The sequence below is a fragment of the Gossypium arboreum genome, chromosome 6 (genome assembly GCF_025698485.1).
Source record: "Gossypium arboreum isolate Shixiya-1 chromosome 6, ASM2569848v2, whole genome shotgun sequence".
In the NCBI taxonomy this organism is placed as follows: domain Eukaryota; kingdom Viridiplantae; phylum Streptophyta; class Magnoliopsida; order Malvales; family Malvaceae; genus Gossypium; species Gossypium arboreum.
The window spans coordinates 37,573,559-37,645,647 of NC_069075.1; the positions used below are offsets into that span (position 1 = coordinate 37,573,559).

The 72,089-nt window shown below is 34.2% G+C and overlaps 4 protein-coding genes and 1 long non-coding RNA gene across 5 annotated transcripts in view; 3 read left to right on the plus strand and 2 right to left on the minus strand.

Moving 5' to 3' along the window:
• The first annotated feature begins 22,085 nt into the window (after positions 1 to 22,085).
• Positions 22,086 to 23,346, plus strand: LOC128294172 (transcription factor VOZ1-like). The gene is made up of 3 exons (XM_053030171.1): positions 22,086 to 22,365; positions 22,803 to 23,066; positions 23,222 to 23,346. The coding sequence occupies exons 2-3, from the start codon at positions 22,839 to 22,841 to the stop codon at positions 23,225 to 23,227; spliced, it is 234 nt and encodes a 77-aa protein (XP_052886131.1). The 5' UTR covers positions 22,086 to 22,365; positions 22,803 to 22,838; the 3' UTR covers positions 23,228 to 23,346.
• On the plus strand, positions 23,264 to 26,658 carry LOC108454178 (transcription factor VOZ1; the record flags this gene model as incomplete). The annotated part of the gene is given in 3 exon segments (XM_017752546.2): positions 23,264 to 23,431; positions 25,213 to 25,735; positions 25,870 to 26,658. Coding segments are annotated over 3 exon segments (1,233 nt in total), but the record flags the coding sequence as incomplete, so codon positions are not given.
• A 31,857-nt stretch (positions 26,659 to 58,515) lies between these two features.
• On the minus strand, positions 58,516 to 63,194 carry LOC128294179 (uncharacterized). The gene is made up of 2 exons (XR_008284460.1): positions 63,066 to 63,194; positions 58,516 to 62,149 (listed from the first exon to the last, which is right to left on the minus strand). It is a non-coding gene; the product is annotated as an uncharacterized LOC128294179 (long non-coding RNA).
• A 6,321-nt stretch (positions 63,195 to 69,515) lies between these two features.
• Positions 69,516 to 71,083, minus strand: LOC108457193 (transcription elongation factor 1 homolog). The gene is made up of 5 exons (XM_017756105.2): positions 70,941 to 71,083; positions 70,397 to 70,519; positions 70,102 to 70,172; positions 69,956 to 69,977; positions 69,516 to 69,852 (listed from the first exon to the last, which is right to left on the minus strand). The coding sequence occupies exons 2-5, from the start codon at positions 70,507 to 70,509 to the stop codon at positions 69,735 to 69,737; spliced, it is 324 nt and encodes a 107-aa protein (XP_017611594.1). The 5' UTR covers positions 70,510 to 70,519; positions 70,941 to 71,083; the 3' UTR covers positions 69,516 to 69,734.
• Positions 71,084 to 71,186: 103 nt separating this feature from the next.
• LOC108457192 (uncharacterized) overlaps positions 71,187 to 72,089 on the plus strand; it is a 4,602-nt gene continuing 3,699 nt past the window's right edge. Inside the window, exons 1-3 of the mRNA XM_017756102.2 lie at positions 71,187 to 71,654; positions 71,728 to 71,931; positions 72,087 to 72,089. The exon at positions 72,087 to 72,089 is cut by the window's right edge and continues 492 nt beyond it. Coding sequence (XP_017611591.1) covers positions 71,250 to 71,654; positions 71,728 to 71,931; positions 72,087 to 72,089 — 612 coding nt within the window. The 5' untranslated portion in view covers positions 71,187 to 71,249. The remainder of the gene's footprint in view (positions 71,655 to 71,727; positions 71,932 to 72,086) is intronic.

Here is a 72,089-nt window from a genome sequence, read left to right on the forward strand (position 1 = left end):
TGCATAAATTGTGAATACAATACTATGGATATGAATGATAGTTTCTCGACAACGATTCGACATTCGAAATCCCGGTTGAGCCTTAGGAATAGTTTAGGATGCTAGTGACATGTCATTAGGGGATACATTGATTTGGATTTGGGCCATGATATAGCACTTCGGGTGCGAGTTATACAGATTTGGCTTCGAGCCATGCTTATCGGCTGATTTGGCTTCGGGCCATGATATCAGTACTTCGGAGATAAGTTACCTTGATTTGGCTATGGGCCATGGTATAGGTACTTGTCATGTAAGACCCTTTAGTATCCGACTTCTATTTCGAATGGTTCAACGGGTAAAAGAAAGATGAGAATGCGTTTGAGATTGGTGCAAGATCGTACAGGTATGTGCATAAATCATATTAGCTTTGAATCGAAGAAATGATGAAGAAAGTATATTGTTTTGTGATTTAGAAATTTAAAGGTTTTTTAGTTAATGTGAATTCATGTATCTTTAACCAATTGTTGAATTATGTGATTACGTTTATATCAAGTTTATTTCATATGAACTTACTAAGCTATAAAGCTTTGTGTATTTCTCTGTGTTTTATAGTTTTCAAAGCTAGCTCGGACTCGGGGCTTGTCGGAGATTGCATCACACTATCCATCTATATTTGTGTACCTGTGAACTTTGGTATTTTCAATATATGGCATGTATAGGGACTTTGTGTCATTTTGGTATTTGTAGCATGATTTTGGCCATTTTTGTTGGCTTGTATATATAAAGTGTTTGGTTTTGTGTTAGCCATGTAAGTTGGCTTATTTTGGCAACTAGATGATGTATATATATAAGTATTAATGCCTCTTAGTGATGTGGTTCCTGTTTGATAGTGAATGGATTGTTAAATGAAACTTTCATGGTAGCTAAAGGTTGAAAAATTGAGAATGTTTGTGTTTGTGATTTTAGGCTAAGAAAGGTTGAAAAATTGAGAATGTTTATGTTTGTGATTTTAGGCTAAGAAATGCTTAGTTGATATGGTATAGATATGAATGTTTTGGAAATGTGAATTGGCATGATTTGAGTAGGCAAAGTATGGTGTTGAAAGTATGTTAGATGTTGATATTGGAATGGTACATTTTATTCTTGGTTGTGGTTGATTTGGACATCTATATGTACTATGAATGTGTACCGATTGGATTGTGTAGGTGTGTGCCATTTGGGGTGGCAAATTGGCTTGGTAAATAGCCTATTTTTGTCCACACGGGTAGTGACACGGGCTTATGTCTCAGCCGTGTGTGACACACTGTCAAGTACACCGCCCTGTGTCCCCTGGCATTGATTTTGATATTAAGTCAGTCTGCTCCACGTAGCCTCACACACATGCGTGTGACTTGGCCGTGTGGCATATGTAACACCCCTAACCCGTATCCGTCGCCAGAATAGGGTTATGAGGCATTACCGATCAACCACAATATAAATCACACATTTGTGCAATCAAATTTATAATCCATTCATCTCAATCATTTTGTCCCTTATAAGGTCCTACATAACCTTAAAACATGATTAAAAGTGGTTTGGGACTAAACCGATATCATTTGCAACCTCTAAGAAACTTAGAAAATTTTCTTTGATTTCAGGGTCACACGTCCGTGTGAACAGGCCATGTACCTCACACGGCCGCCAGACATGCCCGTGTCACAAGTCGTGTGGAAACAGGGCATACATACTGACTTGTACCACACGGTCGAGGATATGCCTGTGTGCCATGGTCGTGGGAAAACTAGGGAGGTTACTGACTTGGGTCACACGGCGGGCCACACACCCATGTGCCAGCCTGTGTGCCACACACGATCAATAGACACACCTGTGTGTCTAGGCCGTGTCAAAACTGTAGGGTATAGTGACTTTAATTTGAAGGGTACCCTAGGGGACACACAGCATTGTAACATGACCATGTGTCACACACAGTTGAGACACACGCCCGTATCTCTGCCCGTATTGACAAAAATAGGCCATTTGTAAAGCTAATTTGCCACCCTTTTCACAAGCACACATAGCAACCAAAATAGCACCATTTCAATTCATCTTTAAATAGCCAAAAACTTGCCAATTCATACTCATGTCATACCATCTATCATCAACCAATTCAACGACTCAATTCCATATTTAAAACCTATCAAATCATTATGCCAAAATTCATCACAACTTACATATAAGTTCTATATGCATTAATTCATCATATGAACATCTATTTTATACCACAAAACACATCATTAAACTATATCAACAATTAAGGCCAACATACCCAAAACAAGCCAATATATAAAAGGCATTATGCACATCACTTAGGCCAACTTAATTGACCAAATACATACCAACATTTTCAACAAAAACTAGCCAAATCTCATGGCTATATCAAATCTCAAATCATATCATCAACTCACTAGCTTATACATGCCATAGACCATATTTACAAGCATCCAAAATACCAACAAGTAGTAGATAGTGTGATGACGGTTCCCGTTGATCCTCGATGACTGAGCTAGCTTCGATAATCTATAAAACATCGAAAAAACACACAAGTAAGCTTTAAAAGCTTAGTAAGCTCGTACTAAATATACTCAACAGTTCATAACATACAAATCATCAATTTGAACTAATTCATATCTAAATCATGATGACCAACAAACTTTCCTCATACTTACTCAAGTATTTATGAACAAGTTCATTACTTCTTCCATTTGGATTTCATGCTTTATATGTAAATACCTGTAAAAATTCATACCGAACTCATACCTTTACGTGATACTGTCGAAATATTCGATATCTTGCACATTAAGTGCCAAAGAATAGCCAAAGCTATTATAATCTCGTACACCAAGTGCCTTTCATAGTCGAAGCTTTCTCAACCTCGCACACTAAGTGCCATATATAGCCGAAACTATTCCAATTCGCACACTAAGTGCTTTATATATATAGCCGAAGTTATCTCGAAATAAACACTAAGTGCCAAACATAGTCAATTTGTCATTGTACGCAATCATAGTCGCATATATATCAATTTATGCAATATTAAATCATTAAAAACATAATTGTAACAATGTTTATCACGTACGAACTTACCTCGGACGTAAAAATAGCGAACTAGTCGATTAATCAAGTACTTTGTTCTTGCCTCGATCTAAGTCTGGATTCCTCTTTTCTTGATCTATATTATAACAAATTCAACTAATTTAATCATTTATTCATTCAATTTCAACCAAAAATACCTATTTGGGCATTTTTACACTTTAGCCCCAAAAGTTCCACTTTTTTATAATTTAGTCCTTCTTTCACAAATACACTAAATTACACAATTTCTTTCTAATTTCATGCTAGCCAAATTCTCTATAGCTTCATAACAGCCCATATTTATCAACATTTCACACATTTAACCCTTCAATTTACACTTTTCTCAATTTAATCCCTAATTGACATTTTTACTCAAAATCGCTTTACAAAACATGTATATCAAACACCAAGCTTTCATATTTCATCATCAAACATCCAAAAACACAAGAATTCATCAATGGAACTTAACAAAATCATCACCAATTTCAGAAATTAAGGCACGGGCTAGCTAGTACACGAAGCAACGATCACAAAAACGTAAATATCATTAAAAATCGAGCTCGAAACATACCTCAATTGCTTGAATTAGTCTAACTGAATGAAAAGCCTCAGAATGGCTTTCTTATTCTCTAGTTTTGGTTCAAAAAGAAAGAAATATGGACAAAATTTTTGTTTTGGTGTATTTTAATTAACTTATTTGACAATTACCAAATTAACCTTAACATTGAACCATTAATTAACATCCATTAAATGCCCATTTATGTCAAATTCCACTATCAATGGCCTAATTACATCATAAGGACCTCAAATTTAATAATCTATAGCAATTAAGCACTTTTAACATATAGAATGCAATTTTTGCATTTTACGCGATTTAGTCTTTTTTCTCAAATTGAGCTATTAAACGATAAAATTAGCTCACAAAATTTTCATACATATATATTCACCAGCTGTAAACACAAAAAATAATATTAAAATAATTTTACAACCTCTAATTTGTGGTTCCAAAACTACTATTCTGATTTAGATAAAACTGGCCTGTTACAGCATAAGTTAGCACACAGTTACACACACGGGCGTGTATGGCCATTTTTAGGGCACAAGGGCTAGTCGCACGAGCGTGTGTGTTGGATGTGTGACCCAAGTCATAGAGTTACATGGGGTTGGACACGGGCTGGGACACAGCCATGTTCTCACAATTTGAATGTCCACACGGCCTGTAACACGGGCGTATCTGGTGGCTGTGTGAGACACACGGACTAGCCATACGGGCGTGTGTCCCCTGTTTTGAAAAAAAATTTCATCCGATCATTTCACAACATATAGCATACATTTATCAAACATAAAACATTCACTCTCATAAATCATTCAACACAATCACATTGTCCCTTATAAGGGTCTATGAAGCCTTAAAAATGCTTTAGAAGTGGTTCGGGACTAAACCAATAACATATGAAAATTTTCGAAACTTAGAAAAATTTCAATCATACAGGGGTCACATGCCTGTGTGAACAGGCCGTGTGCCTTTCATGGCTCCAGACACGCCCATGTCTCTGACCGTATAGAAATAGGGCATACATACTAACTTGGGTCACACGACCAACCATACGCCCATGTGTCTAGCCCACGTGCCCTTCAAAGTGGCCACACATGCCCGTGTGCTAGGCCGTGCCAAACCTGTAGGGTATACTAACTTATGCAACACGACCAAGCCATACACTCGTGGGCTAGGCCGTGTGCCAATTAGGGGGTATACTGACTTGTACCACACGGCCAGTCACATGCCCGTGTGTGAGACCGTGTGGAGCATACTAATAATACTCTAGAACATCATATTTTTATATGCTAATTGTATGTTTATTTTGAGTATGTCCTACTAATTTGGGCTATTTCATGGTTCTTTGTCTTGTAGGGACTTAATTAAAGATAAAAGGAAATTTGGGGGCATAAAGCATGAAATTAAAGATGAATTGGGCTAGCATATGAAGTAGGAGAGAAGTGGTGCCAAAAATGCAAAGTATGGAAGACTTTTGGGGAAAAAATACAAAAGAAAAGATTTTATAGCACAAGACTCTATTTTAATTTCAATTATATTAGGATAATTATTAAGGGTTTTTATTTAGATTTAATTTTAAGATTTATTTTCATTTATCTTTATTTATCTTTAGTTATCTTTATTTATTTGTATTTATCTTTTAGAATTTAATTAGGCATAGGCTAGATTTTCTAGTACTATAAATAGGGGATGGAGTGGCACTTATTGGACATCTCTTTTTTTTTTTCTGTAAACACTTCTCTCCCAAAAACTCTGTCTTTTGTTCTCTCTATGTTTTCTTCAATAAAAATCTCATTTCTATTATATTTATTTCTTTCTCAAAAATCATGAGCCACTAAACCAATCTAGCCGAAGGTTGTCAGAATTCCCCAAAAAGGTTCATGAGGCTTAGAATCCACGCTTAGCCTTCTCAACAGTGTATTCATCGCTTCTCTGCATTACGGGGCTGACGCTTTCGTCCATGTCCCTTAATAGGTGATCTTTTCAACTTGTGCAAGGAACAGCCGCTTTCTATGTTTTGAGAAGGTTGCACAGTCGGTTTGTTGGCTTTCTACGTCAGAGGTTGATGAATCCAAGAGAAAAAACGGCGTGGTATTCGCCGTTGGGAAGTGATGATCTAGCAGAAGATAGTCCCACAAAAGCGGTTATTGGCTAGAGTCAGGTTCCACCAAATCTTAAGTCTAAATTCTTAGAGATGGTGGTCATAGGCATCCTCTTCGACTATTACTGGCTTATCATGCTCGAGAAGGGTTACTTAAAAGTGAAGGATTAAACCCAACGCAGATCGAGACAACTTGGGGCTGGAATCTCGCCACATAAGAAACTCTCTTTTCTCAAAGTCCCATTTTAATTTTCGCAATTTATTTAATTTCGCAATTTCAATTTGGCTTCAAATTCTGTTTTTATTTTATATCGAAATTCTTAATTCTTTTTTTTTTTTTTTTAGGAACGCAGGTTTTTTGGCCAAGAAGTTGTCCAGGATTTCAAGGAACGAGCATTCATACAATCCGGTCCCTGAGGATTCGACCCTACTTCCCATTTACTATTATTTTTATTATTTTCAGGGAATAAGATATTTTTGGTGCTCTCAGCGATGCATCAAATTTTGGCGCTGTTGCCGAGGATGGGCAACATACTAATCTTGTTTTTTTTTCTTATGACCAGATCTACTCCAAGTACTCTTGCGTTTGATTCAGAGATTGAAAAGACTGCAAAAGCTAATCGCAAGGAAACAAAGCTAAGGAAAAAGCAGTCGGCGGTGGTTGGGACTCAAAGTAATCCACCGCCAGAAAATAGAATCGATGACAAAGCAGAGTCTAGGGTTAACGAAAACCCTAATCAAACATTGAAAGTAAAAAAGTAGAAGTCGATTCCCCAGAAGAAGTGATTAATGCTAAGGTTAACGAAAACCCTAATCTAGCACCTTAACCTATGGATCAAACAATTCGGCAACTGGCCGAAGCTCAACAAGAATAGCCGCCACTATGCATCACGTATCTTACTATGGATACTGATTTTGAACTGAAGTCAGGTTTAATCCAGCTACTGCCAACTTTTTGTGGGCTGCAAAATGAAAATCCCCACAAGCACTTGAAAGAGTTCCATATGGTTTGCCTTAGTATGGAACCTCAGGGGTTAACTAAGGATCAAATCAAATTGCATGCTTTTTCTTTCTCCCTAGCAGATTCAACTAGGGAATGGCTATTTTACTTACCTCTTGGATCTATTACAACTTGGGCTGATCTTTCTCGTTTATTTCTCAACAGGTTTTTTCCAGCATCACGTGCAGCTGAGTTAAGAAGAGAGATAGTTGGAATAAGACAAAAAGAATCAGAGTCTTTTTACGACTATTGAGAGCGATTTAAAAAGTTGTGTGCAAGTTGCCTACAACACGGTATAACAGAGTAATCTCTCCTCCAATACGTTTATGAAGGCCTGAAACCCATGGAGATGAATATGTTAGACGCCGCTAGTGGAGGAGCGTTGGTTAACATGACTCCTCAACAAGGAAGAGACTTGATCTCCACGATGGCTGCAAATACTCAACAATTCCGAGCCAATCCTGAACCCCCTAGAAGGGTTCACCAGCTAAGTAATTCAACCTTAGAAGATAAAGTTGATAGACTTACTAATATTGTGAGTTCTCTTGTTGCAGAAAAAGCCAAACCAGCCCGAGTATGTGGAATATGTGCTACACCTGAACATACAACTGATGCATGTGTAACACCCCTAACCCGTAACCGACATCGAATTAAGGTTACGAGGCATTACCAGATAGACAGAACATTTCGGACCAATTTAGAATCATAGATTTTATTTAACATCATTTCATAAGCAATCATCTCTAAATATAGTCTATGAGACCTAAAACATACATTTAAGGAAAGGTCGAAACTAAACCGAACCTATTCAGAATTTTCAGAACTTAACCAATTCTTTCAAACTGTTAAAGTCACACGCCCGTGCGACTAGGCCGTGTGCCACACACGGGCACTAGACACGCCCATGTGAACCAACCGTGCCAAAAATAGGTCCTATACTGACTTTTTCACACGGCCAATAGGCATGCCCGTGTACTATGGTCATATGATACTTAGCTAGCTACTGACTTTAGCCCACGGCCATATGACATACCCGTGTGTCAAGACCGTGTGGTTCTTAGGAGAGTACTACTTTTCTTACACGGCCACAAGGCACGCCCGTGTCCCCTGACCATGTGGCTCCTAGCAGGCCTGGTTTAAGCCAAATTTGCCACCCCTTTTTAGGTCCAATCCTACAAGGAATGATATACAACATTCATACCAACATATTCTTAACGTAACACATGTGTAAATATATATCATAATAATCTACATAGTCATACCAAAATGAACCATTACAAGACATTCCAATGGTTAGGTTACAAAATAACATTCCAAGCCTTTATTGGTCAAGTTGTCCTATACATGCCATTATACCAAAATGATTTTACTAAGTATACCCAAGATGACTAGTTAATAGTGTAATGCTCCAGTGATCTCCAACCCTCGCAAACTTTCAAGCACTATAAAATAAGGGAAAAATAAACGGAGTAAGCATTACATGCTTAGCAAGTTCGTATAACAGAAACTAAACTTACCAATCCCGTTTATTAAATCTAAGCATACAATAACAAGTTTTCCATCCATTTGGCTAAATTGCCTAAACACATGTATTCAATCAAACATGTTAGTCACCAAAATCTTCATATCAATCAAGTAACATAGATGAGCTCATCAAGCAATATTCTTTCAATTCATTATGATTTCATCTCAAGATTTTCATGCCATGTCAAGATTTTTATGTCCGTTGAATCATTGAATTCTGATGGATGCTTAAGTAGTACACTTGAAGTGTACGATTCAATAATCCATCAATTTCCTATTCAAGGGTACCTATTAGGGCATTTAACCAAGAAACACTCTCTCGAGCCACATATCGTATAACAAGTTACTAGTCCAGGCTAAATCCTTTATATAATGTAAGCTCAGAGGAGCTCGATTAGGATTACCAGTCCAGGCTAAACCCTAATCATAACGTATGATCGAGAGGCATTATATCGGGATTACCCGTCACGGCTAAATCCTTTCTATATCAAGTCAATAGAATTACTCGTCTAAGCTAAATCTCATCCGGAATAAATGTAGGACCTTATTAGTTTCGGGAAAGTGCATGTAATGATCGGAATTCAGTATTCAATCGGGACTTACCCCTTTATCATTATTTCAAGCATGTATTCAAACATTCATCATAACAATCAAATAAATCATACTGATATAAGTCACATTACATGCAAACATAACATTCAATTAAACATATTTACAAGTTCGGTTAAGTACTTACCTAGACACTTGTTCACATAAAAAGTCTACTAATCCAAAACCTTTTCTTTTCCTCGATCTAACCTCAAATTAGTGTTGTTCAAATCTATATAAATGAATTTAACCATCAATTTCACACATTTCATATTTAAATGGACTCAATTTACGTCCTAGGAAAAATTACCATTTTGCCCCTAACTTTTCCATAAATTTCAATTTTGTCCCTAGGCTCGAAAAATGAAAATTTTCAAATTACTTCCTATTCCAAGCCTAACCAAAGCCCCATTACAAATTTTCCAGCACATGTATTCATAAAATTTTAGAATTTTTCATCAAATTTTACAACTTTTCATTTTCATCCCTAAATCATGTTTTCATCAAAAATCACTTTGTTAAAGTTGTTTATCTATCAACAATCTTTCATTTTCTACCATAAATTTCTAATTTCCAGCATATACATCCATGACCCATTTTTCATACCTTGATAACTTTTCAAATTAATCCCTCAAATAGAGAGATTAAGCTATCCCGATTTCAAAAATACCAAAATTACTAAAAACGGGACAAGAAAACTTACCTAATTAGGCCTTGAAAGATTCTTTTCTCTCACCTAGGGTTTCCATGTGTTTTTAGGTTGAAGATGATGAAAATAAGATGAATATTTTCTTTTCATCTTTTAATTAATTAAGTTTTTTGCTATTTTCAATTTAGTCCTTGCCCTTTTTCTATATTTCCATCGATGAGTCACCAAGAAAAATCTACATACTTTTCTTAATGGTCTAATTACCATATACGGACCTCTATATTTGAATTCCATAGCTATTTAATCCTTATAGCTACTAGAATTCAACTTTTGTATTTTATGCGATTTAGTCCTTCTCGTAATTAAACACTTAATCGATAAAATTTTCATATTAAAATTTTCACACGACATATCTATTATAGTACAGACCATATAATAAAATAAAAATAAACCTTATTTTTGGGTCAAATTTGTGGTCCCGAAACCACTGTTCTGATTTCACTGAAAAATGGGCTGTTAAATAAGGTTATGATATGTGCAAGTTGAATTTGGTTGAATTAGATCTGTCAAATAATAGAATAAGTTTTTAAGAAATTTTTTGCAGAGAAGTGTTTATTTGTATGTTAAGATGGGTATCCACCATGATAATCTATTAGTGTTGAAAATGGGCATATTCATAGTGATGAGACACATAATAAAATGTTAATGTGAGTTCGTTTGTGTTATGTAATGATTGAATCTGAGTTATCTAGAATCAGTCATATATGAGTTATATTATGTCTTCTTTTGAAATCATTTGGAATCTGAGCTGTTGTTATCCTAAGTATCTAGGGTCCCAAAATAAAGTGGTATGGAATTCATTCGATTGATCTGTGTAGTGTATTATTAGTGTGAGTTTGTATAGTATTAAACCAGGGTATGATTTGATTAGTAATTTGACGGTATTCTAATCTGCGTAAGTATTCGCCAAATGTATATGTATTTTCGAGTGATTAGTATTTGTGAACAACAATTATGGAATAAGTGTATGTGTTAAGAGATGGTATGTATGAAGTGAGATCTAACAATATATTCTTTTGAGGAGTATCTATGTGATAAAGAGATTTATGAAATGTCTGGATGTAATGACCCGAAATTTACGGGTATCGAAAAGTGCATTTTTGGGTCACCGTTTTCGTAAAATAGATTCGTAAATATTTATTGTAAATATTTACAAAGTTATTTGTGTGGTTAATAAGGTATTAGTTAGGTGAACTAGCTTGAATTGAGGGTAATTAGGTGTAAGGGCTAAATTGAATAAAAGGTGAAAGTTAAATTATAGAATAGAGAAAAGTGAAGTGACTAAATTTGCAATTAAGCCATAAATGACAAGTGTATGGTAATAGTGAAATACATGTGTAAAAATAATAATCATAAGTATAAAATAATAATACATTTACTCTTATTATTTAAGTAATTATTATTTTAATATAATATAATAATATAATAAACATAAAACAAAATAAAGAAATAAAACAAAAAGAAAAAGAGAAACATTAGGACGAAACATAGAGGGGAGAAAAAGAAAGAAAAGAAGGAAATTAAGGATTTTAGGGTTCAAACTCAAATTGGTAAGTCAATTTAGCCCATTTTCTTGTAATTTTGATGTTTTTAAAATTCTAGAACAAAATACTACTTGATTTATGTTGCAATTTTAGAAGTTAGTGGATTTTTAGATTTTTTTATGTTGAATAAATTGAAGTATTAGGGGTTAAATTGATAGAATTTCAAGTTAGAAGTGAAAAAGGGATTGAATTGTAAAATAAATCATAAATTTTGAGTAATAGGGACTAAATTGAGAGAATTTTGAAACTAGGGATTATGGTGAAATTTGAAAGTTGAAATTAGTCTAAAGTGGGATTTGAATGAAAATATGAAATTAGTTTTAAATAAAATAAAGTTAGTTTTGATTAGGGACTAAATTGAAATGTGAGCAAAAGTTGAATAACAACTGAAATATTTAATGTGAAATTGTGTGTTTTGATGATTTTAAATTGTTTTAATTTCCATAGCTAACGTCGTGCCTGAGACCTCAGCTAAGAAAGGAAAGGAAAAAGTTGACGAGGAGGAACTCGAGAAATTACAGTTTGTATTTCTATAATCTGAACTTAATAATTAATTGTTGAATTTATTATTTAATATGTATGGTAAGTAGATTCAGGTAAGCAATTGATATTGTGATATTGAATTGAATTGAATTGATTTATGAGCATATGTGATTATTTAAATTGAAATAAATATTGGTTAAAATTGAAAAGTGAATTGAAACCCTATTAACTGTATTGGGCTGAGTCGGATATAGTTGACATGTCATAAGATTGAAAGTGTTCAGGGATACTTCGACCATGAGTCGATGAGACACTGAGTGTCAAACAATTACTTCGGATAAATTCAATTAGGTACTAGGTACAACTTACTTTGGCATGGCCGATGAGACACTGGGTGTCAACTTATTTCTTTGAATTATCCAATGAGGCAATGGGTGCCATACTGGTCTGTTTTGGTTGGATCCGTGTATCCACCAAAGTCCGAGTCCTGTTAATAGGGGTAAATAAATGAATTGGCAATATGAATGATATTGGATGATTTTGAACATGAATTGGATTAGGATATTGAATTGAGTTATGAAATTGAAATCTATGAACCAATGGGTTCATGAAATGGTTATTGATATAGTGAAATGATATATGTATCCTATTGAGAAAAGTTATTTGAATATCAATTATGAGATTGAAATAGTAAGAGATGAGAATTGAAAGTGTTATGAAAGATGTGTTATGAAATTGATTATTTGTTCGAATGATTTTTGTTATGTGTGTTTAGATATATAAATATTGTAATTTCTTGTTTAACAAGTATTCGGATTATAGAAATACTACTGAGTTTATACTCAGCGTACGATTTGTTTCCGTGCACAGGTTAGGTTAAAGTCAGATTGTTGAATCAGCATCCGAAGCCGATCCCAAACTCAAAGTGGTAACGTATATTTCTTTTTGGTAATGGCATGTACCTAGGACATTTTATATTGGTTATTTTGGAATGGTGAATGTAAAATATGTTATAAGACACTATTGGTTATTTATATATAAGTTTATATGATATGTTAAGAGTACAAAATAGTTTATTTTGGTATGAAATTAGATTTGGTTTGAATGAAGTTAAATGAATTGATTTGGAAATTATATTTGAAATATCTATGAAAATACATTGATAAGGTTATTAGGTTGAATGTTTGACATGATTTAGATGAATTTGAATGTGTTTTGGATTGGTTGAATGATTGATAATTGAATTGCTTGGTGCTCAAGGTTTACAAGGTTGGTATACTTGATGTGTAAGGCTCTTTTTGAGTCCACACGCCTGGCACACGGGCGTGTGACCAGACCATGTGAGACACACGGATATCACATGGGCGTGTGGTTTTCCCATGTGCCCCCTGCAACTTTTAATTTTCAAAACAGGATGCTCAGGTATTACCACACAGGCAGAGACACAAGCGTGTGTCTCAGTTGTGTGAGGAACACAGCCTACCACACGAGCGTTTGACTTGGTTGTGTGAGTAAGTTAGAGAGTTACAAGGGGTAGGACACGGCCTAAAGCACAGGCATGTCATAGGGTCACACAGGCATGTCCCTTGGCCACACGAGCAGTGGTAGCACCCGGTTTCCCACTCTGATTTACATTCTGTTTAGACAACCTCGGGCAATCTTTAATAAAGTGGTCAACTGACCCGCACTTGTAACAGGAGCGGTCATGGAATCTACAACTCCCCGAATGCCATTTACCACAACACGGCACTCCGCTCTGTCTCGACGATCGGCCCAACATCTGGCGCATCAAGTGACTCGTGCACTCATTGTGGGGTCGATCGCGATCTCGTCTAGAAAAGCCCGAAGTGTTTCTAGATCGGCCTAAATCATCTCTAAATTTCTTCGATGACTGTTGAAAGGGCCTCCCCGAAGACCTCTTACGAAACTCCTTTGCTCCCATATCAGCTTTTCTTTTCTCCATACTGAGGTCCTCGGCTTTGCAAGCTCGCTCGATGAGTACCACAAATTCTCGGATTTCTAAAATGCCAACACATAGCTTTATATCATCATTCAGCCCATCCTCAAAACGTTTACACATCACGGCTTCTGAAGAAATGCATTCCCGCGCGTACCGGCTGAGCCTTACAAATTTTCGTTCATAGTCGGTAACCGACATGGAACCTTGTTTGAGTTCAAGAAATTGGTCAATGAATCTCTGATTGATATACTTCTTTCGAAACTTGGTTTGGAAGAACTCCCAAGTTACTTGCTCTCTGGGCACAACAGAAGTCAACGTATTCCACCAATAGTAGGCAGAATTACGTAGCAAGGAGATAGTACACTTTAGGCACTCATCGGTGTGCAAGATAGCTCATCGAGTACGAATAGTGTTGTCCAACCAAAATTCAGCTTGCTCGGCATCATCGCTGTCCGTAGCTTTAAATTCATAGCCCCATGCTTTGGATTCATCAACTGGGGCTTATTTGACCTTATTTGGTCAGCTACGGAGGTATCGTAGGTTGGGGTTGTGTTTGTCGGGAATGGAGGTTGTGGAACAGTCAGATTAGTTCGAATGTATCGGTTGAACCAATCATTCATCACGCTATAAAAGCTTGTCTAGCTTCATCATTCGGATTACTAGCAATAGGTTGAGAGTCCGCCAAGATCGTCCCTTGTGGGAGCAGCGCTACACTCTCAAGATCATCACTACCGCTTCGGTCGGGATCGGGATCCATTACTATAAATACAAACATTTGCAAATGTCAGAAATCACCACACTATCAAATAATCACATAATGGCATGTATAGCTAGACCTAAACGTAGTACGGTAGTCCTAGAATCGACTAAACCGTAGCTCTGATACCAATAAATTGTAACACCCGTGCACCGAGACCATTGCCGAGTCGGACACGAGGGGTTAACGGGCTTAATCCACTTATTTTCACAATCCATTTGAAAATTTTCCGCATAAGTCGATTATTGCGTCCACTGTCGCCTTAAAAATTATATCTTGAGTTTCAAAACTAGAAAACCAGTTTTGTAAATTTTTCCTGAAACTAGACTCATATATCCATCTAAAAATTTTTTCTAGGATTTTTGGTCGAGCCAATTAGTACAGTTTATTAGTTAAAGTCTCCCCTGTTTCAGGGTTCGACTACACTGACCTTTGCGCATTATGACTTGGATATCTCCCTGTACAGGGCTTCAATACTGATGCCGTTTATTTCTAATGAAACTAGACTCAAAAAGGAATCTATACATGTAAGGCATGACTTCTAATTATCTCTGGTTAATTTATGATGAATTTCCAAAGTCGGAACAGGGAATCTAGAAACCATTCTGGCACTGTCTCACGAAAACTTAAATATCTCATAATATACTGTTCATATGATCGTTTCGTTACTTTCCTATGAAAATAGATTCATCAAGGTTCGATTAAATAATTTATTCACTATTTAATTCCATTCCTACTATTTTTAGTGATTTTTCACATTCACGTTACTGCTGCTATCAGCATCTATTTTTAAGGTAGACTTTACCTATTACATAGTTTCCATGATTCAACTAGCCCTTTATCATATATAGCACAAAATATGATCATGATTAACCATTCCAATGGCTAATCATTTCCAAACATTTCCATACCTCTTAATGAACATCATACAAGACGATTATAATATTAAGCTCAAAGTGTATATAAGCCATTTTCGCACGGCTATCCAAATTTATACAAAACCAAAGGGTACATGACCCACAACAAAAAGGGTAGTCCTATGCATGCCATTTCAAAGTTCAACAAAAATGTACCAAAAGGGGTTTGATAGTGTGGGAGACTTGACTTCAATAATCCCGAGTCCGATAGTGATTTAACCAAATCTATAAAAGAGATTCAAAGAAACGGAGTAAGCATTTAATGCTTAGTAAGTTTTGAGCAATGAAATTAGGCTCAATCAAGTATAGCATTCATATAACTAAATGGATAATTTCATATACACATATATTCTCAAAAATCAGTCCTACTTACATTTCCAACCCTTATATTCATACATAAGGGATCAACTTAACCAAAAACCTAAGCTCCTTAATCGACTGAGCGAATGCTATTTAAGAGGAATCAATTAATCCAATGCATGTACAACACATACCTCGTTGTTGAGATTTTATGAGCGTATTAATTGAAATTATTACAGCAGATCGCTCATTCCCAAACTCAAGTAATCTTCGGGATTTAGCCGGATATAGCAACTCGCACGAATGCCTTCGGATCTTAGTCCGGTTATAGTCACCTAGCACAAAAGCCTTCGAGACTTAGCCCGGATATCATTCGAACAACCATGCACATATATCAATAAATCATGACACATCCATATTTCATTTTCATTACCAAAGCTCAAACACAAAACACTTATCACACTTACAAATTTCGGCTCAATAGCCACATGCAAAGGGCATGATTTTAATTTACTTAAGACATAATCTAATCGAATCATAATCTAAGCTCCATTACTCGAAAACTTACCTCGGATGTTGTCAAACGATTTCGGCGGCTATTCGATCACTTTTTCCTTTCCCTTATCCAACTTTGGTCCTTTAAGCTCTTGAGCTAATTCAAACAAATTTAACTTATTAAAGTCTCGTTATGGTAGCTTATGGCCGAACATGACAATGAATTTGATGGGTCATATAGCCACCTTTAGCTCAAATACAAAATGGTCATACGCATTTTTAATCACATTAAGCAATTTAATACAATTCATTCGAACATCAAAAGAGAAGCTCAAAGTACTTAGCCCATATATACATTAGACACTAGAGTCACATATGTACGAAATCACGAATCGAATTCAACATATTAGCTAATATTCCCCTTAGCCGAATTTTCTAAGTCAAGATAAAGCCATCAATATGCTTACCTATGGCCGAACATACACATCAACTTAGTACTCATTCATGTGGCCGAACATACATGTCTATGTTGAGGCCGATTGCAACACTTAATACATTCTACAAGTATGGTCACTTGTATTGACTAAACACCATTTTGTTTCAAGTTCAAAACTTGGCCAATACACATATATACACTAGTAAAGCATCCTCTCCCTTTCCATCAATTCAACACATGCATTACTCATTAATAAACAAAATTATATTCGGCCTTAGCACACAACTTGCTAGCCGATTCTTCTCTATCTAGCAACTAATGCACATATGTGCTCATTTGTTAGACTCTACTTCATCTAACAACAACCATATTTTCCCTTCTACTTCCTACCATGGCCGGATGCTCAAGATACCTCAATATCGAAACTTTTAGCTTAGATTGCTTAAAGAACTTGGTGATGAGTTCAAATTTACCTAACACCTCAAGCCTCATAACACATCCATATAGCTAACATGCTAATAGTCTCAAGGCTTCAACTAAAACTTTTGAAGCCTCTTAGTCGAATATTAACTCTCTAATAATCCCAAATCCATCCATGAGATAGTTAGAATTTAGACTAATCATCCAAGGGATGTATGAATTTTCAAAGCAACATTAAACATACCTTAATCTAGTGAGCCTTCATAGCCGATTTTTCTCCAAGCTCATTCCCTTCCTTTCTTTCTTCTATTCAGCCAAAGATGTTCAAGGATGAACACTTTTTTTTTCTTTGTTTTCTTTCTTCCATTCACGGCAAAGGGGGGGCATGGATGAGACCATTTTTTTTTCATCACTCCTCCTTTTTGCATTACTTTAATCCTAACCCCTTTTTTTATTCTTTCTAACATAACTCACTAACACAACATGTTTACAACATGTTTCCACCCATAGCATGGCCGGCCACTATGCTTTAATTTGGGTAATTTGACATGCAAACCCATCATTTCACAACATGCATTATTAGGCCACTTTACATTTGCCTAGCACATTTCCAAATTTTCTCACATAAGTCCTATTTGATAAAATTCACTTACTATTAACAAAATTCAAACATGAAATTTTCACACATGCATATGTACATATAATGAGCATCGACTATGACGGTTAATTATCTTTATGACTCGTTTAGTGGTCCCGAAACCACTTTCCGACTAGGGTCAATTTAAGGCTGTCACAGATCGAGTTGCCATGGAATGTTTTTTCGAATGCTATTAAGCATGTTGATAATAAATTGAGTTTAATTAAAGTAACTGTCCTAGTTTATTTATGTTATAATTGTTGCAAATTGTGTTTAATTTTGCTAAAATCTATTTCATTCATATAGTTTTCATACTTATGATAAATTGCATTAGGGATCATTGCATTTAGTTTAATATATTTTAATCATCACTTCTCAACCATATTGTGTTTTTATTTACCAAATTGTTAAGGGTAATTTTACAATCAAGTGATTTAACACAAATACAATCCCTGTGAAGACGATAACTTGATACTTACTTATTACTTGATAACGACTGTGTACACTTGCACAAACCTACACGTTACAGATAGCTGGCGCACAAACGTTCTTCCAATATTATAAAGTATCCGCCAAAGCATTTTGTAATAAAGCTCTCTAAGTTCTCTTGATCTTACAATGATGTTGTTATAGGTGTTTAGTAAGAGAATGCACCAGGAGGGACGACGCCAACAGTACGCCTAAGTAGTGGCGAAGAGGGTTATTATGCATACAGTGGAAAAGTAGTGTACTATAGTATTCTTCCCTAAGAGTCAGTCTTGAGTAAATGTTTGTAATTTAATGAATTGTATTCAGTTTGATGTAATATTTTATTCCTAAATTATCATGTATTTCTTTGATGTTGAGTCTTTAAATGAAATAATAACTAAAATGTTTTAAATGAGGCATGTCTGTCAATTGTTTGTTATTTTGTTAAGTATTTTATGTTGTAACACCTGAGATTCAGACTCGGTGAGTTGGGTTGGGTTGAGGGTGTTACACTAAATATAGGCTTCGTATATAAGTATGGTTACTTATTTTAGAGCTAAAATAAGATTGAGATATATAGTTACTTAATTGTCATGTAATGATATGTTATCATTTAGTACATTGTAAAATTGATGATATATCAAAGCTCACCTTGTTGTTGTTGTATTGTGATATGTTAGGCAAACTTGGTCATGTGTAATAGTTTATTATGTATAATGGTTGATTGAGGTAAGTTTATTGTTTAAATATATATGAACTTACTAAGTATAAGTAATGCTTACACTATTATTTTCCTTTTTTCTGTAGATTTTGATTTGTGGAACACATTGATCAAATCCTCAAGGAGCTTACACTATCCATCTCCTGATTCAGTAGACTTTTGATCGTTTGAACTCAATTATGTGTGGCATGCACTTAGGAGTGCCAAGTTATTTATAATATATTAAGCATGTTTTGAGACATAGTTGAATATGAACTCTTATGGTAATGACAATTTGCTCATATTCATGGATTGGAAATCAAAGTGAGTAGGGTTTGAATGGTATAAGTAGCTTGTCTGACTTGTAATGGTTCATATGTACAAGTATTGGTGCTAATATGGCATATTGGTTAGATGTTCAGGAAGATGATGTATGATATGTTTTGGCATGGTTTTGGGATGTTTTGAACAGGTTTAAATGTTGCTAATTGCACTTTTTTTACTACCTTTAAGAGTTGGTTCAAAACAAACACCAAATGGCCTATTTTTGCACCAAATAGTTTTATTATCCCAACATCAATCTCCCCTCATTGCAACATTGGCCGACAATTTATGTCTTCCCGACGTTAAGTGGTCTGACGTCATGATGTGACAGACTGTTTGGTGACATCTCGACATGGAGGAAGTCATATCACAATATCGTTCTAAAATTTTGAATTCTTTATAATTTTATCCTTGCTCGATCTTGGGTCAACTTTAGAGCTTACTATGCCTATATAAGACTCGAGAAAAATTTTAAATTATATTGAATGATCGATATGATTGAATTCTCAAACTTTTGTCTCAAGTTATCCGTTAAATGTCTGTAGTTGTTCCATTTTGTATTGTAGCACTCTGTAGCTTAGTCTTGACAATCGGTTTGGCGAGAGATGTTACACAACTATTTGAAATTGATCATTTAAGTCAACCCTCTATTAACTTACTAATATACTTTGATACATGCCATTAAGTCACGATTCCAAATATATTTTGATAAGGTACACCATTAGTCATCTAAATATTAGTAAATTTTTGTTTCGGTCACTCAATGACAAAAGTTTACAAAATAATTACTAATGGGCCAAAGACATGGCAAATTAACTCATAGGCTTTATAGCTAAATCGGTCCCTAAACTATAACTAAAATATTAAATTGGTACTTTTAGATTTTTTAATAGTAAATAAAAAAATTAAAATTACTAGAAATTTCTATAAAAGAAGGCTGAAAGTTCATAATTTAGTTTTTATTTATTTATAGAAGTATTTTAAAATCTTACAATCATGCAAAAAAATATATTATAATAAAAATTCATCAAATTCTAAAAGGTTCTTTTTTTAAAAAAATGCTTGAAATTACATTGGTCGGTTGCATGACTTTTCACTATATGGTCATTTCTTTGGTTTCATTTGATGATGAACAAAGTAGATCCAAGTTTGTTAGTTAGTTTTGTTTTGCTCTTTTTTGTTGTTGTTGACGGTACTCATTTTGAAAGTAAGTTAAAGATGATGAACATGATTGGATCACAATTTTTCTTTTTTGCTTGATGGATAATCCAATTTATGCCATATCTTTACAGTTTTATATCATGTTATTATTACTATCATGTTAAATACGTTTGAGAACTCGCCTAGATTTAGAAGAATATCTTTGAAGAAGGAATGCATAATGTTAGAATGCCAAAAACACTATTTGGCCAATTAAATCAAAAGCTTGCGATGTTCACAAGGATTACGAGAAACAAAATTAAAATATATATGCTATATATGCCTAGTTTAATAACCTTTATTTATCTCTAAAGAAGTTTTAAGATTTATATTTACTTATAATAAACTGATTTTATATAATTCATTATACTTTATCATGATAAAATTTTTCGAGAATAATTCTCAATAAATTAGACAACAATCTTACTTTGATAAATCTCATTTATTTGTCATAACATGGCTAGAGTTTAAAAACTAAAATCATTAAACAAAATATAAAAATGTGAAAGTGTGAATAGAAACTATAATAATGTAAATTGAAAAACAAAAAAAATCAGAAAATTAGCAGTTGAAACAAGGATTTGATTTGAAAAAATATAGAACCCAATTTTAATTCAATTTTGAATAGGTAAATAACCAAATTATAAGTAACGATGGGTATAGTTTATTTCTTTATTTCAACTGCTAATTTGAAGAGAGAGATCAATCTTTCACAAATATCCTTGATGGTAATTTTCTTCATTTAATAGAAGCCCAATCATGTTCTAATCGTCTGTTGATTAACTTTTCTCGCGTTAAGGCATAAGTATGCAGGGTGAATAAAACTTAATTCGATTTAAAAAATAAAAAAAAATTAAATTTCGAGTTAAACGAATCGAGTTATTTGAGTTATTCGAGTCAACTCGAATTTTTTTTTTAAATTTCGAGTTTGAATCAAGTTGAGTTTTTGAATTCGAATAATTCGAATAATTCGAATATCAAACTATAATATTTTACATTTTTACTCCAAACTCCCAAATTTTTTTACTTTTCCCTCAAAACTTTTACTCCTTCCCACTTTCCCCTAAAACTTTTACTCCTCTTCCATTCCAACCCCCAATCTATCCAAAATCTATTTCCCACCAAAATTTTGCTTTTACTTTTTCTCAAAATTTTACTTCCAAAAACCCTCAAAACTTTTTATTTTCCCCTCCAATTTTTACTCCCTCCCACTTTCCCCCTAAAATTTTTATATTATTTATATTATTTAATTGTTTAGTCATATTGAATATTTATATTAAAATTGAATTATTAATTATGCCACTAAATATTCATGTTAAAATTTTATATTGGTATCAATTTCACATTTTATCTTTAAAATAACTTTTATTAAAAAATCACATTTTACATTTAATATATTTTTAATTCCAAAATACATAGTGACAAGAATCTGAAGATAATTGAAATAACTAAGCAAGCAAAGAAGCTAACCCGTATATAAAAGATTAATAAATAAATTATGAGGTGATGAAAGTTAATAAAAATTTTGATTAAGGTGGATAAATTTTATTACGATGGATGACAGTGGTTACAAGGACTCAAAATTATTTTTTAAAATTTAACTCGAACAAATATATTTGATTTGATTCGATTCGAATTCCATCTCACTCGACTCGATTCAAAAAAATTTCAAATCAAATTAGGATGATAAAATATGATTCGTAAACTCGATTAACTCAAAATTTTTTCATTCGATTTGATTCGATTCGATTTGATCAAACGCTCATGCTGAATATATAGTACTTTTTTTTAAAAAAAAAATTCTAGACAAATGCTTTCTATTCAATCCCCATTTGATAAAAATGAATTAATTCTACCCAAAAAATAAAAATGAAATAAAAAGAACCTTCCTGTTGAGGATTTGGAAATAAATTTTTAGAAAAAACCAAATATGAAAAGAAAAAAAAAAGCATAGGCAAGGAGCATCTTTTTGTTTTAGTAATTTTCTTAGGCTGAATGAATAGTGAACTGTTTTGTTTCATCGAATATTTATTGTTCTCTCTTTATTGCAATTTCCCAGAACTTCCTTTTTCTTCATTTCTCTCAATCTACTTTTGTCTCCATACAAAGTTAAGAAGCCCCTGAGCATTTGATTCCTTCACGTTTAGCTTTCTAAGGTAACTCTTTCCATCTAATTTTATTCTACAATTTGTCTTTGATCCCATGCTGTCTTATTTTAATCTCAGTTTCTGTGTATTTTAGAAACTGGGTTGCTTTTCTTTTTACATATGGCTCAGATTTTATGGGTTTTTTTTTATATAATCATTTTCTAACTTTCCATGCTTATGGGACTTTAGTTTATATCGTTTGATGTAAATTTATGACTAATAATAGTTTATAGTTTGGTTTCCTTTTAATGGGAGTTATCTGTGGCAATCACAGCTTGTTTGATTCCAAAGGGAGGAATCTAACTACTTTTTTTTTTTTTTAGTCTTGTGATTACTGGAAACTGATATCTAGTTATAAATTTCTTGAAATAAGACTAGTGATTGTTGGATTCGGTTTCAGTCTGGATTGGATCTTAAATTGTCTTTTATTGCTTTTTTTATTGCAGGGTTTTGGTGGGAGTTGTTAAGGGTTGTTTATTCTAATGGGGAAAGGTTCAAAAAACAACTGCAAGTCAGCATCCCACAAGCTCTTCAAGGACAAGGCAAAGAACCGGGTGGATGATCTTCAGGGGATGTTCTTGGATCTGCAGTTTGCGAGGAAGGAGAGCCGTGGCATTGATGTTGCAGTCCTTGAGGAGCAACTCCATCAGATGCTCCGTGAATGGAAAGCTGAGCTCAATGAACCTTCTCCAGCTTCTTCATTGCAACAAGTTAGGACTGCATTCATTGGTTTAATTTGAATTAAATGTATAAATTTATGTCAGTGTGAGTTTGTGTGAATTGTGGTTTGTATATTGTTAGAAGGATTTCGTTTGGCTCTTAGAAAAGGTAACTAAGATCAATTCTTTTGAATTATGATCTCAAGGGGTGAAAATACTTTCCGAAATGTGTGGTCCTGAATTGGTGATCCTCTGATGATTTACAAGGTGGGAGTCTTGGTTCATTTTCATCGGACATTTGTCGCCTGTTGCAGCTTTGCGAGGAGGAAGATGATGCAACTAGCATATTAGTTGTGCCAAAGCCTGAGCCTAATGATCAAAGCCCGCAAGTAGGAGATATTGCTGCCTCCCAAGAGGTGATTTCTCTTTTTCATTGGATTCTCCCCCGGCTCTCTCCCCTTTGGGGAATTTGCATGATGGTTGACTGAAAACAAGGTTATTTAGTTTGCTTAGATCTACTTGAGCTTCAAGTTAAGTTGCCAAGGGCTGAAATTTCTTTATTGTTGGAAGGCATTTGGTTACCTCTTCTGTAGACAAAGGATTTGGCGCTGTATGGTTTTATATCATATGTTCAAAATTCGTTTTGAGTTTCTTGAACATGGCAAATGAGAGAAACAATGAAATTTTATGTTGTTCAATGATCGTCTCTAATTTGTTTTTCTCCTTAGAATGATTTTGCAGAATAGAGTAGGCTACTAAAATACGCTTGCTGTCCTCTTCTGGTTGAACTTTAATAGGGTTGTCATAAATAATGTCATTGGTTTCCTTAATAATAGCTAGGTGTTGCTGTGAAAAATTGAGGAGGATGTATGATATATAAATTTTTTGTTGAAACATTTTCAAATATTTATAGTGTTTCAATAACTATAAATGAAATTGTGTAATTAATTAAAAGTTAAATAATTATGTGTCTTTTTTAAAAAAATATTATTAAGAAAAGATAACTATTGAAAGATGTCTCTATGAAAGGAGATAAAAATTCCTGTTCATAGAAATGAGATTTCGTTTGAAAATCACACTAACAAGTTCTAATATTCTTTCTATCCTTCCTCCATTCTTTTAATATTATTAGATTAGTTTATAAAGAATTACTGCAGAAATTCTTTGTAGAAATATAAATTGATTAATGCTTAGTGGACTATTCTCCTTAGTGCAAAACACAAATAGTCATTTGTTTCCTTGTATCCTTCAGGTTAATTTGTTTGAAACTCTTTTGCACACTGAATATATGGGGATGAATATAGCTTTAAAGATAGTGACTTGATACACACCTTGGAGCCTTGTCTTTTTTGTTCATTTTCTGCTCGAATTCCGTTCTTGTGTTTGAGATTTGCCTCACCGGAGATTTGTCCTAATATAATTAACCAGCAGGATACATTATATTTTATTAGAGCGTTAAATATGTTTCATTGATTGCACACTCGATGAATAGGAACACAGGTATAGCGAGTGGATTTCATTTTTAAGTTATCTTCACACAGCACCAATAATCTCTTCTAATGAACATTTCTACCCTGTAATCTTCTTGTTAACATTTAGTTTTTAATTTATATCAATGTAATTGAGGTAAATTATTTTTCCTTTAGAATTGCCACTGATCTAATTGAGCCAATTTAGATGTTGATAGTATAGTTGGTTACTTTATAGATGCCTATCAAGTGGATTGCTTTACTGCCATCTTACTTTATGGGGATTAAATGATAAGACTGAGCTCGCTTGTTAGTCACATGGAGTGGGGGTTTGTAGTTTGGAATTATCATATGTGCAAATAAGGGGGACCAAGCTAATGGGCCTGAGTGGGGTGACCTAGAATGTGCTTCAGGGCTGCTTTCTCAGGTAGAGTTGGCAAGTTTCAGAAGTCGATGAAAATTTTCCCTAATTTTATTTGTATACTTTCCTCATATTAAGCTTTATTCGTACTTTAAAAACTAGATCTTGATTTGAGCTTACTGGGGCTTTAGTCTACCTTGTCTTGTTTGTACTTTTGCATTAAATTGTTATCTTTTCTAGATCAGAAGTTTATCTCCTTTGGTTTTTTATTAATTATATTTAATGTATGAGTTCCTATTTTTCTTTGGCATGTTATCATGTTGAGAAAGGCATTCACTTGCAAGATTTAATCAATATGTTTTTACAGCGTTACGCTGTGAATCAAGGGCAACATGAGTGTGGCTTTCCATTAGTTGATCAATGCAAAGAGTCACCTTCACAAGTGTGTACCATGTCAATTAACAGCTTGGAAGGGGCAATTTAATCGGAGTACCATTAGTTTGATTTGGATCAGGATTTTGAGCATTTCTACACTGGTTATAACGATACAGAGTTCTATAGGGAGGATGATGCCATGCCTCGTACTTATAGCTATCTACCAAGTAAATGCCCATCGCCATCCGCATTCTTAGGTCCAAAGTGTGCACTTTGGGATTGTCCAAGACCTACTCAAAGGTTGGGTGGGTGTCTGGACTATTGTAGTAGCTTTCATGCTGCTTTAGCAATGAATGAAGGGCCTCCTGGAATGGGCCCGGTTCTACGACCTGGTGGCATTGGTCTCAAGGATGGTCTGCTCTTTGCTGCTCTCAGTGCTAAGACACAAGGGAAAGATGCGGGTATACCAGAATGTCAAGGAGCTGCTACTGCAAAGTCTCTATGGAATGCTCCTGGTATGTCTTATCAGCAATGCTTTACTCGGTTCGATCGACAACTTTTATGAGAGGCAAGAGAATATATTCTCTAAGCATACACTATGTTCTTTATGACTTTGGTTAAATTAATTAATTTTTTGCTGTGATTGCAGAGCTCTTTGACCTTTTGGTTCTTGATGGTGAATTAATTAGGGAGTGGCTCTTTTTCGATAAGCCTCGAAGAGCATTTGAAAGTGGGAACAGAAAGCAGAGGTCTTTGCCGGATTACAATGGGCGTGGCTGGCACGAGTCGAGAAAGCAAGTCATGAATGAATTCGGAGGATTGAAGAGATCATACTATATGGATCCACAACCACTTAACCATTTTGAGTGGCACCTTTACGAATACGAGATCAATAAATGTGATGCTTGTGCCTTGTATCGGTTGGAATTGAAGCTTGTTGATGGAAAGAAAAGTGCAAAGGGAAAACCAGTGAATGATACAGTTTCCTATCAGCATAAACATATGGGAAGGCTCACTGACGGGTTCTCTTCTGAAAAGAAGTGTTGTTTCAAAGGAAGGACAAAGGTTAATGCTAAGATTGGTGTTGGGAATTTTTTTCCCACTGTAAATGCAGTGGTACCAATGAGTGAGAAGTTCGAGTACGGCCTGAGTGTGCAGTATAACTATGTGGGCAGCTATTATCTAACATAATATAAAGAATGCGGATTTGTATACGTCTGTTGAAGCATTTACAGTCATAGAAGGGATGGAGATTATGCATTTTTAGTAGTCTCTTTTTCTAGTTGATTATCAGAAAACCAAATTATGCACTTATTTTTGGTGACCGTAAATTTGTACAGTTAATTTGCACTTCAAAACAAGTAGCCCGTAGATCATCTCTCACATGCCATATTAGACAATCCAACCTTTGGAAGAAGTTTACTAGCAGCAGAAATAATTGTTTTTACATCAGTGCATTATTATACCTATTGTGTAATATCCTTTACCTGTTCTGACGCTGGAACATGGTACAAGGCATTACTAGACTTAACCGTTCACAACATGCAAAAATCAGGCTACAAAATTTCTTTTAATTCAAAACTTTTCATACACATGCATAATGTCCCATACACGGGTCTACAAAGCCCTAAACATGCATTGAAAGTAGTTAGAGATTAAACCGAGAACCTTAGAAAGTTTTAGGAAAACTTAGAAAATTTTTTTCCATCAAACAGGATCACACGCCCGTATGCCTTTGGCACACCCGTGTCCTCAGGCCATGTAACTCTCTGTTTATGACATCAGCATGCAAATTGTACCACACGGTCGGGCCACACGCCCGTGTCTTCAGGCCGTGTCCCTCACACGGTTGAGACGCACGATCGTGTCTCAACCTGTGTATTAGGCTATTTTCCAAGCCTTCATGTTACCCATAAGCCCTTACAACCTTATACATATTAAAACCACAAATCATGGCATCATTTTAGTGGTTGAACACTTTTTATTAAGACATGTTCATAACATTAACGTGTCTTCTTACATGTAATGCATCTACTCATGCAATACCAATTGTAGATTCCTTAATTCACATTCATAAGATTTGTCATTTTGATGATCACTTTTATCATTATACTATGGTTACCAACTTATCCATCAAGTACTCATGTTCAACCATTATCACATTGTTTTTATAACGTGCAATTACTATATGGCTATGACCACCTCAATTGGTCATAGAGCATACATTCAACACACATGTCATATTACCAACCATGCATGGCAAACAAACATAATCACATCATAAACATTAGACATGACAAGAATAACTAGGTTTACAAGCCATAATCAATATGAGCCACATCTCATGGCCATATACATATAACTCAATATAAGCCAATACATTTGGCCAAAGCATAATAACACATGTCAATAAACTAGATCCCTATACATGCCACTCACTTAAAATTTTTATTATATGCATCATTAATCCAAAGGTAGTGACTTGATAGTGTGATGCTGCCTCTGACGATCTCCAACCCCGAACTAACCTGACAAGCTAAAAGAAATGGAAAGGAGGGAGTAAGCTTCACGCTTAGTAAGTCCATATGAAAATAATAAGTGATTTATCAATATGCTTCTACCAATTCTTACAACATGATCTTAAGGTAATACTATCATAATTGCATTTTTTCCTATGTTCAGGTCAAATTGTTTTCTTAAGTCACAGTTACTAAATTATTTATACCTGGAGTTACGGAACTCCAAATTAAAATCTGCTAATTTTTGCAGAAACTAGACTCACATATATTCTTACCATAAAATTTTCAAAATTTTTAGTTTAGCCAATTAGTACAGTTTATTCTTCAAAGTCACCCATGTTCTGCTGTTTAACAGCTTCAACCTTTCTTTACTAAAAAATAATTATCTCCTCACACAGGATTCGAATGATATTACTGTTTGTTTATTTTGAAAATAAACTCATTAAGGATTCTAATCATATAAATTTTAATCCATAATTATTTTTTTACAATTTTTAATGATTTTCCCAAATCAGGACAGGGGATTTCGAAATTATTCTGACTCTGCCTCACAACAATTTAAATATTTCATAATATGAAACTTTTTTTCTTACACTGTTTCTTCTATGTGAAACTAGACTCATTAAAATTTAATTTCATATTTTATTTAGCCTCTAACTCAATTTCCACAATTTTTGGTGGATTTTCAAAGTCAGGCTACAACTGTTGTCCAAAACTGTTTTAGTGTAAATTGATGATACTAAGTTTATCACACATTATTAATTCATTTTCACCACATTGGTAAAGATACATATTTATGCATCATAAGAATAGACCTATAATCACAAGGTCATCACAAATCATTCTCATAGGCGTAAATTACCTATTTACATCTTCACCAAATGTGCATCATAAACCGAAATATTTCTCATGAGCTTAGCATACATACATGTTTTACTCAACATGCTCATATTCATTCCTTACTAATCATACAACATGAATTGAATTCACACCTCATCAATTTCATGTAAGTACCTGTACCACTCACAACTTAGCCATAAGCTTTATCATTTCGACTTAAACCTTAAATTTCCCGTTGAACCATTTGGAATACCACAAGATAATCACTAAGCCTCAAACATAGGGTACAATACCGATCCCATGTTCCAAATATGGTCTTACACTGGCTCACACATCTAAGTTGATGCCATGTCCTAGACAGGTCTTAAACTGACTTCCATATATCGAGGCTGATGCCATGTCCCAGATAGGTCTTACACTGGCTCTCATCTATCGGTGTCGATGCCATGTCTTAGACAAGTCTTACACTGACACATGTCAAGCTGATGCCATGTCCCAGACAGGTCTTACACTGGCTTGCGTATCTCGAGGCCGATATATGTCCCAGACATGTCTTACACTAGCTTTCGTCTCAATGCCGATGCATGTCCCAGACATGTCTTACACTGGCTTTCGTCTCAATGCCGATGCATGTCCCAGACATGTCTTACACTAGCACACATATCACCCAAATGTTATGGCATGATTATCCAATCTATTCCTAAGGTTCAACTGGGAGTTTATTATGATAAGTCTCATCATACCATTACTCATAGATGCATTCAAGCCTTATAAGCGAAATCAAACATTCAATGCATAATAACAATAGAGTTGTAATATTTACACACAACTTACTTGTTTCAATGGAATGTCATATTCCATCAAATTTCTAATGTAGTCAATCATCACAAAAATGTTATTAACATTTGACATCACTTTCTCATACATAACCCCATCAACATATAATTAAATACAATCATAGCAAAATAGATTTCAAGTATATTAACAATAACATGGATAACATGTTTATTTAGTCACATGGACTTACCTCAAATGCAATTTCGGCTAATTACTCTATTTTAGTCCATAACCTCGTACTTTCCGATTTAAACTCAAATCTCGATTTTCTTGATCTAACATAATAAAATTCACTCATTTAATCATTACATTAATTAAAATATTCTATAATTCATAATTTTGCATAATGACCATTTTGCCCTTAGACTTTACAAAAATTACGATTTTGACCTTAGGCTCGTAAATCGATTTTTATCGAATTTTCTCCTTTACCAAGCCTAGCCGAATTCTTTTTATAACTATAGCAACTCACAATTTCAATTATTTCATACATTTACAACTTATTTTACAACTTTACAAAATATCCCTTTTTAGGTGTTTTCATGCAAACTTCTTTCACAAAAGTTGTTTATTACACAACCATGACTTATTTTCTTCCATAATAATTCAGTAAACAATATGAGTTTTCACATGGAAAAACCCTAGACTCTCAACCATTTTGAAAAATAGTCCTCTCATTAGCTAGCTTATGCTACAAGGGTCCCCAAAGTACAAAAATCATCAGGAAAAGCCATCATAATCACTTACTTGTAAGGGATATAAGTTGCTGATATTTTTTGAACTTTCAAAACCCCCTCCTTGCTACCATTTTCGGTGGATGAAGAAGAAAGAAAAGATGACAACGTTTTTCTTTTTGTTTTATTTTAATACCAAATAAGTCAACTAATACCCACTAATTTTGACTTCAGTTTCTTTGTCTCTATGGCCAGCCAAGTCTTTCCTAAAGGTCTATTTGCTCTTTAAAGACCCCTATTTATGGTTCTCTAGCTATTTAACACATTTAGCTTGCAAAGCAAAACTTTTTCCCTTTATGCGATTTAGTCATTTTTCTCAATTAAGCTCATAATCGCTAAAATTAATTCACCAAAATTTTCATGTACTTATATAATCATGCTATGACACATAAAATAATATTAAAAATACTTACTCTGGCCTCAGAATAGTGGTTTCGAAACCACTGTTTCAATTAGGCCCAAAATCGGGCTGTTACATATTGAGTCATAGTAACCAATGGAAGCTAATTTTCTTTTCTAGACCTTTGATATTGTATGCTAAATCTTTCGGTTTCTCATGAAAGATTTTTTTTTTTCGTAACTGAGTTACAATAAAATATATTTTGATTCAATGAGTGTTTGATGCTTTCTCAAAGTTATAATTTCAATTAAATGTAAGTTTTTGAATGTGATTAATAGGGATGTTATTACTTAAAAAGTTACTTTATATATATTAAAAATTAATATAGTTAATTTAGAACAACCATCATTTTTCTAACAAGCGAATGCTATTTTATAAAATTATTATTAACAAATATTTGAATTAAATATTTAATAATAATATTTTCAATAATCTTTATTCTTAGCAAATATTTGAATCAACCCACAATGTATAATCTTCTATGTTCTAATTGAATTTGTTAGATGAATACATTTGAAAAACAATTTGTATATTCACTCAATATTATGAAAATGTATAATTTACAAAGGAATAATTTTCGGTACAATGCCAGTGAAGTTTTTAAACTCTACAAGTAGCGTTAGAGGGTAGACAAGTGTCCTATAGGAGGTATAGTAAAATTTTAAAAAAATTATTAAAAAAAAAGGAAACACAACAATTTTTTTTAAGGATACTTGTGAAATAAAATAAAATAAAAAAGTACATTGTTAGTGTACCAAATACTAACCCATTTAAAAAGTACTCATGAAAATATATTTTTGTTATAAAATAAAAGGACAAAAAGTAAAGAACAAGAGAATGAGAAAGCAAAGAAAGAGCATATTTTATTGATCAATTGGAATATTTACAAAGTTTCTCCAAAGTCTCTATTTATAGGCATAAGAAGTATAAATGAAGAAGAGATTTACTTCTAATGACTATAAAAATATAAAGTACATTAAAACTTATCTTGATCTTGATGGACATCCACTTAATAAGATATTCATAACACTCCCCCTTGGATGTCCATTAATAGATAATGTGCCTCGTTAAAAACTTACTAATATAAAAACCTTGTCGGAAAAAAATCCTAGTGAAGGAAAAAGAGTACATATATCTATAATATACATATTATGCCGCCTCATTAAAAACCTTATTAGGAAAACCCAATGGGACAAAACCTTGGTTAAGGGAAAAAGAGTATAATGCTATTTACTCCCCTCACGAGAACATCATATACTTTATCATATTTCATATATTCAATCTTGAATACTAGTTTTTCAAATGACTATTTGACTATATTTGTTAAGTATTTATATCACCATTCTTTTGAAAGTCATGAGTGAGGGAAAATTTGGGGGAAAAATATTTTGATCTCTTTAGGAGTTTTAACAATAATCATAACAAACTTTAATCATGATTCTTCTATAAAAACACAAATAGGTATTTTGGATCATATTATAACCCTCCTTTTCAACTACTATTCACTAAGTGAAATTTACCACATATGTTCAAATTATTTCAATTCATATAAATGAACAATTTCTTGAGAATTTTAATATGCTTTTAGCATCCTAAATCCTTCAATGATTTTAATATAAACTTTACTATATAGTGGTTCATAAAAAGGTTGTAACAACAACCATTAGACACGAGTTAAATCTTTTATGAATTGTCAAAATAATATATCTAAGGGTTATTGCTTCCACCACAAAACAATATTAGTTTTTTCATAATCAATGTCTGTAACACCCCTTACCCGTATTCGAAGCCGAAACAGGGTACGAGGCGTTGTTGGACTCAAACATAAGCAAGCATATAAAACTGGGATACAAATCTCCATCCAATTTAAAACTTTTCATATACGTTCTTATCATCCCTATAACGGGCCTACAAGCCCAAAACATGCATCGGGGGTGGTTCACGGCTAAACTATGAATTTTGGAAAATTTTTCATTAAACAAGGTCACACGCCCGTGTGGACACAAGGATACGCCCGTGTGCCTTTGACACGCCCGTGTCCCCAGGCCGTGTAACTCTCTATTTATGACGTTATCATCAATTTAAGATCACACAGCCAAGTCACATGCCCGTGTGCTAGGCCATGTGGCAAATTTAATTTTCGGATTTAAGGTGCAGACTTCACACGGCCTGGGCAACGCCCATGTCCTAAGGTCGTGTCCTCTACACGGCTGAGACACACGGCCGTGTCTCAGCCCGCATGTATACTACCATACATACTGACTTGAACAATTTGGGTGCAGATACACACCCGTGCGTCTACCCGTGTGGACAACTTTGAGGCTATTTTCCAATCCCTCTTATCACCCTCAACAACCCATACACACACTCATGTGACAATGGTGATTACCATGGCATAAATGGACTACTTAGACATCCATATCTTTAACTCATGCATGATAAATTTATATCAAGAATATATATAACTGGGACTCCATGACTTGATAGGTTCATTCAATCCATCTCTTTTCCTTTATTCATATTATGACTATGCCAGTTAACACCCTTTATCTGTCAAGCATAAATTCCACATTTCATCATCCATTGTTAACAACCAATTAGGCACACACCACAAGAATAATAACACATTTCATGCATGTATTAATATTTTGGGGTTTTAATCCCATAATCAATATGAACCATAATTCTTGGCCATATACAAAATGGAATAATATACCAAAATGAGCCATCACTTTGGCCAACAAATATGACACATATAACAAAATACTAAGTCCCTTATACATGCCATACTTAAATCATCAAGTTGAATATACCCCAAAAGAATCGTTGATAGTATGACTTGAACTCCAACGTCCACGATCCCTAGGATAGCTTGGCGATGCTATAAGAAAGAGGAAAAAAGAGAGGAGTAAGCTAATAGCTTAGTAAGTCATGTGTAAATAATAAACAACTTAGGTCATGAAACACATAGATTACACATACTATCAATTACCACCACATTATCATATTATACATAATGAAGATATTGAGAATTGATAATAAATGTATTTGAACATGATGTTTATCTTACTCTTTCATACACATACGAAATTTCCCAACATAAATCGTGTCCAAAACTCAGGAGGTTTACATACATACTTGTACCGTGCATTATTACTCATTCTACTCCACATTCTTAACATAATCTTGAATGGCCCGTTGAATTACCAAGAATACTAAAGGACATTTGGAATCATCACACACCACATAAAATGCCAAAGCCATGTCCCCAACATGGTCTTACATGGGTCTACATATCGATGCCATATCCCAGATATGGTCTTATACGAAGTCTCATGTCGGTGCCGATGCTATGTCCCAGACATGGTCTTATACGGGACCTCATATCGATGCCATGTCCCAGACATGGTCTTACACGAAATCTCATATCAACGCCATATCCCAGATATGGTCTTACATGAAATCACATACCGAGGTCGATGTCATATCCCAAATATAGTCTTACACTGGCATACATATCAACGCCGATGCCATGTCCCAAACATGGTCTTATACTAGCCTCATCTCAGATGCCAATGCCATGTCCCAGACATGGTCTTACACTGGCTCTCATAAATCGTGGTGTCATGATATCCGAATCCTAAGCATTCCTTAGGGTCACCCGGGACTTTCGAGATATAAAGCTATCGCCAAACTTTCATTAAATCGTCACAAGCCAATTTCATTAAGGCAAACATACATATATCGTAAAATATCAATTATTAAACACATAATAATGGAATTGTTGAATTACTTACACCCAACTTACCTCAGTGCAAAATATGACAATTTGCGATGTAATCCACAAACTTACCTTTTCCTCGGTCAAGTTCTATCCCTAGTCGCTCTTGATCTATAATATCACATTTAGCTCATTTAATACATGCACTATTCAATTTAGTGCAAAAATCATGATATAGAAAAATTACAATTTTACCCCTAAAATTTCACAAAATTATGAAATTGCCCCTAGGCTCATAAAATGAAAAGTACTCATTTTTCTCATTATTCAAGCCTAGCCGCATCATTTTCTCTCTTATACTAACCCAAATTTTTCATTTATTCACACATTAACACATAGTTTTTACAAATTTTACAATTAGGTCCTTTTTATCAATTTCACCAAAAACCACCTAGTAAAAGTTGTTTATCACCCATCAAACTTTCATATTCTTCCATTAGACATCAAAGCACAAGCATGTAATTCATGGGTATATTTTTTAACATGAACCCTAGCTCAAATTAAGGGTAGAAATAGTTAAATCAAGCTACGAGGATTCTAAAAATATAAAGAACATTAAAAACGGGGCTATGATGCACTTACTTTTAAGCTTAAAGATGAAAGAAACCCTAGCTATGGCTTCCTTATGATATTCGGTCAAGGGGGATGAAGATGAACACAAATTTTGACTATTTTTCCCTTTTAATTCTTTTAATAATCAATGGACCAAAATGCGTTTTCATTAAAACTTTGATATTTTATCCCTCCTATGTCCATTTTTGTCCACAATGACATATAATGGTCTAACTGCAAAATAAAGACTTCAAATTTCAAATCTCATCACAATTAAGCCCTTAAATCAACTAGAACACATGTTTTTCACTTATTTCAATTTAGTCCTAATAACTCAATTGGACACCTTATCGGTAAAATTTATCATCGATATTTTCACACAGGCATGCATATATATTATGGACCTCATAACATCCATAAAATAATTATTTCTATCTCAGATTTGTGGTCTCAAAACCACTGTTCTGACTAGGCCCTAATTCGGGATGTTATGTGACAGCCTTAAAACGACCCTAGTCGGAATGTGGTTTCGGGACCACAAAACCGAGGCATAAAAATAATTTAATATTTATTTTATTGCCTATAATATGTGTTAACTCATGTGTGACATTTTTGATGTTTTAATTTAGAGTTATAAATGTGAATTTCACTAGAAAGGACCTAGTAGAAAACTTTGAAAGTATGATGGGGAAATGTGTGATGACTAATTTAAAGCATGCATGCAAAACAATGGCCTTGCATGTCAAATATCCCTCTTTTATAGGAGGTGGCGGCCATGACAAGGAGTATGGGCAAAACATGTCATGAAACATGTTTTGTTGGTGCATTAGGAGAAACATTAAACTAAGTGGTATGGGTAATAAAAAATGAAAAAAAAAATGTGTGAAGGCTTCTCCCTCCCCATTGCCGTGTATTAAAGAAAAGAAAAGAAAAAATTTGCTCATCCATTTCATTCTCTCTTGACCGAAAATACTAAAGAGGAAGGAAGGAATTTTTGCTTCATGTTTGGTTTGGAAGGGATTAGGAAGAGATTTGGCTATACTTGCATCAAGATTAAGGTATGTTTGAGGTTGTGCCATGGGATTCATGCATGTTTTTAGTTGCTAGCTTGATGTTTTGTTAGCCCATGGTTCAAATCTTTGCTATGTCATGGAATGATATTCGCCAAAGTGGATGTGGTGTTAATGCCATTGCATGCTAAATATCAAGCTTGATAATGATACATGTGATGGGGATTGAGGACTCTTAGATTTTCTTTTAGCATTTTGAATGAGATACTAAGTTCTTTGTTTAACCATGACCAAATTGAAACGGTATGGTGTGGTGGTGTATTCGGCCATGGTATATCCATAAGTATGATTCATGCATGTTGCATGGTAAGTAAGATTTGAGCTTTGAATATGTGTTTATATTTGGATATAAGCAACTTGAGATTCGGCCCTTGCACCAACATGAATATATGTTTGCACATGATGTATTGGTATGACATATATACTATTTCAAGGTGTATATTTGCTTGTGATGATGTTTGGTTATGAAGGAAATGATAGATGTGTAATGAGTTATAATATGGAATCGTTAGTTAGTAAAATGTATGCTGTTTTTTTGTGTGGTATTAAGTGTATAATTGGCCTCAACATGGACATGCATATTCGCCACATGAGGGAAATGGTGTGCATGCATTCGACTAGAGGCAAGCATATTGATGCCTATTCTTGGCTTAGAAAATCCGCTAAGGAGAGTACTAACTAATGTGTTGAGTTGATTCATGATTTCGTACATATGTGACTTTAATGTCTAATGAAAATATGTGGGCTAAGTACCTTGAATTCCTCTTCGATGCTCAAATGATAAAACCAATTTATTTGTTAAATTAAGCTCAAGAGCAAAGGGAGCTAAATCCGATAAGGGAAGGAAAAAGTCGTTGAATAGCCATCAAATCGTTCGACCACGTCCGAGGTAAGTTCTCGAGTAATGGAACTTAGATTATGATTTGATTAGATCATGCTCTTTGTGTGTGGCTATTGAGCCGAAATTGCAAATGTGATAAGTGACTTGTGTTTGAATTTTGCTAATGAGAATGAAATACGAATGTGTCATGATTTATTGATAATTGTGCTTGGCTATTTGAATGATGTCCGGGCTAAGTCCCGAAGGCTTTGTGTTAAGTGACCATATCCGGACTAAGATCCGAAGGCGTTCGTGCGAGTTAATAAATCCGGGTTAAGCCCGAAGGCATTTGTGCGAGTTAATAAATCCGGGTTAAGCCCGAAGGCATTTGTGCGAGTTACTAAACCCGGGTTAAGTCCCGAAGGCATTCGTGCGAGTTACTATAACCGGGGTTTGTCCCGAAGGCATTTGAGCTAGTCGTTATATCCGGTTAAATTCCGAAGGTACGTGATTCGAGAACGAGCGTTCTTGCTGTAAAAATTTCAGTTAATACGCTTGAAAAATTCCAGCAATGAGGTATGTTCGTATGTGCTTGAAATTAGTTGATTCCCTTCGAATGATATTCGCTCAGTCGAGTAATGAGCTTCCGGTATTTGGCTAAGATGATCCCTTATGTATGAATATAGGGGTTGGAATGTGAAATAAGTATGACATTGAGAATTTGTGCATACGAAATTATCCGTTAGCTATATGATTGCTATGCTTTTGTTGTGCTGGAATCCCTTGCTCAAACTTACTAAGCATAAATTGCTTACTCCGTTTCTCTGTTTCTCTGTTTCAATAGATTTTGCTCGTTAGCTATCGGATTCGGGATCATCGAAGTTGAAGTCATCCACACTATCAAATCCCTTTTGGTATTCTTTTAGTTGAACTCCGGATATGGCATGTATAGGACTACCCTTTGCTGTTTTTCAAATACGTTTTGTGATGTATGTGTGTACAGCCATGCGAAAATGGCTCGTAAAAGTGGGGTATGGCATTAGACTATTTGTGTTTATGTATATATGTATGGTTTCATGATGTGAGCATGAACTGGAATGGAAGTGTTGGGCAAATGATCAGCCATTGGAATGGCTAAATATGAGTATATGTGGACCTATGTATGACAAAACTCTAGTTGGTCCATGGAAACCACGAAATAGGTAAAGTTTACCTTGAAAACAGATACGGACAGCAGCAGTGGTGAGCATTTGAAAAATCACTAAAATTTGTATAATTGGAATTAAATAGTGAATAAATTATTTAAATGAACCTTGATGAATCTACTTTCATATGGAAGAAACGAAACGGTCATATGAGTTATATGTTAAGAGATATTAAAGTTCTCGTGAAACAGGGCCAGAATGGTTTCTGGATCCCCTGTTCCGACTTTGGAAATTCATTGTAAATTAACCAGAGATTATTAGGAGTCATGCCATATATTTATAGATTCCTCTTTTAGTCTAGTTTCTAAAGAAACAAACAAAATCAGTATTGAAGACCTGTACCAGAAGATATCCAATTCGTAATGCATAAAGGTCAGTGTAGTCGAACCTTGGAATAGGGGAGACTTTAACTAATAAACTGTACTAATTGGCTTGACCAAAAATTATAGAAAAAAATTTGTAGATGGAAATATGAGTCTAGTTTCAGGGAAAAATTACGAAACTGATTTTCGAGTTTTGAAACTCAAGATATGATTTTTAAGGCGACAGTGATGCAGTAACCAGCTTGTCTGGAAATTTTTAAATGGACAGTGAAAATGATTAAGTTAAGTTTGTGTGCACCTTGTGTTCGACTCCGGTAGCGGACTCGGGTACGGGGTGTTACATGTTATAATGCCAGAACTTGGTGAAAAACTTCATATTTTTATTCCGCTTTTGGAAAACTACTTCATTTGCACCCTTACTGGCTTTATCCCTTTAGATATTTGGATTACTGGTATACAAACTCCACGAATTTAATTGTACTTGAGTTTCGTTTTTCTATTTTGATCAATTTATTTTATGTTTATATTTCTCAATAGATTTATTCAAGATCATTCTTTTATTTTATTATTTCAATAATAATATTGCATGCAAAATTATTGTTTGCCACTTTTATTATTCGGTTCCACATTTTTTCGAATTGACATTACTTATCGAGATCTCTTATTATTTTAATCTTCAGATTCAGGTACCTGAATCTCTTCTAGAGTTTTACTTATTAGTTATGTATTGGGTCTCTTTTGGAGCACCTGCCTCCACTATATGACCATTTAGAAGAATTTTCATCTTTGGAACCAATGAATCTATTATTTATTCTAACTGATTGTCCTACTAGGACTTTGATTCCAATTAAAATGTTAGATGGTATACAACACTTGGTTACTCTCATCAAGTTTGTATATACATCTGACAGTACTTCTGGTTAAAAATACTCTCCTCCTAACTCATTACTAGCTATTATTGTTGGAAAAACGAGTCTGGAAAACATAGCGGAAAATAAATTTAGAGAAAAACTAGAGTTTTAAAAAAATTTCAAAACAAGATCTTGGTTTTGATATCTAAAGTAATAAACACTTAATCAAAATTGTATCTTTTCGATTCGTCTAGGATGAGCCTTCGACCAAGTAGTCTTCTCCGCTATCCTTAAGCTCACGTCTGCCAAGTGTGGGCTCGCTCCGAATCAGAAAATTTTTCACAAAAATTACCAATTGGGTAATTTTGTAATTTTTTTAAACTTTTGGGTCCAATTGTAAATAAAAAAATATCTTTAGAAATTTTCTAGAATAATCTCTTCAAAGAATTTTCTCTCTACAACTTTCTCTTAAATTCAAGTGTGCGTAAATAATGACCAAATACTCTCTTTATATAAGGAGAGTTTAGAGAGTTCAACTATAATTACACTTAATCACTTTAATATTAAATTTAATCTAATAATATTAGATTAAATTTAATATTAAATCTTATTAAAATAATAGAATGTTTAAATTAAATTTAATATTAACACAATTACTTCAATATTAAATTAATAAAATACTATTAAGATAAGTATTAAATTTAATTTAATATTAAACTATTAAACTATTATTAATTTTGGAATAGTTAATCTAAAATCAAATTCTCTGTTAGAGTCCCAGCAGGAGTGTAACTCTTCCACTGCTCAACCACCGACAACTAACTGCCGCCGGACACTAGGATGTCGCTGGCCATCGGGACGCCACCGTCGTAACCATCGACACCGTCGTGTCCGGTGATGCAAGTGCGACACCCTTACCGCACCCCGAGCCGGTTCGGCTACTGCTAGTTCGGTCCGGGTCAATGATGACCTGACCACTCCAATCTAGCCACCAGTTGGCCCGTCGGCCCGTCGGCCCGTCGGCCCGGTTTCATATTTTGAACCTAGTTTGACCAGTTTTGGGTCTTGGTCTTGATTCTAGGATCTCGAGCCCAATTTATGATCTTAGTGTAATTTTCAAGTACAATTACCCATCAGACCAATTGTCTGACTTGAAAATTAACTTAAAAAATATTATATTAATTTTAATTGATTTAATTAATTTAATTTTACTTGATTAAAATTAATTTTTTCAAAAATCACTTAGATTTTCCAAATTAATTTTTCAAGAAAATTCTTTAATCAAATTCTCTAGTTGAACAATTCTCGCGACCACCTAATTTAATTCCACATCGAATAAATCAACTCAATTAAATTATTTCCAAAGTTGTAGAATTTTCTTCTAATTCAAATGCAGTCTGATCAAGCTTTTGTTGAGCTAGCGAAGGGGCCAATCAAACATATACAATTAGGCTCTAGTGTTTGCAATTATATCTAGAAGCATTGTTCCAATAATTCACAATTACTTAATCATAGAGTCAGTCCACAAGAAGTACCATGATTGAAAAATCCTTATTGTATACTCTTTACAAAAACAATTCATCCAACTGATTTGTCCAAGGACCTCATCATGTGTGTGTTACCCTCATATGATATCCTCGATTCCTTTGAGTTAAATCCGTTCACTCAATACAATCCTATTTTATCTCATTGTGACTATTGTGTCTTCTTAATGATTAATATGATCACTGTCAACAAATGACTGTGATAAATTGCTCGATCTAGAACAAGCAACCCGTAACCACGTTCAATATTTATCAATCCACACAATGCCAATGAGAGGATATCATTAACTCTTTAATTGAGCTATGAATTTCACTGTTGCTAGTAAAGTCATGCCATACACAAGTCATGTACCCAACATACTAGCTATGGCCTCAATCATCTTAGAGCATAAGCATTCACTTATATCAAAGCACATGAGTAGCATATGCATGGTTAGTGACTAACTCAGGAATTAGGTAAATCACACCATAAACGTCACAAGTGAATTATTTCACAAACGGATTCAAAATTAATTCATCTTGGGTCCAATCTAATACATCATTCTACCAATGAATACATCTATGTCTCTACTCGTAGAGTCAACTGCTCCGATAGCCAAGGCTAGCCATCTCCCCAATTGGAATTATAAACAACATAATAATCATTCTCAGTAATTGAAGCAAATGCTCACTTTGATTCTTTTACGGGATTACGGACTCATTTAGATTATCTACTAAAGTAAGCTGTCTTTCTCGCAATGTAAACGTTCTTTATAATGCCACTTATCTTCAGTTTGAACTTTAGACAATCAATTAGGTAATATTTGTTTGTCACAATTTTGTTATGCATGCAAAATATAAAAGACAGAAAATACAAAAGACATAATAGTAAAATGTGAAATAACTTTATTTATTTTTCATCTGTAACACCTCAAAACTGACCTAGATGTTATGGCCGAATATGGGAGTGTTACGAGAAAGGGTTTTGAAATCAATCGTATTATGTTAAATTTCCTAAGTTTAATTGTTACTGAAAAAAATCTATATTTTTATCAAACAAATTATTTTTTTCTTTAAGGAAAATATTGTTAATTTGCTCTTTCAAAAAACTTATTTTGCAGTGGAAGTTTAATATTATGTAACACCCCTCACCCATATTCAATGCTAGAATAGGGTTATGGAGCATTACCAGACTTATACAACAATTACACATACATATACTCATACATTTTAATCAATTCAAATACAAATCAATCACAACCAATCACATTGTCCCTAATATGAGCCTATGAGGCTCTAAACATGTATTGGGAGTGGTTCGGGACTAAACGTATAACTTTGGAAACTCTTAGAACACTTAGAAAATTTTTCTCAAAAACAAGGGACACACGCCCGTGTTGCCCGGTCGTGTGTTTCACATGGCCAAAGACACGCCCGTGTCACAGGCCGTGTGGACATTTGAAATGGAAGCACATGGCCATGTCTCAGCCCGTGTCCGACCATGTGTAACTCTCTGACTTGGGTCACATAGCAAACACACACGCTCGTGTGCCTTAAAAATGGCCATACATGCCCGTGTACCAAGCCGTGTGCTAGGTCATGCCAAACTTGTAGGGTATAATGACTAATGCCACACGACCAAGTCACACGCTCGTGTGGGAGGCCGTGTGGGGCATACTGACTTGGTTTTAATTTAAACACCAAGGGACACACAGCCGTGTACATGACTATGTATCACACACGACTGAGACACACGCCCGTGTCTACCCGTGTGAACAAAAATAGGCTATTTACCAAGCCAATTTGCCACCCAAACTTATGCACACATACACCAAACTCAATGGCACCAAAACATAGCATATATGGGAATTTAAATCAACTCCAATCAAGCATAAACCATACCATTCCATTTCCAACCAATACAAAACATAAATACTACAATATTCCATCCAAATTTGTACCAAACTTTACTTTCTCAAATTATCAATATGACCATTATCAACTATGCATTATTTGATCTATAATCTATAGCATATCAATCATTCAAAACTTAACTATTAGATATCTATAACTTTAATTATCCATAATCATCACATATCTAACATTCATAATATCACACAAGCCATATACATATATATACATGATTCAAACATACCAAAATAAACCAACTACTATGGCAATATACAAAATAAAACTTAGAACATTTACAAGCCAATTCAAATAGCTACATTCATCAACCACTTATATACCAAAATGACCAAAGTCCCTATACATGCCATATACTCAAAATACTTAAATTCAAAAGTACCAAAGTGATAGTAGGATAGTGTGACGAAGTCTCCGACGATCCCCAAATCCAAGCTAACTTTGAAATCACTATAAAACACGAAAAAAATAAACAAAGTAAGTTTACAGCTTAGTAAGCTCGTATGAAATAGCTCGATTTAATCAAAAGTACATAATTCAAAAATTTGAGTATATCAACATGTAACTCATAATAACTAACAAACCTTTCACATATTTAATCATAAGATTATATGCAAACTTCATAATTTCTTCGATTTAAAGCTTATACGATTCATGTACATACCTGTACCATCACATATCAATCTCATATTCATACACCCTTTCATTTACTCGTTGAACTATTCGGAATACCATCGGGTACACGGAAAACTCGCATCAAAGTGCCACATACATAGCCAATGCTATCTCAATCTCATATCACACACATGCTCACTCTCGAGCTATCAATGGGCCTGCTCACACAAGCTGTGGGTCAAGACATAGCTACACGGTGCTGCTCACATAAGCTGTCAAGTAACCGCAACACATTCTGGTATACTCAGCCATTGATAAGACCGGATCATAATATCACAAACCCCTAATGACATGTCATTTGTGTCCTAATCTATTCCTAAGGTTCAACTGAGATTTCCAATACTGAATCATCTTCAAATCATTGTTGAATATGTCCGTAGTCTCGTGTTCACAGTTTATACAATATCAAAACATTTAAAATATATTCACTATGAAACTTATTACATACCTATACCATCATCCAAAATACACAAATAACAAAATAGACCATTCCATTTAAACCAAATTCACATTCACATTTCAACTAAATGGACACTTTCAAACATACATCATTATTCCTAAACTCACAAACATATAACTTCTCAAAAATCAACCATTCACCACAAGCAGTAGCATAGCAATTATCAATACAAGACAAAGGCCATTTACATATATATATATATATACACAACCAAATCAACCAAAATAAGCCAACTATCATGGCTATGCACAAAACCAAATACTTAACATTTACAAGTCATTTCAAATAACCAAATTCATTACCAAACTATATATCAAAATGACCATAATCCTATACATGCCATATATCCAAAAACATAGATTCAAAAGTACCAAAGTGATAGTTGGATAGTGTGATAAAGTCTCCGATGATTTCCAAATCTGAGTTAGCTTTGATATCACTATAAAACATGGAAAAATAAACAGTGTAAGCTATAAAGCTTAGTAAGTTCGTATGAAATAAACTCAATTAATCATAAATACACAATTCAAACAATTGAATATATCATCACATAACTCATATGAGCTACCAAACCTTCCACATAATCAATCACAAGATTAGTTGTGAAATTCACAAGTTTCATCGATTCAATACTTATACGGCTCTTGTACATACCTGTACCATCTCTTACTTGTAGCAGCCCGATTTAGACCCTATTTGAAATGGTGGTTTTGGGATCACAAATCTGAGACAGAAAAATATTTTAAAATTATTTTCTGTGTTTATTATGTATGAATTTATATCTTTGAAATTTTCATATTTTAATTTTGTCGTTTGAGTGTCGATTTAATAAAAAGGGCTTAATCGCGTAAAATAAAAATTTGATGGTCAATTGTAAAAGGGCTGAATTGATATTGTCTTTATTGCATGAGGTATTTAAGTTGCAATTAAACCATAATTATATATGATGGACGGTTGTGAACTTATATTATAATGGTTTTATATTTTAGTTTAAAGATTAAATATGTAAAATATGTATATAATAAAACATAAAATTAAAATAACTATCCATATTATCTTATTTTTGCCGAAACTTGAGAAAGAAAGAAAGAAAATAAAGTTTAGGGTATTCGGCCATTGTTGAGCTTGATTAAGGTATGTATTTAGCTCGATTTTTTTGATAATTTTTACGTTTTTGAGATCGTTGCAGTGTAATGTACAAAGCCCATGCTTGAATTTCTGATTTTGATGAATATTTTGAGTTATGCCATTGATGAATAATTGAGCTTTGTGATGTTAGTTGATGAATTATGAAACATATGTTTTGGATTAATATGTTTTACATTGGAATTTTTGATGATTTTGAGTAACTAAGACTAAATTGAAAAAATAATAAATTTAGGGACTAAAATGTGAAATAAAAAAATGTATGGACTTGTATGAACATGGGTAGCATTCGGCCTAAGCATGGTGTGTGCAAATTTTGCATGTTTTGTGTTTTGTGTAATTTGGACTAAATTGTAAAAAATGTGAAATGTCAAAGGTAAAATGATAATTTGCCCATTTATGTGTTTTTGGACTAAATTTAATGAAATTATCTTTGAAAGAGTTTAATTTGAATATGTTTAGATCAAGAACCAAAGAAATCGGATTTGGATCGGGGGAAAACCAAAGTTATCGATTAGTCATCTTGTTCCAATTATCGTTGTCTTAGGTAAGTTTTTAAGCAAATAGATCTTATTTATTTGATTAAATATGAACTATATATGCTGAAATGAATAATGTGATAATATATATGTGGAAGCCAAATATGTATAATCTTGAAATCTATGTGTACGAGTTCGATTTGATCGAGTTACGATGTCCGAAAGCCCCGTACGAACCTTAGGAATAGCTAGGATACATATGTCATGACATAGGATTTTCAATATGTGTTCTCATGTAAGACCATGTCTGGGATGTTGGCATCGATATGTGATTACGTGTAACACCATGTCTGGGACATTGGCATCGTATTTGATTCGTGTAAGACCCTGTCTGAGACAGTGGCATCGTTATGTGATGGCATGTAAGACCATGTCTGGGACGTTAGCATTGTACGATATGTGTGATTATCCGAGTATCCTATTCAATTTCAAATGGTTCAACGGGCAGTGATAAGTTGTGATCGAATGTGTAAATCGAGCTAAAGTGATCAGGTATGTGATATTTGATTATCTATTTGAAAATAAGGTAAGTTGGTTATTTGATATATGATGCAAATTAAACATGATGCTAATGTAAATATATGTGTATTAGTGAATTATATTCGGCCACATGTTATGAATAAGTATGTGATATTAAAGTTGGATTCATTAGTATTTGCATATGAGTGTGTTGACATTTGGTTATAAAATGATATTATGGCTTTGAGATTGAATGATACTTTGATTATAGATATATGTATATTCGACCAAGGTAAAATTTATAAATGAAAGTATATGTTGTATATGAAACTTTAAGCTTGAGATTAAATGTGATTATGTTATTATAAATTGGTTTGATTAAATTGAGTTGATTATGTCATTGAGTTATTTATTTGCTTATGACTTACTAAGCAATGATAGCTTACTGTGTGTGTATGTTTGCCTTTGTTTTATAGATTTTGGAGTCGAGTTATGAGCTCGGGGATCGTCAATGAAGTTTATCACACTATCGACTATTTTCGATACTTTATAAGCTGAATTTTCGAACCTATGGCATGTATAGGCTAGATTATATTTGGATATGTTGATTTTGGTATGTGTATATATATAAGCCATGCAAAAATGGCTTGATCATGATACTAATGTTGGTATGTATATATGTGGTCATATTATAAGCTTAATTTGGAGGTATGTTTCATGTTAAATATGTTTGTGATGTTGGTTATATGATTCAGAAATGAGATGTGTAAATGATGAAATATAATCGGCCATGAAAGTAGCTCATTTTCGAAGTATGATTTGTGGTATATTTTGTGTGGTGATTGATTATAAAATTTGGCTTAAGTGAGATAAATGGTAAATGATGTGTTTTGATATAATACATATGCTCATATAAGCTAGGTTATGTATATGTGATAGCTTGCATATTGTTTGTTAAGGTACGGTTTGAAATGTTAAAGTATGAATATGTTTTGTAATTTATTTGATGATCATTTAGGTACAGTTATAAATGGTACAATTAGTTTTGAGTTAAATTGTGTAATTGGTTGAATTATTGAAGAATAAATTTTATGACTGAATATATAGTTAAAAGATTGGCTACGCATATGTATTTTGGAAATGGTAAAGGGGTGTGTATATTTGGATAACAATAGGTAAAATTTACCTTTATATGCTTATGATATGTTTGTTTGTGATTTGGTTATTAAAGGTTAAGTTGTTAAGTTAAATGTTTGTGTTTAAAATATGCCTTATATATGTGGTTTAGCTTGACTTCGTAAATAGTGAGCAAGTGCATATTTATAAATAGTGTTTTCAAAAGGTAAGTAAGTGAATTATATTTATATGAGTGGATGTCGTAAATAGTGTTTTGTTGCTTCCATCACAACTTTTCAAAGGTTGATTCAACCTCCCTATCATCGATCTCGAGTTGACCCTTTCGAGCTGACAATTGGTATTAGAGCTAGTCTTTAAAGACAATTTAACAACCAAGAGAAGATCCTCGAAGAAGCTCAAATGACTATCGACTCATTCTACAAAATGACGTGCACTTTCAAGCCAAATTCCACCATATTGGGAGAAGGACATTCCATAACAAGGCCTCCTCTATTTAATGTCTCCAACTTCTTATATTGGAGAACAAGAATGAAACTATTGATCCAAGCCAATGGCTATGAAGTTTGGAGGATAATTACAAATGGGCCATTCATTCCAATGAAGAGGGTCGAAAGTGTTATTGTCCTAAAGTAATAGAGTGAAGGAGATAACAATGATATCAAGAAGATACAGTTAAATACAAAAGCTATGCACACTCTATTTTGTGCTCTTGGTGCAAATGAGTACAATAGAGTCTCCTTGTACAACAATGCCAAAGAAATATAAGACAAGCTTGAAGTCACCCATGAAGAGACAAGTAGAGTTAAGGAGTCCATGATATGTTTTCTCACCCTTGATTATGAATTGTTTAAAGAAAAATTGGAATAAGGAATCGAGGAGATATCCGATCACTTCAGCCAAATCATTAATGGTCTCAAATCCCTTGGAAAGATCTATCCCAACAAAGAGATGGTAAAGAAGATGTTCAGTAGTCTCCCAACGTCTTGAAAAGCTAAAGTGACTGCAATAGAAGAATCAAATGACCTCAAATCACTCTTCCTTGATGAGCTTATCGATTCTTTGCTTACACATGATATGAGACTTAATAAAGGGAGTGAAGAAGAAAGAATTATGAAGAAAAATGTTGGTAAAGGTCTAAAATTCACCACTAATAACGATAATTAATCAAGTGAAGAGGTAAATGAAGATAAAGAGACGGAGATGTTTGCTAGAAGATTCAAAAGATTCATAAGGTCCAACAAAGGAAGAGAATTTCAAAAAAATGAAGGACTTAAGCTTAAATTGTAACAGCCCATTTTTAGTCAATTCAGAACAGTGGTTTCAGGACCACAAATCTGATGTCAAAATATTTATTTTATTATCATTTTAATGTCTACAGCACGATAGGATGATTGTGTGAAATCTTCGTTAAGAAATTTTATTGTTTGAATGTTTAATTTAATAAAAATGACTAAATCGCATAAAGTGTAAAACTTGTGTTCTATTAGCTAAAGGTATCTAATAGCTATGGAATATTAAAGTAAAGGTCCTTAAGTGGTAATTAGCCCATTTATAAAGTTAGTGGACAAAGATGGACATCTTTTAATGGCTTGAAAGGTTATTTGATTAAGGTTAAATAAGTAAATTAGTTATAAATTAATATTAAGTAAAATAAAACCAAAATTTTACTTTGTCCATCTTCCTCCTAACTAAAATTAGATCTAAAGAAACACCATAGATAGAGCTTCAAGGTTCGGCCAACATCCTTTATGCATGTAAGTGATTTTTGTCCCGTTTTTAATGATTTCTATGTTTTTGAGATCGTTGTAACTTAATCTAGCTAGCCTAGGGACTAATTTGCAAAAATTTTAAAGGTTTAGGGTTTTTTATTTATGAAATAGCATGTGTTTTGGTGCTTAATGGTAGAAAATGTATGCTTGTTGTTAGATAAACAACATTTGAAAATTGATTTTTGACAAAATTGTCAATTAGGGATTGAATTGAGAAATGTTGAAATTTTGTGGTTAAATTGTGAAATAAATGAAAAATATGGGTTTCTAGGGACTTATTTGAAATTTGGCTAGCATGGGGTATAGATTAAATTTCATGAATTTTTATTTTTATGAGATAAGGACTAAATTGTAAAAATGTTGAAATATTAGGGGCAAAAGTGTAAAGTTGCTAGAAAGTATATTTTGGACTAAATTGAATTGATTGATGATTAAATAAGCTAAATTTGATATTATATAGATCAAGAAAAGTGAAATTCAGATTTAGATCGGGGGAAAAACAAGGTGTTGGATTAGTCGATCTACTTTGTCGTTTTTACATTAGAGGTAAGTTCGTTTGTAATAAGCATTGTTATATTTATGTTTTAAATGCTTTGATATTGCATAAATTGTGAATACAACCTTGCGGGTATGTTTGACAACGATTCGACTACGAGAAATCCCGGTTGAACCATAGGAATAGATTAGGATACAAATAACATGTCATTAGGGATTATGTGATTTGGGTGCTGGTCCGTATGTCCTACCAGTGGCTGAGTTATCTAGCTTGTGTTACGGATACTCATCAGCTTGTGTGAGCAGCACCGTGTAGCTTTGTCATGACTGTCAGCTTGTGTGAGCAAACTCATTGATAGCTCGAGAGTAAGCATTATATGTTATACGAGATTGAGATAGCTTCGGCTATGTATGAGACACTTAGGGTGCGAGTTTCCCGTGTATCCGATAGTATTCCAAATGGTCCAGTTCGTATATCAAAGACATGGATAAGCATGAGACTAGTAATGTAACACCCCTAACCCGTATCCATCGTCGGAGAAGGGTTACGAGGCATTACCTATCATAAAACAAATTAAACAGACATTCATTTCAATACTAATCATCTAATAAAATTTTAAACCAATCTAACATGCTTCGATTCTATAATTCATACAATTTTCAAATTAATATTCAATCATTATAACCAAGGAATTGTGGCAGTCGAATGCTTAACTATAGTGTATGTTGGTCTTCTTGTTGCTAGACCTTTGAAAGATGGTATTTATACCTTCTAATTGATTTCCAACTGTTATGGTTGTTGTGGAAGTAAATATAGTGATTGGGGATGAAATACCAGGTCAATAACTGCACCTGCAGCAATGAGTATCGATACCTACTAAAAGGGTATCGATAATTTTTGTAATTAATGTAGATTTCAGTGACCGTTGGAGCAGGAATATCGATACCTTAGGAAATATATCGATACCTTAAGAAAAGTATCGATACCAGATTGATACCTACTAGGGTTTGAAAGAAACAGAATGTCAATTTGGTATCGATTATCAGTGGGGTGTCGATATCTTGTAAAATATCGATACTTAGATAAAGAAAAAGTATCGGCACTTTTTGTTCTAGAGCAATTCTAACTTGTTTGAAAATGGTTAAAACATATTTGAAAATGTTTGCCTTAATGGAAATCATTTCAACTTGATTTTATCAAATTACTCAACTTTAATTTTATTGAAAAACACTTAATTTTTTATATCAAAACATATTATCCAATAAGCCTTAGTTTATCAATTGCCCATAAGTAGATTTTTCACAGTCAAATATTTCGTTTTCAACTCCTTAACGGGCATGATGAAAAAAGAATATTACAAAAATAGTCACGATCAATTCAATTTATAACAAGAGTAATAAATATAAATCAATAATCCAATCCTCTTTTTATTCATATGAAATACAATTTTTCCTCATTTACAATCTCAATATGAGATCCATTACAACTATTTTTTAAAACCAATGGATTAACCATCACAAGATATTAATATATTAGCTCTTCTGAAGCTTTCAACTAATTTTGTACTATCAAATATTGGAATAATATTTGTTTGTTTCAGTACCGAATAAGATAAATATTTTATAACACCCCAAACCTGACCTGGACGTTATGGCTGAATCTGGCGATGTCACATGAGAGTGTTTTTGGAAACACCCTGACCTTGAACCTTTCCAGTTATTATCTTTTACTTAGTTCGGGAAAACGTGGACTAATTGATTTTCTTTAAAACATTTCATTTACGCGGAAGCTTTTGAAACCTAAATAATTTTTGGAAACTGTTTCTTTTACGTAAAATCTCAGTTTATTTTAGGAAAGCTATACTTAGTCACATTGCAGTTTATAAATCCATAATCAACAGTTTAAAACCCCAAATTAAAACCAAACAGTCCCAAAGTCCATCATAAATAAAATACCAACAAGAAATATGCGATGTAACCACCAAAAACTGAAAATAAGCAATTAGATAGTGGTGGTCACCGTTGAGCCCTCCGCTGCACTGATCCATCAAGTCTGGGGATTACCTACACAAATTAAATAGAAAAGGGTGAGTTTTCGCAAACTCAGTGTGTAATCCCCACAGAAAATACACATAGTAGCAGAAGTCAGTCATATATCCAAATAACAGATAATTCGGGCCTGAGCCCTTTATAGAATCAGTGTGAACCTTAGTCCACTCAAACACAAAATCAGATACGAACTGGGCCTTAGCCAATCTCAGATATAACATGCATAACAGAGTAGAATAACAGAACCATGCCCACCAGTCCTGTAGCACCCCAAACCCAGCCCAGAAGTTATGGCCAGATCCGGCATGCCACATCAAAAACATAAAAAAAAAAAATTCCATTCTAAGTCCAGAAAATCGTACTCAATGTTCAAAAGATTAATTCATTAAGGGTTAAAGTGAATGGAAGTTGTGCACCAGGTAGGAAACCAGAAAAGAGGTGGTGAGTCCATCGGACTGCTTAAGTACCAAGCTCCCTTCGGATCCAATCCTAGACATGCATACCACCATTGCCACACCTTAACGTCATGGATATTTCTAGGAAACCGATTTGATTAAGTCATTTTTAGGAAAAGTGATTAATTTTGGAAAATACTTTCAGTGCGGAAGCTTTGCTTGTTGTCGTGTTATTTTGAAATCAATTGTTGTTTTTGAAAACGCGCCCTAAAGCTATCCAATTTCGACAGTTAAAATAAGTAATACCTATCTTAGTAATACATATTAAAACCATCAAAAATAATTAAGCGGCCTTATTACATTTAAAAACCCAAAACTTCAAACGTAAATAAAAGGATGTTCAGTTCACCGAAGAAAATCAAACTTTCGAGCAATGTGGCCACTCCAATTCCCTCACGACTCCAAGCCCACTATGGTTGGGGATTTCTCGTGGATGAAAATAAAAGGGTGAGTTTGGGGAAACTCGGTGTGTAAATTAACCCAACCATAGCCTATATTAGCTCAAACCACGAAATAGAATAAGTTGGCCTTAGCCGAGCAATGTAATTGAATAAAGCCCATAGGCCCATAATGTAACGTAGCAGATATTACATGTTTATGCGTAAACCCAACCATATCCAACCGTATACACCCCGTACCAACCTTACACCGTGGGGAGACAACTCGACCCACCCAACCGCTACACACCACGTAATTTGCAGCATGGCTGCCGAGCGAATAATGTGACAGAGTCACAGATCTAGATAATCGTGGCGAGCCACGTATCAGATATATGTGGCGAGCCACCAGATCGATATTTGTGGCGAGCCACCGGATCGATATTTGTGGTAGAGCCACCAGATCGATATTTGTGGCATAGCCACCGAACGCTTCCTCCATAATATAACCCATGTCCCCATGCAATGATATATAATCAAGGCATACATCATACGTAATCGATCATCATGCTTTTGGTCAAAATTAACCCTAGGGGTATAACAGTAATTTTGCACCTAGGGGTATAACAGTAATTTTCCATACATAGGGGTATTATAGTAATTTAGCTACTTTTAGGGTTTTCATGCATATCCTAACTATTTACGTACTATCAGAACACTTACCGCGCATACTTACCGAATTGGGCCTGTTGGCCCATGAACCCGATCTTTGGCCCATTAAGCCCAAATTATCAAAATGTACGAAATCGCGCGTACTGCAGTTTATTACTTTAGATTACCAAATATACAAACCCAACTATCTTACGAGCATTCGACACTCAAATTCCCAAAATACCGACTTTTTGGCATTTCGCTTTTCGCTTTTGCCAATCTAGTCTATGAGAGGGTGTCAGTTACACACCTGTTTGCGAAGATATGCTAACGAGATCCACACACGAACCGCCTACAATTGGATTACTAACACGTTAATCTAACTATTCAAATACAAACTACGTATTAACCCCTTACAATATTCGGCCAACCACACCTACAGATCATAGTAAGCTTATAAGAAATCTATAAGCAACTCATTAACAAATTTTTGTCAATGTTTACCACATAATCATAATTTCACTGCAAGCTGTCTTCCTGAGCAACAGTCACTAAATTATTTATAACTAGAGCTACGAAACTCCAAATCAAGTTCTGTTAATTTTCCCTGAAAGTAGACTCATATATATTTTATCCATAAAATTTTCAGAATTTTTGGTATGGCCAATCAATACCAGATTTTTCTTAAAGTTTCCCATGTTTCACTGTTTGACTAATCTGACCACTCTTCATTACGAATCAAATTTCTCATTGTACAGAATTCAAAATATGTTCTCGTTTATTTCATTAGAAACTAGACTCAATAAGCTTTAATTACATAATTTATTCAGCTTCTAATTCATCTCCCACAATTTATGGTGATTTTCCAAAGTCACGTTACTGCTGCTGTCTCAAGCAGATTTATTACCAAATCACTCTTTCACACCTAACTTGCATGCTTGTTATTTAAACATGTATATCACCAATCAATCATCACATATCTATGATTTTACTTAAGTATAATCTCCATTTCATCATTTTAAAGCACAACATGTTAGCTGATTTTTCCCTTTAACATCTAAGGCACATGCATGCTCATTTGTTTGGCTCAACTTCACCTATCTTCCATTTTTCATCAAAAGAACATGAAACAACAACCATTTCCTTCATTTTAATTCATGACTAAATGCTCACAACACAACTAAAAATCAAAATATACTTCAAGAGTTAAGGTAGAATCAAGAAGAACTCATGAAATTCAAAATAGAAGCAAGGTACCAAGAACTTACCTTCAATTTTCCTCCTCCTAATGACCAAATACTCAAGAGCTTTCTCCTCTCATTTCTCTTCTCTAACTTTCAGCTATGATGAACAAAGATGGACAAAACTTTGTTCTTTTCACCCCTTTTTCTTTTAATAAAACTTCATATTTCATCCATTTAATTCTTTAATACAAAAGACATGAAATTCTTATCATGAAACATTTACCTAACCCATTATCATGAAACATTTACCTAACCCATTATCATGGAACATTTACCTAACCTATTATCATTGAACATTTACCTAACCTATTATCAATTTGTATCAATTTGTACCATAAATTATGGATATCAAGTGTACATTTTGTCTACAACAACATGATGGCTGGCCACTTCATGTAAAATGGGAGGTTTGTCATGCAAATCCTCCTATTTTGCACTCCTATTTATTTGGTCACTTCAATTTAGCCTATAGCATTTTCAAACATTTTCACATAGGTCCTATTTCATAATTTCACTCACAAATGACAAAAATTAAAGCATGAAATTTTGTCAACATTCACAGAATTTCCGAAAATTGGGGCGTTACAACTCTACCCTCCTTAAAGAAATTTCGTCCTCGAAATTTACCTAATCCAAACAGATGAGGGTATTCTTTGTTGCATCGTCTCTTCGGCTCCCAAACTCGAAGTTTCCTTCCTTAACTTGTTGAAAACGAGCGACCAAAGACTCATCGTTCAACTATTTTTCCTTAATCGATCCACCCAGTTGGCCTCACTTGCAACTCACCAACAGACTTCATCATCATATGACTCTCGACGAGCAAACATTGCTCTTCAGATCGACATCTGACTCTACAACTTAGAGCATCGGCTACCACATTAGCCTTGCTTGGGTGATACTCGATCGAGCAGTCATAATCCTTAAGCAACTCAATCCATCTCCTTTGCCTAAGGTTCAGCTCCTTCTGAGTCAACAAATACTTAAGACTCTTATGGTCAGTGTATATAATACACCTTTCTCCGTACAAGTAATGTCTCCAAATCTTAACTGCAAATATCACTGCTTCCAACTCTAAATCATGAGTCAAATAGTTTCCCTCATGAGGCTTAAGCTATCGTGATGCATATGCAACCACCTTACCGTCTTGCATTAACACGTAGCCCAAACCCACGTGTGATGCGTCACTGTACACAGTAAAATCATTCCCAAACTTCAGCTGAATTAACACAAGTGCTTTAGTCAGAACTTTCTTCAACTTCTCAAAAGCTTCCTGCTGTTTCTTAGTCCATACAAACGGTACTCCTTTCCTTATCTGTTTTGTCAGAGGTGCTGCCATTACAAAAAAAACCTTCCACAAACCTTCTGTAGTATCCTACCAGTCCTAGAAAACTCCGTATTTCTGACACTGACCTAGGCGGCTTCCACTCCAAAATCGCTTCAATTTTCCGAGGGTCCACCTTAATCCCCTCAGCTGTGACAGCCCAAAATTGACCCTAGTCGGAATGTGGTTTCGGGACCACAAAACCGAGGCATAAAAATAATTAAAAATTTATTTTGATGCCTATAATATGTGTGCTCATGTATGACATTTTATGATGATTGATTTAGTGTTATAAAGGTGAATTCCACAAGAAAGGACTTAGTAGTGAACTTTGAAAGTACGATAGGAAATGTGTGATGACTAATTAAAGCATGCATGCAAAATAATGGACTTGCATGTCAAATTCCCTTTACAAGTGATGGCCGCCATGACAAAGAGATATGGGCTAAACATGTCATGAAACATGTTTTGTTGGGCATTAGGGAGAAATAATAAACAAATAAGCATGGGTAAGAAAAGAATGAAAAAAAAATGTGTGAGAGAGTAGCATTCCCCATTGCCGTGCAACCAAGAAGAGAAAACAAAAAAATTGTTCATCCTTGTTCTCTCCTTTTGGCCAAAAATACTAAGAGGAAGAAGAGATTTTGCTTCATTTCCTTTGTTTAGAAGAGAGCTAGAAGGATGTTTGGCTAAACTTGCATCAAGATTGAGGTATGTATGAGGTTGTGTCATGAGATTCATGCATGTTTTAGTTGCCAACTTGATGTTCATGTTAGCCATGGTTCAAATCCTTGTTATGCCATGGAAGTGGTATTTGGTCAAGGTTGGTATTGTGATAAAGCCATTGCATGTTAAGTGTGAAGCTTGATGATGATGCATGCAATGATGGATTGTCTACTCCTGAAATTTCTTTGTAGCCATCTTGAGTAAGACTTTGAGTTTTCTTTTGTTTGACCATGATTGAAGATAAAAGGGCATGATTATGATGTATTCGCCATGATGCATTCATGAGCATGGTTCATGCTTCTTGCATGTTAGTTAAAATTTGTGTTTTAGATGGCTATGGACACCTTGAAATTCGCCATGCTCATATATGTATATATATGTTTGCACATGATGTTTTGGCTATGAAGTAAGTGATGAATATGTTTGTTTAAAGAAGAAGATGTTGAAGAATGCTTGTGAAATTGCAAGCACATTCGCCTAGCACACATATGAGTGCTTGATGCTATATTATAAGTTTTGAGCTACAACATGCAAAGCATTAACTAGTAAAATGCATGCTGTTTTTGTGTGGTATTAAGTGCATAATTGGCCTCAACATGGACATGTATATTCGGCCTTAGGTAGCCTATTGAAGGCCTTAGCTTTTCCTTGATGCCCGAATGAATTGTATTGAATTGCTTGATGTAGTATAAAATGTGCATGACCATTGTGTATTCAAGCTAAAGGGTGGCCATTTGACCATTTAAACTCCTTGTCATATTCGCCATAAGCTAGCACAATGAGGTTTTAATAAATTGAATTTGTTTGAATTAGCTCAAGAGCTTAGAGGGCCACAATTGGACAAGGGAAGGAAAAAGTGATCGAATAGCCGTAAAAGCCGTTCGACAACATCCGAGGTAAGTCCTCAAGAAGTGACCTTAATTGAATTATGTGGAATGAAATATGGATGTATTGATTATTGATTTATGTGTGTATGAGTATTGAATGATACCCGGGTTAAGTCCCAAGGCGATTATGCTAGTGATTATAATTGTGTTTGAGCCTTAGTAACGAAAATGAAATATGTATGTCCAATGATTATTGATGTATGTGTGCATGAGAAATTGAATGATACCGGGCTAAGCCCCAAGACAATTATGCTGGAAATTATATCCGGGTTAAGACCAAGGCAATTGTGTTAGTGGCTACATCCGGCTAAGACCAAGGCATTCGTGCGAAGTCATTCTATCCGGCTAAGACCAAGGCATTCGTGTGCGTGGTTATATCCGGTTGTATTCAAGAAGCTTGGGCTGGAGGTGAGTGTTGGTTGCTGTAATAAATTCAATTAGTACGCTCGAAAAGCCCAAAGAATAAGGTACGTTTATATGTGCATTGGAAAGTCGACATATTTGAGCAACATTCGCTCAATCGACTAACAATTTCAGCTATTGGAATGGTTGATACTTTGTGAAAGTATATAATGATGAAGTGTGAAGTAAGAATGATTATGAGAATGTGTATTAATGAAATGATGCATTTGGTTATGTGAATGTATTGCTTAAATTAAAGCTGATTTTATTCCTTGAGACTTACTAAGCATAAAAATGCTTACCCGTTGCTTTGGCTCTCTGCTTTATAGATTACGCCGATAGCAATCGGATTCGGGATCATTAAAGTCAAGTCATCCACACTATCAACGCCTCTATTTTGGTATAAATTTTGGTTGAACTTTGAAATGGCATGTATAGGACTACCCTTGTTGGTTTAAATATGCTGTGATGTATATGTGTACGGCCATGCGAAAATGGCTCGTAAAAGTGAAGTACGAATTTAGACTATTTGCGGTTTGTATATATATATATGGTGTCATGATGTGATTATGGATTGGAGATGGGAATGTTGGTCACATGATCAGCCATTGGTATGGTTAAAATGATCATATATGAATATGGCAAGACTAGTTGGTTCATGGAGACTACAAAATAGGTAAGACCTACCTTAAAAACAGATGCTGCCAGCTGCAGTGACGTGAATGTGAAAAATCACCAAAATTTGTAGGAATGGTATTAAATAGTGAATAAGCTATGTAAATGAACCTTGATGAGTCTATTTTCATATGGAAGAAACGAAATGGTCATAGGAGTTACATGTTAAGAGATATTAAAGCTATTGTGAGACAGGGCCAGAATGGTTTCTGGGTCCCCTGTCGCAACTTTAAAAATTTACTATAAATTATCCAGAAAGAATTAGGAGTCATGCCTTATATGTACAGATTCCATTTTTAGTCTAGTTTCATTAGAAACAAACGGCACCAGTATTAAAGCCCTGTACAGAGAGATATTCAAGTTATAACGCGCGAAGGTCAGAGCAGTCGATCCCTGTAACATGGGTGACTTTAACTAATAAACTGTACCAATTGGCCCAACCAAAAATTCTAGAAATAAATACATGGATGGATATATGAGTTTAAATTCAGGGAAAATTTACAAAACCAGTTTCCGAGTTTTGAAACTCGAGATATGATTTTTAAGGCAACGGTGACGCAGTTTTCCAGCCTGACTGGAAATGTCAAATTGGGGGGCAAAATATGTGAACTTGGCTTGTTAACCCCTCGTGTCCGACACCGGCGATGGTCTCGGGTTCGGGGTGTTACATCAGCAGAGACCACATGTCCTAAGAAGGTTACCTCCCTCAACCAAAATTCACACTTGCTGAACTTCGCAAAGAGTTCCTTCTCCCTTAATACTTACAGCACTATACAAAGATGCTCATCATGTTTCGTTTTAGTTTCAGAATATACCAGGATATCGTCAATAAAGACGACTACGAATTGATCTAAAAATGGTTGGAACACATGATTCATCAGATCCATAAATGCTGCAAGAGCGTTCATTAGTCCAAATGGCATAACTAGAAACTCGTAATGACCATACCGAGTCCTGAATGCTGTCTTATGGATATCCACTTCCTTTACCTTTAACTGATGGTATCCAGATCGAAGGTCAATCTTGGAAAATACCGAAGTTCCTCTAAGTTGGTCAAATAAATCATCAATCCTTAGCAGCGGATACTTATTTTTAATCGTCAGTTTGTTCAACTGGCGATAAACAATGCACATCCGCATTGTACCATCCTTCTTCTTCACGAATAGCACCAGTGCTCCCCATGGAGACACGCTTGGCCTAATGAAGCCCCTATCCAACAAATCTTGAATTTGAGCATTTAACTCTACTAATTCCTTCGGTGCCATCCTATACGGTGTGATAGACACAGATACCATTCCAGGCAACAAGTCTATTCCAAACTCAACTTCTCGATTCGGAGGCAATCCTGGAAGCTCCTCCGGAAAAACATCTTGGAACTCCTTTACGGTCCTAACCTTATCCACTGTCAGTCCCTTCTCTTCCGACTGACTTACAAATACCAATTAGGCTTCACAACCTTTCTGAATCCACTTTTTGGCTCTTAATGCCGACACCACATTGGACAAATAATCCATTCTCTCACCTATCACCATAACCTCCTCATCCTTTGTAGTTCTTAACACCATTCATTTAGAAGCACAATCCAGAGTCGCCTTATGCTTAACAAGCCAATCCATTCCCAGAATGAGGTCAAACTCTCCGAACGGTGACTCATCAGATCTCCAGGGAAAATCCTACCTTGAGTTTCTAAGGGTACATCCCTATACAGTTTGTCTACCCTAACCGAGTGACCCAAAGGACTTAGTATAGATACCCCACTCACAATCTCCTCAGAGTAGTCCAAGTTATCCATAATCCGTTCTGTGGCCTCCAACCAATATTCTGCCATATTCGGGGCTATACCAGACATGCTCTTAAAGTTCTCCATTCCGTTAGTCTCGAAGTCATTCAGAAATAGATCCCTGAATTTCGTTGCCCGAACTTGCTCCGGCAACCCTTTCCAGAACACGAAGCATTGCCTGTGACAGGGCATCATCCTCGATCTGCGGTCATGAGACTCTACCTCTATTGCCGATGGTACCGGTGCATCCACCGCCGGCATATGTCTCGAAGACGAAGATCTCGCTCGAGCACTTCCTCGGCTCCATCCACGGCCTCTTGTACTCATGTCGTATTATCTTGATTACGAATTTTTATGCATCAATTAATATTCCAATGTTTATTACAGATGTTTTATGAATCGACAAGAGTTCGAGTTTGTTTTCGCAGAATCAAGTCTAGCTACGATTTGATCTCTTATCGATTTTCCTATGGTTTCAGTATCATCCTATCTATAGTATCCTAGTAGGATTTCAGTACAGACAGATAAGTCAGAAAAATATTCAGAAGAGTTCAGAGTAATACTTATAGACTTGAGCCGGAGATTCGGAATGCCACCTTCTAAAGATCTAAATTTTGAAAATCGAGTTTTTCGCATTCTTTATAAAATTTTCATTTTTGAAAATCTTTGTTTTTGTAAACCCATTCCATAGCCGAGTTGTTGTAACCTAGGTTCTGATACCACTAAATGTAGCACCCCAAACCCGGCCCAGAAGTTATGGCCAGATCCGGCATGCCACATCAAAAACGTAAAAAAAAAATTTCCATTCTAAGTCCAGAAAATCGTACTCGATGTTCAAAAGATTAATTCATTAAGGGTTAAAGTGAATGGAAGTTGTGCACCAGGTAGGAAACCGGAAAAGAGGTGGTGAGTCCATCGGACTGCTTAAGTACCAAGCTCCCTTCGGATCCAATCCTAGACATGCATACCACCATTGCCACACCTTAACGTCATGGATATTTCTAGGAAACCGATTTGATTAAGTCATTTTTTAGGAAAAGTGATTAATTTTGGAAAATACTTTTAGTGCGGAAGCTTTGCTTGTTGTCGTGTTATTTTGAAATCAATTGTTGTTTTTGAAAACGCGCCCTAAAGCTATCCAATTTCAACAGTTAGAATAAGTAATACCTATCCTAGTAATACATATTAAAACCATCAAAAATAATTAAGCGGCCTTATTACATTTAAAAACCCAAAACTTCAAACGTAAATAAAAGGATGTTCAGTTCACCAGAAGAAAATCAAACTTTCGAGCGGGTGGCCACTCGAATTCCCTCACGACTCCAAGCCCACTATGGTTGGGGATTTCTGCGTGGATGAAAATAAAAGGGTGAGTTTGGGGAAACTCGATGTGTAAATTAACCCAACCATAGCCTATATTAGCTCAAACCACGAAATAGAATAAGTTGGCCTTAGCCCGCAAGTAATTGAATAAAGCCCATAGGCCCATAACGAGTAAGTAAGATATTACATGTTTATGCGAAACCCAACAATATCCAACCGTATACACCCCGTACCAACCTTACACCGTGTGGGGAGACAACTCGACCCACCCAACCGCTACACACCACGTAATTTGCAGCATGGCTGCGAGCGAATAATGTGACGAGTCACCAGATCTGAATAATCGTGGCGAGCCACCGAAGCAGATATATGTGGCGAGCCACCGGATCGATATTTATGGCGAGCCACCGGATCGATATTTGTGGTAGAGCCACCGGATCGGATATTTGTGGCATAGCCACCGTAACGCTTCCTCCATAATATAACCCATGTCCCCATGCAGCAGATATATAATCATGGCATACATCATACGTAATCGGATCGTCATGCTTTTCGGTCAAAATTAACCCTAGGGGTATAACGGTAATTTTGCACCTAGGGGTATATGATAATTTTCCATACATAGGGGTATTATAGTAATTTAGCTACTTTTAGGGTTTTCATGCATATCCTAACTATTTACGTACTATCAGAACACTTACCGGGCATACTTACGAATTGGGCCGTTGGCCCATGAACCCGATCTTTGGCCCATTAAGCCCAAATTATCAAAATGTACGAAATCGCGCATTGCAGTTTATTACTTTAGATTACCAAATATACAAACCCAACTATCTTACGAGCATTCAGACACTTAAATTCCCAAAATACCGACTTTTAAGCATTTCGCTTTTCGGCTTTTGCCAATCTAGTCTATGAGAGGGTGTCGATTACACACATTTTTGCGAAGATATCTTGTGAGATCCACACACGAACAGCCTACAATTGGATTACTAACACGTTAATCTAACTATTCAAATACAAACTACGTATTAACCTTTTACAATATTCGGCCAACCACACCTACAGATCATAGTAAGCTTATAAGAAATTAATAAGCAACTCATTAACAAATTTTTGTCAATGTTTACCACATAATCATAATTTCACTACAAGCTGTCTTCCTAAGCAACAGTCACTAAATTATTTATAACTGGAGCTACGAAACTCCAAATCAAGTTCCGTTAATTTTCCCTAAAAGTAGACTCATATATCTTTTATCCATAAAATTTTCAGAATTTTTGGTATGGCCAATCAATACCAGATTTTTCTTAAAGTTTCCCATGTTTCACTGTTTGACTAATCTGACCACTCTTCATTACGAATCAAATTTCTCATTGTACAGAATTCAAAATATGTTCTCGTTTATTTCATTAGAAACTAGACTCAATAAGCTTTAATTACATAATTTATTCAGTTTCTAATTCATCTCCCACAATTTATGGTGATTTTCCAAAGTCACGTTACTGCTGCTGTCTCAAGCAGATTTATTACCAAATCACTCTTTCACACCTAACTTGCATGCTTGTTATTTAAACATGTATATCACCAATCAATCATCACATATCTATGATTTTACTTAAGTATAATCTCCATTTCATCATTTTAAAGCACAACATGTTAGCTGATTTTTCACTTTAACATCTACGGCACATGCATGCTCATTTGTTTGGCTCAACTTCACCTATCTTCCATTTTTCATCAAAAGAACATGAAACAACAACCATTTCCTTCATTTTAATTCATGACTAAATGCTCACAACACAACTAAAAATCAAAATATTCTTCAAGAGTTAAGGTAGAATCAAGAAGAACTCATGAAATTCAAAATAGAAGCAAGGTATCAAGAACTTACCTTCAATTTTCCTCCTCCTAATGACCAAATACTCAAGACCTTTGTCCTCTCATTTCTCTTCTCTAACTTTCAGCTATGATGAACAAAGATGGACAAAACTTTGTTCTTTTCACCCCTTTTTCTTTTAATAAAACTTCATATTTCATCCATTTAATTCTTTAATACAAAAGACATGAAATTCTTATCATGAAACATTTACCTAACCCATTATCATGAAACATTTACCTAACCTATTATCATTGAACATTTACCTAACCTATTATCAATTTGTATCAATTTGTACCATAAATTATGGATATCAAGTATACATTTTGTCTACAACAACATGATGGTTGGCCACTTCATGTAAAATGGGAGGTTTGTCATGCAAATCCTCCTATTTTGCACTCCTATTTATTTGGTCACTTCAATTTAGCCTATAGCATTTTCAAACATTTTCACATAGGTCCTATTTCATAATTTCACTCACAAATGACAAAAATTAAAGCATGAAATTTTGTCAACATTCACAGAATTCCCGAAAATTGGGGCGTTACAAGTCCTGCACACCAACTCCGTCCAACCCAACACACCATGTAAGGATAAAATCGACCCACCCATCTCAACACACCGTGTTGTACCAAAATGTGGCACATAATCAGATAATTGTGGCTAAGCTGCCAGATAACAGGCTTGAGAGCCTTTCATAATACTTCCTCCATCATAACACCAACCCCACCCTGATGCAATGCGTCATACAAATATGTCATGCTATAATGCAATTTAACAGATCATATAATCAATCAGATACACATGCTAAGAGTAACATGTACATACATCACATAATCAGATCACGGAATCAAGGGTCCAAGTAATGCTTACCGACCCTACGGTAGGTCACAGTCGACTTGAGTGACCTGTACAACCCTACAGATTATTCCAGAAAAATGGGCTCACATGCCCATATGGCCTGCCCATGTAGGCCCATACGGCCTAAATTGACCTAGGTCGTGTGGATTACACAGCTTGGTCTAAAATCCCACACACCCGTGTGGGCCCACATGCCCGTGTGGCCCATTCGACCCAATTGGTCTAGCCCGTGTCTCGCACACGGCCTCGTCGACCATTACACGGCCGTGTCATGCGTCTGTGTCACGCGCGCACGACCTAGTTCGTCGACCACATGGCCGTGTAATTCTACATGACCTACCACACGGGCGACCACACGCCCGTGTGGCATCGATAGTTTCGTTTTTTTTACTTTCGTCGCTACTCTTTTTCTGCGTTTTCGGGTACACACCTGGTTCAATTTTGCTGTAACCGCTATCCCGAGACCACCAAAACCTATAATCAGAGTATTCCAACTTTTTAGAATCCAAAACGAGTTTACAACCAATCCTAAAATCGTAGAACCGACTTACCGCTACCAAACGTGTACGACTCCAATTCAAGCTGACAAAGCATTAATACCAACCTCACGAGTAACCCCTAAACAGCAACCAAAACACCCTTTTAGATACTTACTCAAAGTAACATTCAAGTTTAGTGAAACGAAAACTTACCACACACACCCCTAACAGTGAATACAGAACGATTGAAAGGCAGAAAGAAAGAATAGCCGAAATAGGAGAGAAAGTAAGGGAATTTCGGCAGCAAAAGGAGAGGAAAGGGAGAAGGCGTAGCTGAATTTGCCAAAAAGAAAATAGTATTCCCTGAAACTGTTAACCCCCAATCTTTTTCTCCTCAATTCTCTCCTCTAACAACCCACTACTCAGATTTCTGATCCAACTGAAACTCTTCCTCGTAACCGCACAAAAATAAAGCCGACGCAGGGAATCGAACACAAGACCTCTAACACTCCAGCACTCCACTTAACCACCAGACCAGTAGGCCTATTCTTACATATTTTACAAACAATAAAATATAAGCCTAATGGACCAAGTTCAGGCTTTATTCATTAAAATACCAAAATTTACCCAAGCTAATGCCTGAACTTGGGACCTCTTAGACACTTCCCAAAACATTTAACCACTGAAGCAGATACAGATTTGTGTCAAATTACTACAGATACCTATACAAGTATTTTGAGGCATTACATATTTTCTATCTATAATGATAGAATTCATTACTACATTCTCATATCTTTCTTCAAATTATATTAACAGAAACAAAATATTTGGGCATATGCCACATATGTGGCCAATAATCTTTCATATTACATTGATAACATAAGTTATCTTTACCCTTTGAAGAGATATCTTGAGAACTCTCATTGTTCTCTTATTTATTACTATGTTCCTACTTTTAGTGGTCTGTGATTATATCTCTTATTTTCTTTATATTTACATTCACTTTAAGGAACGTAACAAATCTAGTAAGACAGACTTCTAAACAACTCAATTGATTCTTTATTTCATAATCACCATCGCAAAACATGCGTGGATTTTAAATTAGAATATATCTATTCATGCTGTCATGATTAGTCTCCAATTATAATAAACATGATATAATAAATAAATCATAGTAAAATACACCGAGATTCTTTAACATCATTATTATCACCTTGCCTATTATCACAAGTACTATTACAAGTAGTAAAACAACTTTGTTTTCATAATAACATTTATAATCTAAGAGTAAAAAAAATCATTTAATAAACAAAATCAAAATTTTCGTGTACAATGCTTAAAAGTTATTTGATACACATTGTACCAAATTTCAATACCACATATATGTTATAAAATCTTATGAAGCTTCTAATCAAATATTTATACATTCAATTTAAAAGATATACTACAATCATTCAACATTAGCAAGTTAATAAGACTCAGTAGATCCTATCGAAATTCCCTTTAATCAACTATGGTAGGTTAATAACACTTTCCACCATAATTTTAATCAAATTATAAGAATATTTAATGACAATAATTTAATAATCAAATCTTTAAACATCTAAATATTATGCATATTATAATTTAATAAAAGAATCTTAGTTTAAAAGAAACCTTAAAGTAATAATATTTTTATAAAATAATTTTACTAAAATCAATCAACAAAGGAGAAAAACATACCACGTAAGGATTATATAATTTTTTTTTTTGCATAAAAGGGCAAAAAAAAGTTTAGAGATTTATGTGTACTTGAGTGGTTAAAGGCTCTAATGATTACTCATAGTGAGTAGGCCTCAATTAAAATAGCAGTAGCTCTAGGAGACAATCGACAATAGTAAATTTTGGGATATTTTTGTGACTCACGGAGAAAAACAATTAAAAGAGAATGGTGTTGATAACATGTTATAAAATAAAAGGACAGAAAATAAATAACAAAAGAATGAGAAAGCAAAGAGGGAGCGTATTTTATTGATCAATAGGAATATTTACAAAGCTTCTCTGAAGTCTCTATTTATAGGCATAAGAATTATAAATAAAGTAGAGATCTACTTCTAATGACTATAATAAGTTAAACTACATCAAAACTTATTTGGATCTTGATGGGCATCCACTTAATAAAATATTCATAACAATTTTAAAATATTTTAAAAATATATATAAACATTTACTTACTTTGAATAAGAGAACTTCCAACAATTTTGTTTTTTTAGGCTTAACTCACGATTTAGCCCCTAAAGGACACTCATATTTTCATTTTGGTACTTTTTTTTTGTCCCAATTTGGTACCTAAAATATCAATTTCCTCTATTTTTGGTTCATTTTGTGACGGACGTTATGTGAAATCTGTTGGGTGACTGAAAAGCACCACATGACATGTTTTGACTAATGAAAAAATGCCACCTGGCAATCAGGTTTATTTAAAATAAAAACATTAAATTTAGATTTAAAAAAATAGAAAATTATAATATTAAATATTTAAATATTAAAAAACACTTGACGTTGACCAACCTTTAACCGAAGTTGACCGATCGTTAATCGGGCATTGACCGACCATGTGACGCTATTAGAACACGCCATGTGTCCTTTTTTAATATTATATTGATTAAAATTTTAAACAAAACATATATAATATATAAATTTAAAAAAGTTGAAAAATAATTTTTAATAAAATTCTTAAATATATAATTTTAAATTTTAAAATTCAAAATAATATATAAAAGTTAAAATTTTTATAAAAATTTAAAATAAAGTAATTAAATTTCAAGTAATCTTGAAATTTAAATACATTTTAGGATTATATATTTTAGAATTTTATAAAAATATATTTTTATTATTTTATATTTTTCACAATTTTTACTGTTTTTGTAATAATATTTTTAATTTCAACACATTCCTTTTCCATTATTTGTAAATTTTATTTTTAAATTTTTTATAATTTATATATTTTCTAGATAATATATATATATATATATTTCTGAACTTTTATATATTTATTTCTATTTTTATACTTTTAATGTGTAAACACATATAATTAAAGAAAATATTTAGCTTTTACGATAAAAAACATCACATGGTACTTTGTGATGGGCTACAAGATTTTTTTTTTTAACGTCTATAAAAAATGGACTAAAAATAATAAGGTATGCGTGTGCTTTAGGTACCAATTTGGACAAAAAAAGTTTAGATACCAAAAAGAAGAAAAGGGTATATTTTAGAGGCCAAATTGTTAATTAAGTCTTTTTTATTATTATTATGAATAAGTTAACACCCTAAACACAAATAAGATTTTTTTTAACTCTACAAAAAAAATGGACTAAAAATATAGCAGAGATATACTTTAGGTACTAATTTGAGAAGTGAGTGTAATTTAAGTACCACTTTTAGGCAAAAAAGTTTTTTTGAGTACCAAAATAAGAAAAAATATAATTTAAGAGCCAAATCGTGAAATAGACATTTTCTTTATTATGAATAAATTAATACCTAGATACAAATAAATAATAATTTAAATAAACTTTAAATCAATTTGAAAACCACATCCACATTTCATCCAATTAAATAAATTTTAAATTTAAATCCAAATATTTGTTTTAAATCTAAATTCCTTTACTATTTAAATTAAATTTAAAAATAGTTGTACAAATCAAAATTAGTTAAATTATTTAACATATAAAATGAAATTAACTATCCATAATCTGAATTCATACTGAATATTCATCATCTAAGTTCATTCGAGAAAAATAAAATGAATTAAGATACAAAGAACCCTAATTAATATCTAAATGAACTACAGATAATAATTAAAATATCCAAATTTAAAAATTCAATTTACTTTAATAAATATCTAAATCCGCACTATCTAAAGTCATTATCACTTCATCTATGTTTGGAAACTTATAAATTATTTTAAATTTGGCAAGAACGATACGGTATTTATAAAAATAATATTAATGTCAATGTTACTTGTTACTGTGAAAATCTTTTATATTACTTTTGGTTTATTTGAATAAAATAGAGTTGTAATAAAATAAAATTATGATAGAATAAAACTATAATAACTAATTCAATTATTTGGTTGAATGAGATAAAATAAAACTATAATTATATTCTTGTGTTTGATTGAAGAAAATAGATTTATAATTGCATAAAGAAAAAGCTAAAATTACCAAAATACTCTTAATAAAAATTATTTTAAATAGATGATTATTGTTATTAATTTTTAATAAAATTATTATTAAATATAATTTAATAAATAAATAAATAATCTAATCATATTTTAATATAATTATTATTCAATATGTAATATATATTTATATTATTCAATATGTAAAATGTATATTCATAGTACTTCAATAAAATGGTAAAATATTAAATAAATATAATAAATTTTAATTAATATATAAGTTTTTTTTTACTTTTTCCTTCTTTAATTTATTCTCTTTCTCAAATGTTCATTATTTGGAGAAAGCTTTTATTAAATTCCAGATTCTGACAACGATCATCGCTATCTCCACCGCCACTTTAGTTGTGACCAATCCAAAATAATTATATGATTCTCTTTTTCTTTTCTCTCTTAGTTTTGCTTTCCCAGAATTCATCACAAAAATTCAGATCTACCTAACTTATTTGTAGCTTTCATTACTATTTTTCTATTTTATTCACCACCAATCGAATACCCACCTACAATGACCCGTGAATTAACTCAATCAAAGTTTCTCTTCAATTTACTGCAAATTTCTCTCTTGATGATGTGTTGAATGATTTTTGTTCTTACCAATTCTTTTCTTTTCCCTTTTGATTTTGGGTTAAAATGGAAATAATAGAATAATATCTATTTTGAGTTGCTTAGAATAGCTATTCAGATGATGAAGTAAAAAGATGACTATTCAGGAACTTTGAGGAATAGTAGTCCTGTAATGAGCTATACTGCTGAATAGCATTCAGCCAACCAAACTAACGTCCTGTAGCACTTAGGATGGACATGGAACCGGTCGGCTATTACAGCCAACCAAACAAGCTGTTAATCTTTTAGCTCTTCGATGATAACACCGGATAGCTTTGCGTAAAACCATGTGCAGCATCATTCATATTAGGATCACGTAATTGCATTAAATCAACATAACAACACAAAACGAGTATCTGATAGCCATTTGACGAAGTTCTTGCTTAGCATACAATGGATCATTTAGGCTATTCATACCATAAGATGCTGTAAGATATGCATACTTGCACACCAACTACTCCCCACAGAAAACTAACATAATTACAGCCTTGGTAAGTACTAAAACATCCATCGCTACTGCTAGTCCCATTCAGATGTCGAAACCCGTTTTCTAGGCACATAACCTTCATCCTGATCCCCATCGTCCTCTTCTTCAAGGTTGTTAACACGTTCACATTCATCAATCCATTCACTGTATCTGAGAAGTCACAAGAATATAAGCAAGAGAGTGAGGTAAAGACTAAACTCCACACTGATAGGCGACGGAGCAAACACTAAAAATCACATTGATATGCACTTACATGTCTATTGGTTCAGTCAAAGCTGCAAATACATAAACAAAGAAACATGGATGAGTCAATAAAAAGGCAGCCAACTTAGCTTTCATCACAACTTGCAAAATATTTGAAGTTCTTTACCAGCCACAAGGTATTGGTATCATAAGTACCTGTTATAACAGTGCTAAAGCTTTCCTGGCATATTCTGCAAGAGGCTTCGCCAATCAAGTTCTTCATATCACTGGAACAGAAAAGCAAAATATATTTTCTCGTAAATTCTTATGATACAAACGCCATTGACATAATACAACTTTTTCCTTTTATCTTTCATCAAAAACAAAAATGGATAACAATGTTTACCCATTGAAAGTTGAAAAAGAAGCATTGTACCAAAATTATCTCAGTTATTAGGTCACAATATGGGCACAATTTCTCAAAAAACAAGCATAAGAAGTTTGTACTTACAGGCGGCACTCAACACTGGTTCCATGGTTACAAAAGGGGCAGCTGAACACAGTGTCAAGCTTATCCATCCGCTTCTTAGGAGCAGGCTTTGCTCTTGATTTCCTCTTTCCCATACTTCAATTCCTTCAACATTTCAAATTACAAGTAAAATAAGCATAAAATTTCTGAAATTACAAAGTTTTTTTTAAAAAGTTCTCAAAGAATACCAGATTCTTCAATTCAAACCCTAACTAATTATTTTAGACATTCTTCCTTCGGGAAAAAAATATTTAGTTTAAGCGGTAAAACACAATATTTTTTCCCCTCAAATTTCTCAAAAAGCATTTAAATTCGTTCTTCGATTTTCTTTTCTTCTTAAGGTTATGCAATATTAGAAAAAAAAGAATTAGGCAAATTTCAAAGGCTAATCAATCCGGCCGACAAAACATCCACCAAATTAATCTAAGCGAGAAGAAAAAGAATAAATTTTTATTTAGAAAAAAAATGCTAACGAATATAACTCGAATCTCATCGATAAAGAATCAAGTAGAATAATTGAACTTACAAAAGGACGATCTCGATAATCGTAAGGAGCGAAAACCCTAACTTTTCGATGCGTTTCCAAGCAGAGGTAGTAGAAGAATGAAGAGAGGGATTTAGATTTTCTAATTTATAGAGTTAAATGCACGGCTGTTTAAACGACACCGTTTTCTTGAAAACAGTTGTCCAGACCCTACAACCTATTTAGCCCAATGTCAACCCACGTGTCCATCTAGCTAACATGCGCCTGCCCTCAACGTTCAAAACTAAAAATTAAAGGAAAAAAAAGTAAAAACCCTTCTAAAATCCCTAAAACCCTCTGCTTTCATCATCAATGGCTTTCACTCATTCACTTTCCCGTCCATTTTCCATCCAATTCCCCTCTCATTCCCCCCAAAAGTTCACTTCTTTCCCCAAGCTACCCTTCCGCAACCCCAAGATTCCCTTCCTTATCCTCTCCCGTTCTTCTCCTAAGTCGGCTCCATCCACCGAACAGGAAGCCCTAAAATTCATAGCGGACTCCGATGGAACCACGCTCCCTTGTGTTCGAACCTACGAAAACGACCTCGCTCGCCTCACACTCGTTGGGGCCGTTAGCTTCGATCAGGCTTTGACGGCTGCTGCTGCTGATGGAGGCCGAGCCGCCACCGAGCACGTCGACTCCGGTATCCCCGCTATGGTTATTGAAACCGTTTTCCCAGGTCCAACCGCTAAAAGCGCCACCGTTTCTACACGATTGGTTCGTTCATTCCCGTCCTTTATCAAAATAGGAAATTAGCCGTTAAATATTTATCTAATTTTTTTGGGAACAGTTTTTGCCGGCTAGGAAAGTTAAAGAAAAAGCTCAAAAGCTGAAAAAGTCATTTTCTGAAGATATTTTTGCCGGAACATCATCAAAAAACATACTGGCTATGACTTTTAGGCAAGTGGTTATGCAAAAGATTTGGAGTTTCGAACTGGTTTTGTTTCGACCTGGAACTGAAAGAGATATGGAAGATCTTGAAAATCCAAGAGAGGTTAGATAACCACTGGTATTTCATTTTTGTGGATTCTGTTCAAGTTTGTTATCTGTATGTCGGATTTTTCCGTGTAATGCCATAATTAATGTTTTTTCTGCAGGTTCCACTTGATACTGATAGGTTCGGTTCTCTTGTTATGCATTTACTAACAGCAG

Bases quoted from the DNA above. Each gene is read 5' to 3' on its own strand.
- LOC128294172 (XM_053030171.1), top strand. From the start codon at position 22,839: ATGGGGAAAGGTTCAAAAAACAACTGCAAGTCAGCATCCCACAAGCTC.
- LOC108457193 (XM_017756105.2), bottom strand. From the start codon at position 70,509: ATGGGAAAGAGGAAATCAAGAGCAAAGCCTGCTCCTAAGAAGCGGATG. The intron at 70,173-70,396 runs GTAAGTACAAAC...TTTCTGTTCCAG, and splicing joins ACCAGTGTTGAGTGCCGCCT to TGATATGAAGAACTTGATTG. The intron at 69,853-69,955 runs GTAAGTGCATAT...GTGACTTCTCAG, and splicing joins TTGACTGAACCAATAGACAT to ATACAGTGAATGGATTGATG.